The sequence below is a fragment of the Dama dama genome, chromosome 16 (genome assembly GCF_033118175.1).
Source record: "Dama dama isolate Ldn47 chromosome 16, ASM3311817v1, whole genome shotgun sequence".
In the NCBI taxonomy this organism is placed as follows: Eukaryota; Metazoa; Chordata; class Mammalia; order Artiodactyla; family Cervidae; genus Dama; species Dama dama.
In genome coordinates, this window is record NC_083696.1 from 27,850,973 (window position 1) to 27,923,061 (window position 72,089).

Consider the following 72,089-nt stretch of genomic DNA (forward strand, 5'->3'; position numbering starts at 1 on the left):
GAAGTGTCAACAGATTAAAGTTGTATATCTTGATTCACAAAATTGCACTTACTGATGATGTCAATCCTTCTTTCTCACTAATCAACTACTTTTCATCATTGTCATATAAAATGATCAGTGTTATAAAATATTAACCAAGAAAGATGTGTGTGTTTATATACAAGATAAGCAGAAGTCTCTAGTTCTAATTTCAGAAGTGTGCACACAAATTTTAAGCTAGTTCACCCATAGGAGATGCATAATTTGCATGATAATCATTTCCTTATTTGAGTTATGTGTACTTTCAGGTATTGCTTTCCTTTTCTTCTTTTTTCTTCAGAAATAAACTCTAACGATTATAGATACTATTCTTTTATGTTAATCATTGGCTCCATTTTCTAGTATTTGTTACATTTTATAGTTTTATTTACAAAAGCTCTTTTTATGTGATAAATTGTTTATCAGGACCCACAAAATGGGGGCTCACATTGCAAGTCAAAGCCTAAGCTGGCTTGCACTTATGGGGCAGGTACAACTGTCATGAAATTTAACACACACCAATCACAATCCTCCAACTTACCTTTAGCCAGATTAATTTAGAAAATAAGACCTGCCTTATACCAAAATCTCTCACCTCATATCCAATCATGTCCTGTTTGTATGCTGCCTTTTGCCCCAAACCCCTCAGAATAGTGTGTTCCACTGCTTTTTTCTAGAGGTAGAAATTCTCAACATTTTACTGTATTTGCCTTTTCTAGTTATTTTTGATTCAGTCAGTCAGTTCAGTCGCTCAGTCGTGTCCGACTCTTTGCGACCCCATGAATCGCAGCACGCCAGGCCTCCCTGTCCATCACAAACTCCCGGAGTTTACTCAAACTCATGCCCATCGAGTCGGTGATGCCATCCAGCCATCTCATCCTCTGTCGTCCCCTTCTCCTCCTGCCCCCAATCCCTCCCAGCCTCAGTGTCTTTTCCAATAAGTCAACTCTTCACATGAGGTGGCCAAAGTACTGGAGTTTCAGCTTCAGCATCAGTCCTTCCAATGAACACCCAGGACCGATCTCCTTTAGGATGGACTGGTTGGATCTCCTTGCAGTCCAAGGGACTCTCAAGAGTCTTCTCCAACACCACAGTTCAAAAGCATCAATTTTTTGGTGCTCAGCTTTCTTCACAGTCTGACTCTCACATCCATACATGACCACTGGAAAAACCATAGCCTTGACCAGACGGACCTTTGTTGGCAAAGTAATGTCTGCTTTTTAATATGCTGTCTAGGTTGGTCATACTTTCCTTCCAAGGAGTAAGTGTCTTATAATTTCATGGCTGCAGTCACCATCTGCAGTGATTTTGGAGCCCAGAAAAATGAAGTCTGACACTGTTTCCACTGTCTCGCCATCTATTTCCCGTGAGGTGATGGGACCAGATGCCATGATCTTAGTATTCTGAATGTTAAGCTTTAAGCCAATTTTTTCACTCTCCTCTTCACTTTCATCAAGGGGCTTTTTAGTTCCTCTTCACTCTCTGCCATAAGGGTGGTGTCATCTGCATATCTGATTATTGATATTCCTCCTGGCAATCTTGATTCCAGGTTGTGCTTCCTCCAGCCCAGCATTTCTCATGATGTACTCTGCATATAAGGTAGATAAGCAGGGTGACAATATACAGCCTTGACGTACTCCTTTTCCTATTTGGAACCAGTCTGTTGTTCCATGTTCAGTTTTATCTGTTGCTTCCTGACCAGTACACAGATTTCTCAGGAAGCAGATCAGGTGGTCTGGTATTCGCATCTCTTTCAGAATTTTCCAGTTTATTGTGATCCACACAGTCGAAGGCTTTGGCATCGTCAATAAAGCAGAAATAGACGTTTTTCTGGAACTCTCTTGCTTTTTCAATGATCCAGCGGACATTGGCCATTTGATCTCTGGTTCCTCTGCCTTTTCTAAAACCAAGTTGAACATCTGGAAGTTCATGGTTCTCGTATTGCTGAAGCCTGGCTTGGAGAATTTTGAGCATTACTTTACTAGCGTGTGAGACGAGTGCAATTGTGCGGTAGTTTGAGCATTCTTTCGGATTGCCTTTCTTAGGGATTGGAATGAAAACTGACCTTTTCCAGTTCTGTGGCCACTGCTGAGTTTTCCAAATTTGCTGGCATATTGAGTGCAGCACTTTCACAGCATCATCTTTTAGGATTCGAAATAGCTCAACTGGAATTCCATCACCTCCACTAGCTTTGTTCGTAGTGAGTTTCTAAGGCCCACTTGACTTCACATTCTAGGATGTCTGGCTCTAGGTGAGTGATCACACCATTGTGATTATCTGGGTCATGAAGATCTTTTTTGTACAGTTCTTCTGTGTATTCTTGCCACCTCTTCTTAATATCTTCTGCTTCTGTTAGGTCCATGCCATTTCTGTCCTTTATCGAACCCATCTTTGCCTGAGATTTTCCCCTGATATCTAATTTTCTTGAAGAGATGTCTAGTCTTTCCCATTCTGTTGTTTTCCTCTATTTCTTTGCACTGATCACTGAGGAAAGCTTTCTTATCTCTCCTTGCTATTCTTTGGAACTCTCCATTCAAATGGGAATATCTTTCCTTTTCTCCATTGCTTTTGGCTTCTCTTCTTTTCACAGCTATTTGTAAGGCCTCGTCAGACAACCATTTTGGCTTACAAATACATAATACTTTGATAAGTACTTTAATATACATTTCTTTTAAAAAAGTAACTTTACCTATATAATCTCAATATTATATAACAATTAACAAAAGTAATGGTAACTTCCCTTAATGTTTCTAATATCCTGTCCATATACAAATTTCCACAATTGTTTTTCAGATAGCTTGATTTCTCCAAAGAGAAATCATTGATCGAGGACCACACACTGGATTTGCTACAGTGTCAGAGTTTAATCCATAACCTCCGGGGTTTGGGTAGAATCTGAGCGCCATTTATCAGTACAGACTTACTAACATCTCATTGCTCCCTAACACCCACCCCCTCCATACACACACCCACAGCCACCCCCCAAAATTTGCGAGCGGTTGCGGTGTTTATGGGAAACGTAGTCGTGAACTTCACGGGTTATCGCACAGCATCCTAGGAAGGGATGTCGGGGCTTTTCTCTGCGCGGGTGCAGTCTGTCCTTCTTTCCTACTTCCGCTCTTTGCAGAGACGCTGGCGCGGAGGGTTCACCCCTGAGGTGAGGGCGTTTTAGGTCTGTGCCTCCGGCCTGGAAGGGTGGGCGCGTGCCCATGGTCAAGGAGCAGCACGTCTCTGGAACCTCTCCTGCCCCAAGGAGGGAGTCCCACCGCGTGTTTCCACGTCCGTCCAGGGGGTAAACCTGGGAAAGGCAGATAGGGGCGGGCCCCGGGCTAGCGGTGGAAGGCTGAGTGCTGGTCAGAAATGCTCGGTGAGGCAGGGGTGTGGGAGCTGATGCAGCCGGACCTGGGGAAGCCCCTTGCCAGCAGCTGGAAGGGAGTGCGCCTTTACAATACTGACTGTGAACCACCCACGAAGCGCGCGACCGTTGGGTCTGCATTGAGATCCCAAGCTTTGGAGCCAAAAAGATTAAGTAAATTACTTCACTGTTACTTGGGCGTGAGTCAGGTTTCTCATCTAATAATAAGGTTATTATTAACTGTTTCGTGGCGTTGTGAGAGAGATAAGTTTTCACCAGTAAAGCATTTGGTCAAGTGCTAGGTAATAAGCACTAATAAGCAATAGTTAATAAGCTGACATAGAAAGTTGGTTCACATCATACTTAGGAGACACTTTATTCTTTTCATTTAGTATTTAATCCTCACAACCACCCTATATATGGGTATAACTCATCATTTAAAAAAAAGAGAAAATGGGCTCACAGCAGTGGAATAACAGACCCAAGGTCACAAAACTGAGGAAGCTAGGATGTAAGAAAGGTATGCTTTACTCCTACATTCAGGCTATTGCTAATACCTTGCCCACCCAGCGTTGCAGCTATCACTTCACTAACAGGGTGACTTGCCCTCAAATCCCCAGGATTGTGATTGTAAAGTCAGTGTGAATTTAATCTCCGTCTGTGACAGGAGGGTTTATTCTGTGATTTCTGACTGTCTCCAGAGCCTCTGGGTCAAGACTAAGGTTCCTAGCAACTTCTGCACTGTCCAGGCTGTCTCTGTCTTCAGAAAGCAATCTGATATTCCAATGCAGTCTCCTCCAATAGAGGTGTGCCACATGTCTAGTAGCCACATTAAAAACTAAAAAGAAACATGAAATTAATTCTAAGAACCTATTGTGTCTATCTCAGTAATCAAAAATGTTACCTCAGCATGTGGCAGTAGCCACACTTAGAGTGCAGGATAGTGGGATGTGCTAGTGGCTACATAACGGGTAGAACAGTTCTAATGAATTCCAAGAGAATCAAGTTTAAGGCCCTGCACTAGTGGTCCCAACCAGGGTTTGCTCCCCAGAGCACCTTTGAAATGTCAAGAGACACTTCAGATTGTCACAACTGGGAGGAAAAGTGCTATTGGCACCGGGTGGGCAGAAATGCTGCTTGGCATCCTACAATGCACAGGACAGTGCCCTCCCTGCCCCCGCCCCATGACAAACAGTTATCCAACCTACAACATCATTAGTGCTGAAGCTCAAAAACACTGCTCTCTGTGAAAGTTTCAACTAAAATGAATTTGTTTCCTAGGCCTAAGTCTCGGCACCTCTGGAAAGCAGCTCTTTTGTGGCACAAAGTCCCACCTGGAAGAACAGCCTGCCTCAGAGAGACCACCCTCCTTAGAGCTTAAGAACAGATGCAGGAAAACCCAGAAAGGAACAGGGTGTGAATTGCTCCACAAGTAGTAGGTCTTAATCACCTTGCCTAGAGAGAGCCAGACTTGGTGATGCCACCACATCCAGAAGCCATCACAGACTGTGATCCATGTCAGCTCGCAGAAGGTGATGAATGGGGGTGGAGAGGGATCGGTGACTGATAGACCACATAGGTAAAGCCACAGCCAAAGTCAAAGAAATTGCCTTTAGTCCTTAAATAACCCCCTACTTTCTTCATTCTTCCCTCACCCTTTCCAGATTCTGAACCACTCTCACACCATGTTCGTGACATGTGGCATCTAGAGATAGACTGAGGCTTCCTTTATCCTGAACATACAAAATCACAAAATGATAATACAGGAAATGATTTATACTTCTGATTCTTAACACTTTAAAATAAAATATTGAGCTTGAGATATATGTCCCATGGTCACCTGGGACAGAGCTAGGAGCAAAAGCACAGTGCTGTTCAAGGCACAGTACTACACATTCTGTCACAGGTAAGTCACTAAAAGTCTTATCAAAAGTCTTTTTGAGAAATTACAACTAATTAAAACAAAAAGATTTTATTATATTTTCAGAGTTTTCTGTTGATTTTCTAATTCAAGGTGTAAGTGATAATACTAAAGTATTACTACTAATCTGCTCAATTTTTTTGTTAATTAGTTGAGGGGACATACATTTTTTTAAATCAATAGGAAAATAATTTACAGTCACCCAGTGAAAAACAGCAGGGTTAAATCCATGTGATCATATCAGAGATGTACATATTCAGGGTGCACTATCTCCAGCGTGTTTCCTGCCCCTTCTCAAAGATCAACAGAACATTTTCCATAGAGAGACTTTTTCCCCAACTAGTGTGATGAAATTTGGCAAGTGAATACAGAAGCTCACCAGACCTTTTCTGACTCTGTTCCTTTTTTCTTTACCCTAAGTGTATCTTCCACAGTTCTCTGCATTCTCCCAGTAGCAGCAGAGAATGAACATGTCTCAGGTGAGTTGCTCATTAACACCTTTTTAATAATGGATTTTAGGTGGTTCGTTAACATGGCATGGGTAGATATAGAAATGGATCAGAATTATTCAAGGAAGATAATAGAAAAGCAGATGAGTAGCTCAGTAGAGTTGTCATGTGGATAGGTAAAGGTCCTCTGACTTTACAGATTTGCTAAAGTGTGGCTGCAGATTTCTTCTGAACTTTCTGATATCTGTGGCAGTCAGACACATATTACTTGTGTAAAGATTTGTGTTGATAAGAAGCTTAAACTAGGCATTCCTCATGGAATCAAAAGTCATCAAAGTCAGGAGAAATTTGTTTATTTTAGTTTTTATTTCCATTACTCTAGGAGGTGGATCCAAGAAGATTTTGTCGCAATTTATGTCTAAGAGTGTTCTGCCTATGTTTGCCTAATAGAGTTTTATACTTTCTGGACATACATTTAGGTCTTTATTCCATTTTGAGTTTATATTTGTGTGTGCTGTTAGGAAGTGTTCTAATTTCAGTCTTTTACACATAGCTGTCCAATTTTCCCAGCATCACTTATTCAAGAGGCTGTTTTCTCCTCATTGTATATCCTCTCCTCCATTTTCAAAGATAGGTGCCGATAGATGCATGGGTTTATCTCTGAGCTTTCTATATAGTTCTGCTAATTTATATTTCTGTTTTTGTGCCAGTACCGTACTGTCTTGATTACTGTAGTAGTCTGAAGTCAGAAAGCTTGATTCCTCCACCTCCATTTTTCTTTCTCATGATTGCTTTGGCTATTCAGGGTCTTTTGTCTTTCCATACAAATTGTAAAATATTTTGTTCTAGTTCTGTGAAAAATGCCATTGGTAATTTGATAGGGATTGCATTGAATCTATAGATTGCTTTGGATAGGATAGTCATTTTGACACTATTGAGTCTTCCAAGAACATGATATATCTCTCCATCTGTTTGTGTCATCTTTGATTTCTTTCATCAGTGTCTTAGAGTTTTCTGCATACAGGTCTTTTGCCACCTTAGGTAGGTTTATTCCTAGGTATTACTATGAACAAAGCTAATGGAGGTGATAAATTCCAGCTGCACTATTTAAAAATCCTAAAATATGATGCTTTTAAAGTGCTGCACTTAATAAGACAGCAGATTTGGAAAACACAGCAGTGGCCACAGGACTGGAAAAGGTCAGTTTTCATTCCAATCCCAAAGAAGGGCAATGCCAAAGAATGTCCAAACTGTCATACAGTTGTGCTCATTCCACATGCTAGCAAGGTAATGCTCAAAATCCTTCAAGCCAGGCTTCAACAGTACATGAACCAAGAACTTCAGATGTACAAGCTGGATTTAGAAAATGCAGAGGAACCAGATATCAAATTGTCAACATCCATTGGATCACAGAAAAGTCAAGAGAATTTCAGAAAAACATCTGCTTCATTGACTATGCTAAAGATCCAACAATTTTATTGGATCACAACAAACTGTGGAAAAATTCTTTAAGAGATAGGAATACCAGAACACCTTACCTGCCTCCTGAGAAACCTGTATGCAGGTGAATAAGCAACAGTTAGAACTGGACATAGAACAACAGACTGGTTCAAAATTGGGAAAGGAGTATGTCAAGGCTATATATGGTTATCCTGCTGTTTAACTTCTCTGCAGAGTACATCATGCAAAATGCCAGGCCAAATGAATCACAAGCTGGAATCAAGATTGCTGGGAGAAATATCAACAACCTCAGATATGCAGATGATAGTACCCTAATTGCAGAAAGCAAAGAGGAATTAAAGAGACTCTTGATGAAGGTGAAAGAGGAGAGTGAAAAAGCTGGCTTAAAACTCAACATGTAGAAAACTAAGATCATGGCATCTGATCCCATCACTTCATGGCAAATAGATGGGGAAACAATGGAAACAGTGAGAGACTTTTACTTTCTTGTGCTCTTAAAGTCACTGTGGATGGTGACTACAGCCATGAAACTAAAAGACACTTGCTCCTTGGAAGGAAAGCTATGCCAAACTAGACAGCATTTTAAAAACCAGAGACATCAATTTGCTGATGAAAGTCTGTATAATCAAAGCTATGGTTTTTCCAGCAGTCATGTACGAATATGAGAGTTGAACCACGAAGAAGGCAGAGTGCGGAAGAATTGACGTTTTTGAATTGCGGTACTGGAGAAGACTCTTGAGAGTCCCTTGGACAGCAAGGAGATCAAACCAGTCAATGGTAAATCAACCCTGAATATTCATTGGAATGACTGATGCTGAAGCTGAAGCTCCAATACTTTGGCACCTGATGCAAAGAGCCAACTCACTGGAAAAGACCTGATGCTAGGAAAGATTGAAGGCAGGAGGAGAAGGGGGTGACAGGGAATGAGATGGTTGGATGGCATCATTGACTCAGTGGACATGAGTTTGAGCAGAGAAGGACAGAGGAGCCTGGCACGCTGCAGTCCATGGGGTTGCAAAGAGTCGGACGTGACTTAGCAACTGAACAACAATTTTATTCTTTTTGTTGCAATGGTAAATGGGATTGTTTCCTTAATTTCTCTCTCTCTGATTGTTCATTGGTGGTGTATAAAAATGCAAGGGATTTTTGTGTCTTAATTTTGTATACTGTGACATTACTAACTTCATTAATTAGCTTTGGTAATTTTCTGGTGATATCTTTAGAGTTTTCTATGTATCTCATGTCAGCTGCAAACAGTGTGAGTTTTGCTTCTTCTTTTCCAATCTGGATTCCTTTTATTTATTTTTGTTCTCTGACTGCCATGGCTTGGACTTCCAAAAATATGTTAAGTGATAATAGCAAGAGTGGGCACCCTTGTCTTATTCCTGATCTTAGAGGAAATGTTTTCAGCTTTTCACCGTTGAGAATAGTGTTTACTATGGGTTTCTCATATATAGCCTTTATTATGTTGAGGTGTGTTTCTTCTATGCCCATTATCTGGAGAGTTTTTAATCATAAATGGGTGTTGTATTTTGTCAAAAGCTTTCTCTGTATCTATAGAGATTATCATATGGTTTTTATTTTTCAGTTTGTTAATATGAGGTATTATATTGATTGATATGCATATATTGAAGAATCCTTGCATCCCTGTGATACACCCCACTTGATCATGGTGTATAATCCTTTTAATGTGATACTGGATTCTGTTTGCTAGTACTTTGTTGACAATTTCTGCATTTGTGTTAATCAGTGATATTGGCCTGTAATTTTCTTTTTTGTGATATCTTTGTCTGATTTTGGTATGAGGGTGATGAGTTTGGGAGTTTTCATAGAATGAGTTATGGAGTTTTCCTCCCCCTGCAATTTTTTGAAACAGTTTGAACAGGATAGGTGTTAGCTCATCTCTAAATATTTGATAGAATTCACCTGTGAAGCCACCTGGCCCAGGCTTTTGTTTGTTAAACAGTTTTTGATCAGTTTCAATTTCAATGCTTGTGATTCATTTGCTCATAATTTCTATTTCTTCCTGGTTCTGTCTTGGAAGATTATACTTTTGTTAAGAATGTGTCAATTTTTTCCAGATTGTCCATTTTATTGGCTTGTAGTAGTCAATGATCCTTTGTATTTCTGTGTTGTCTGTTGTAACTTCTCCTTTTTCATTTCAAATTTTATTGATTTAAGTCTTCTCCTTTAATTTTCTTGACTTGAGTCTTTTTTGTTTCCCTTTTCAAAGAACCAGCTCTTAGTTGTATTGATATTTGTTGTTGTTTCCTTCATTTCTTTTTTTTTTTTTTTTTTAGTTGGAGGCTAATACTTCACAACATTTCAGTGGGTTACGTCATACACTGACATGAATCAGCCATGGAGTTACATGTATTCCCGATCCCGATCCCGCCTCCCACCTCCCTCTCCACCCGATTCCTCTGGGTTTTCCCAGTGCACCAGGCCCGAGCACTTGGTCTCATGCATCCCACCTGGGCTGGTGATCTGTTTCACTATAGATAATATACATGCTGTTCTTTCGAAACATCCCACCCTCACCTTCTCCCACAGAGTTCAAAAGTCTCTTATGTACTTCTGTGTCTCTTTTTCTGTTTTGCATATAGGGTTATCATTACCATCTTTCTAAATTCCATATATATGTGTTAGTATGCTGTAATGTTCTTTATCTTTCTGGCTTACTTCACTCTGTATAATGGGCTCCAGTTTCATCCATCTCATTAGAACTGATTCAAATGAATTCTTTTTAATGGCTGAGTAATATTCCATAGTGTATATGTACCACAGCTTCCTTATCCATTCGTCTGCTGATGGGCATCTAGGTTGCTTCCATGTCCTGGCTATTATAAACAGTGCTGCGATGAACATTGGGGTGCACATGTCTCTTTCAGATCTGGTTTCCTCAGTGTGTATGCCCAGAAGTGGGATTGCTGGGTCATATGGCAGTTCTATTTCCAGTTTTTTAAGAAATCTCCACACTGTTTTCCATAGCGGCTGTACTAGTTTGCATTCCCACCAACAGTGTAAGAGGGTTCCCTTTTCTCCACACCCTCTCCAGCATTTATTGCTTGTAGACTTTTGGATAGCAGCCATCCTGACTGGCGTGTAATGGTACCTCATTGTGGTTTTGATTTGCATTTCTCTGATAATGAGTGATGTTGAGCATCTTTTCATGTGTTTGTTAGCCATCTATATGTCTTCTTTGGAGAAATGTCTGTTTAGTTCTTTGGCCCATTTTTTGATTGGGTCATTTATTTTTCTGGAATTGAGCTTCAGGAGTTGCTTGTATATTTTTGAGATTAATCCTTTGTCTGTTGCTTCATTTGCTATTATTTTCTCCCAATCTGAGGGCTGTCTTTTCACCTTACTTATAGTTTCCTTTGTTGTGCAAAAGCTTTTAAGTTTCATTAGGTCCCATTTGTTTAGTTTTGCTTTTATTTCCAATATTCTGGGAGGTGGGTCATAGAGGATCTTGCTGTGATTTATGTCAGAGAGTGTTTTGCCTATGTTCTCCTCTAGGAGTTTTATAGTTTCTGGTCTTACATTTAGATCTTTAATCCATTTTGAGTTTATTTTTGTGTATGGTGTTAGAAAGTGTTCTAGTTTCATTCTTTTCTTTTTCACTTATTTCTGCTCTGATCTTTATGATTTCTTTTCTTCTACTAACTTTGGGGTTTTTATTCTCCTTTTCTAGTTACTTTAGGTATAAGGTAAGGTGTTTGTGTGATATTTTTCTCACTTCTTGAGGTAGGATTGTATTGCTATAAATTTCCCTCTTAGAACTGCTTTTGTACCATCCCACCATCCCACATGCTTTGGGTCACTGTGTTTTGTTATCATTTTTCCAAGGCATGTTTTTATTTCCTCTTTGATTCTTCCAGTGCCCTTTGGTTATTAAGAAGCGTATTGTTTAGTCTCCATGTGTGTGTGTTTTTTACAGTTTTTTTTTTTTTCTGTGCTGTGCTTAATCACTCAGTCATGTCCAACTTCTTCAACCCTATGGACTGTGGCCCAGCAGGTTCCTTTGTCCATGGGATTCTCTAGGCAAGAATACTGGAGTGTGTTGCCATTTCCTCCTCCAAGGGATCTTCCCAACCCAGGGATCAAACCCAGGTTTCCCACATTGCAGGTAGATTCTTTACTGTCTGAGCCACTAAGGAAGCATAATCTCATAGTGTAGTGTTCAGAAATGATGCTTGATATGATTTCAATCTTCATAAGTTATTAATAACCAAGGCTTGATTTGTGACCCAGTATGTGATCTATCCTGAAGACTGTTCCATGTACACTTGAGGAAAAAAATGTATTCTGCTTCTTTGGCTGGAATTTCCTATGGGTATCAATTAGATCCATCTGATATAATGTGTCATTTAAGCTTGTGTTTCCTTATTTTATGTCTGGATGATCTGTCCATTGGTGTGAGTAGGGTGTTAAAGTCCCCATTAATTTGATACTGTCAGTTTCCCCTTTTATGTCCATTAGTGTTTGCCTTATGTATTGAGGTGCTCCTATGTAGAGTGCATAAATGTTTACAATTGTTATGTCTTCTTGGATTGGTCCCTTCATCATTATATAGTGTCCTTCCTTTTCTTTTGTGATAGTCTTTATTTTATAGTCTATTTAATCTCATGTGAGATTGGCTAATCTGGCTTTCTTTTGACTTCTATTTGCATAGAATATATTTTTCCATCCCCTCACTTTCCCTCTGAATATGTATCTAGATCTGAAGAGGGATTTTTGTATACAGCAGGTATACAGGTCTTGTTTTTTTATCCATTCAGTTGGTCTGTAAATAAATAAATAAAGTAATTATTGATATATATGTTCCTATTGGCATTTTCTTAATTGTTTTGGGTTTGTTTTTGTAGACTTTTACTTCTCTTGTCCTTCATACCTGGAGAAGTCCCTTTAGCATTTGGTGTAAAGCTGGTTTGCGTGTGTGCGTGCTCAGTCATATCCAACTTTTTGAGACCCCATAGATTGTAGCCCACTAGGCTTCTTTGTCCATGGCATTTTCCAGGCAAGGTACTGGAGTGGGTTGCTATTTCCTCCTCCAGGGCATCTTCTCAACCCAGGGACTGAACCCTTGCCTCCTGCATCTTCTTCATTGGCAGGCAGATTCTTTACCACTGAGCCATATGTGGGAAGCCCAAAGGTTTGGTGGTGCTGAATATTCTTAACTTTTGCTTGACTGTAATGCTTTTGATTTCTCCATTGATTTTGAATGATATCCTTGCTGGGTAGAGTTGTAGGTTTTCCCCTTTCATTACTTTATATATATCCTACAGGTCCCTTGTTGCCTGCAGAGTTTCCACTGAAAGATCTGCTGTTATCCTTATACAAGGGATTCCCTTGTATGTTACTTCTTGCTTCTCTCTTGCTGCTTTTAATATTTTTCTTTGTGTTTAGTGTTTGTTAGTTTGAGTAATATGTGTGTCAGTGTGTTTATCCTTGGGTTTATCCTGTGTGGGACTCTCTGTAGTTTTGGGTTTAATTGACTGTTTCCTTTCTTTCCCATGTTAGTTAAGTTTTCAACTATAGTTAAGTTTTCAACTATTATCTCTTCAGAACTTTTCTCAGACCCTTTCTCTTTCTCTTCTTCTAGGACTCCTATAGTTCAAATGTCGATGCATTTAATATTGCCTCAGAGGTTTCTGAGACTATCTTCTATATTTTTCATTCCTTTTCTTCAGTCTGCTCTTCAGTTATTTCCACTATTTATCTTCCAGCTTACTTATCCATTCTTCTGCCTGTTATTTTCTATTTATTCCTTCTCTAGTATCTTTAATTTCAGTAATTGTGTTTTTAGTCACTGTTGTTTATTCTTTATTTTTTCTAGGTCCTTGTGAAATGTGTTAAATGATTCTTGCATTTTCTTCATTCTGTTTTTGAGATTTCAGTGATCTGTGCTGTCATTACTCAGAATTCTTTTCCAGGCAGTTTGCCTATTTCCTCTGTATTTGGTCTTACGTATTTTTTGCCTTCTTTCTTGGTCTGCACAATAGTTCTTTGTCTTTATTTTGTCTAACTTACTGTGTTTGAGGTCTCCTTTTGCCAGGCTATAGGATCATAGTTCTTCTTGCTTCTCGTTTCTTCCCCAGTGGGTGAGGTTGGTCCTATGTGTTTTCATAGAAATTTCATCAGTTCCACTGAAAATCCTGCTGGGGTTTTTTAGAGTAGAAATGAAGCCTGACATTTCATTAGATTTTCCTCCTGTGTATTTGATCTATTTTGATATTGTAAATATTTTTAAATTTCACTTTTAGTTGTTGGTTTATCAAAATGCAATGGATTTTTAATATTGACCTTATATCCAGCTGTTTTGTTAAATTTGCGTTTCTAACAGCTTATTTTGGTAGATTCTTTTGGATTTCAAACATGCACATCATGTCTTTTGCAAATAAAGAAAATTTTGCTTCTTTGTTTTCAATTTTTATATCTTTAATTTATTTTTATTCTTCCAATACATTGTTGAATATAAATGATGATAATAGAAATCCTTTTCTTCTATCTCACCTGTGGGGGATAATACTTAAAATTTCGCCATTCAGTCTGGTTTTAACTTTAGAGTTTTTATACATACTCTTCATTAGAATGAGGACATTCTCTTTCTGTTTGTGGTTTGCTGAGAATTTTTGTCATACAGAATAATTAAATTTGGTCAGATTTTTTTCTGCATCTGGTGAGATAACAGTATAATTTTATTTGTGTATTCTGTTAAAGGGGTGGATTATACTGAATGATTTATTGTGTTTAACCTATCTTGCATTCCTAGGACCTCTCACACTTGGTCCTGAAGTACTATCCCTTTCATATGTCATGCACCTTCTTGATTAACTTTACAGAGTATTTGTTTTTACTTCTATTCTAAATGGAATTGTTTTCTCAATATTTTTATTATTCATTGCTAATATTTAGAAATACAAATGTTTGTGTGCGGATCTTAAATTCTGAGTATTTGCTGAGTTCATTTATTAATTATAATAGTTTTTTGTAGATTATTTAGTGTTTATATATTACATATATTTATATATTAGATTATGTAGTCTGACTAGAGGTAGTTTTACTTCTTTCCACAGTTTGGTGTGATCCACACAGTCGAAAGGCTTTGGCATCGTCAATTAAGCAGAAATAGATGTTTTTCTGGAACTCTTGCTTTTTTGATGATCCAGCAGATGTTGGCAATTTGATCTCTGGTTCCTCTGCCTTTTCTAAAACCAGCTTGAACATCTGGAAGTTCACAGTTCACGTATTGTTGAAGCCTGGCTTGGAGAATTTTGAGCGTTACTTGACTAGTGTGTGAGATGAGTGCAATTGTGTGGTACTTTGAGCATTCTTTGGGATTGCCTTTCTTAGGGATTGGAATGAAAATTGACCTTTTCCAGTCCTGTGGCCACTGCTGAGTTTTCCAAATTTGCTGGCATATTGAGTGCAGCACTTTCACAGCATCATCTTTTAGGATTCGAAATAGCTCAAGTGGAGTTCCATCACCTCCACTAGCTTTGTTCATAGTGATGCTTCCTAAGGTCCATTTGACTTCACATTCCAGGATGTCTGGCTCTAGGTGAGTGATCACACCATCAGGGTCATCTGGGTCATGAAGATCTTTTTTGTATAGTTCTTCTGTGTATTCTTGCCACCTCTTCTTAATATCTTCTGCTTCTGTTAGGTCCATACTATTTCTGTCCTTTATTGAGCCCATCTTTGCTTGAAAAATTCTAAAAGAGATGGGAATACAAGACCACCTGACCTGCCTCTTGAGAAATCTGTATGCAACTCAGGAAACAACAGTTAGAATGGACAGGGAACAACAGACTGGTTCCAAATAGGAAAAGGAATATGTCAAGGCTGTAAATTGTCACACTGCTTATTTAACTTACATGCAGAGTACATCATGAGAAATTCTGGACTGGATGAAGCACAAGCTGGAATCAAGATTGCCGGGAGAAATATTAATAACCTCAGATATGCAGATGACACCACCCTTATGGCAGAAAGTGAGGAAGAACTAAAGAGCCTCTTGATGAAAGTGAAAGAGGAGAGTGAAAACTTGGCTTAAAGCTCAACATTCAGAAAACTAAGATCATGGCATCTGGTCCCATCACTTCATGGAAAATAGATGGGGAAACAGTGGAAACAGTGTCAGAATTTATGTTTTTGGGCTCCAAAATCACTGCAGATGGTGACTGCAGTCATGAAATCAAAAGACACTTACTCCTTGGAAGGAAAGTTATGACCAACCTACATAGCATATTAAAAAGCAGAGACATTACTTTGCCAACAAAGGTCCATCTAGTCAAGGCTATGGTTTTTCCAGTGGTCATGTATGGATGTGAGAGTTGGACTATAAGGAAAGCTGAGCACCAGAGAATTGATGTTTTTGAACTGTGGTGTTGGCGAAGACTCTTGAGAGTCCCTTGGACTGCAAGGAGATTCAACCAGTCCATCCTAAAGGAGATCAGTCCTGGATGTTCATTGGAAGGACTAATGCTGAAGATGAAACTCCAATACTTTGGCCACCTGATGTGAAGAGCTGAGTCACTTGAAAAGATCCTGATTCTGGGAAAGACTGAGGGCAGGAGGAGAAGGGGACGACAGAGGATAAGATGGTTGGATGGCATCACCGACTTGATGGACATGGGTTTGGGTGGACTCCAGGAGTTGGTGATGGACAGGGAGGCCTGGCGTGCTGCGGTTCATGGGGTCGCAAAGAGTCGGACATGACTGAGCGACTGAACTGAACTGATATGATGGCGACCACTCCATATCTGTGGACAGAGATCTTCCTGCTTTATTTTTACAGCTGCATAGTACTCCACTTATAAATGCAACAGGTTTGGGTTTTTTTTAAGTTTCCTGTAATAGAGTTTTGGGTTGTCATAACCTCTCTGTTATTAAAACAATGCAGTGCTGCAATGAAAAACTTTGAAACATTTGACAATTTAAAAAAATCAAAGTTAGTTGTATTAAATGCAATAATAAGCTTATAGGAGAGTCCAGCACCATGGTAATCATTCCTTGTTAGTAATTAGTAATAACCTACCCCCACATATTGAATATTGCTGAAAGGTTGTTTTTGACCCACAAAAAGACGCTGGGATTCTTGGCCTCCAGAAGAGAAGAATTCAATCTGGGACCAGAGACGGGGCTTGATCGCTCAGAGCTTTTGTGTAATAAAGTTTTATTAAAGTATAAAGGAGATAGAGAAAGCTTCTGACATAGGCATCAGAAGGGGGCAGAAAGAGTACCCCCCTGCCAATCTTCAGCTGGATGTTATATAGTCGCTAGCAGTCTGTTAATGAGAGAAAGGAATGTCTTAAAACTCAGACTGGCACCAGGCCCCTCATCCATAAGATGTGTTTTGGGATAATCTTGGCACCAGACGATTCATCCTGGGCCATAAAACGATTGACTTGAATCTTGTAGAAGGGCAGATTATCATACAAATAGTTTCATTTACATAGATTAGGGGAACAATACCTGAGTATAACATAACGGTTTGTCAAGTAGGTTCTGAGCCATTAGGCGGAACTGACTTGAAGACAGAGTCTGGGATAAATGCATAGTATATTAACATAGCTTAAGACAAACATTTCCATAAGAAAAATGCATTGGTTAACTCAAGGTTTGAGAATAGTTAACTTCAGGTGAAACCAGGTATCAGTATGGAAACAGTATTTTAAGAGAAACCTCCTTTTAAATTTGTATAGAGAAGGGAAAAAAAAATCGATAGTTTGTTTCCTCCTGCCGCTTAAGAGAGATAAAGATGTCTGGCACTTGCAGCCTATTTCCTCCGTTTGGAGACCCCTGGCCTTCCTGCCTGTTACCCTCTCATTGCTTTATTTTCCCAGTTGTGAACTTCCCACTGTCACTCAGATACATGCTATCTACCCAAGTGTTTACTATGGAGTTGAAATTCTCTTATAAGCCCCACATTCCTTGCCACAATGATAGGCCTATGCTTAGACACCTAATCCAGATTGGGTCCATCAAAGAACCTCAACTGGATGGTTTGACTGAAACTGTGCCATTCAGAGCTCTACTCTGGCTTCTAAATTAGAGCTCTATGAGGGGTATTTTCTGATCACCAATTCCAATGTGTGTGTTGTGATGGAGGGGGGTGAGTGTTCTCTCCACACCTCCAAGCAATGCTCCAGGTATCAGCCGAGTGTCCTAACAATTCAACTCAATTCTGACATTATCTACTGAGAGATGGTATCAGATTCCATAGGCTATGGGTTCAATTCTACAAGACTATACCCACCTTACTTCAGATGTCAATCACAACTAGTAGGTTCCCAAGTTTTCCCCAATTTCTGTCCAACTTAGCTAAAAATCAAAGGTTCCCATGAGGACCCTTAGGTTTTTATTAAACTTGCTAGTGTGTACACAGTCACTCAATCATGTCTGACTCTTTGTGACCCTTTGGACTGTAGCCCACCAGGCTCCTCTGTCCATGGGATTTTTCAGGCAAGAATACCAGAGGGGGTTGCCATTTCCTCCTCCCAGGGATCTTCTCAACCCAGGGATCAAAGCTGTGATTAACCTGATAGAGCAGTTCACATAACTCAGAGAAACATTTTACGTAGTAGATGGCTGGTTTATTACAAAAGAATATAACTCAGGAACAACCAAATGGGTGATAGGGCAACATATGGGGAAAAGGCATGTACCTCTATGCTTTCTCTCTGAGTGTACCACCTGCCCCCCAAGCCTCTGCACATTCACCAGCCTGGAAGCTCTTGGAACCTCCTATTATTGGGATTTTATGGAGGGTTCATCATGAAGGCATAATCAATCATTAACTGTTTTTAGGCCTTCTCTCTTCTCAAGAACATGGTGAGTGGGGCTGAAAATTCCAAGCTTCTAATCAGCTTTTCTGGTGACCACCCACCATCCGGAGCTATCCAGAGCTATTCAGTTCAGTTCAGTTCAGTCGCTCAGTTGTGTCCGACTCTTTGCAACCCCATGAATTGCAGCATGCCAGGCCCCCCTGTCCATCACCAACTCCTGGAGTTTACTCAAACTCATGCCAGAGCTATTACATTAGACTAAAAGATGCTCCTATCACCCAGGAAATGACAAAGGCTTAGAAGCACTGTCAGGAACCAGGGTCAAAGACCAAATATTAGAACAAAAATGCCTCAAGAGCTCTTATCACTTAGGAAATTACAAGGGTTTCAGGAGCTGGGGGCAGAACCAATATATATTTTCCGTTACCTCACAAGGTGGAATATCCAGTAGTGTGTGAGAAATGGTTCCAGGAGTAGCCATGTTCTCAGGCATTGTATAACGGGAGAAGCTGAGAAAAGGAACCCAACTATATAGAGATGCAGAACTAGAGAAGAAGGAAGAAATTCCTGGTGGTGGTCTTCTGAGACAAGCCATATCTCTGCCTTTCCTGCTATTTTGTTACATGGAACAGTAAGTTTCTCTTTTATTCTAAAAATAAAATGGAAATTAGGCAGTGAATTAAGATGATACATTGACAAAAAGAATTGCCAACAAAAAAGCTCATACTAGAATCAGAACCTACTTTGATTCTTAACTCTATTGTTTTCTCTTAGTTCATCTGGTTTTTCAAACAGAAGAGTTCACTGCACCTGGGACACAGTTGGTGCTTGATAAGGGAGTGTTGATTGAACAGATGAATGAGTAAACAAAGAATGCACTATCATTTCTTTTCAGTGATTATTTTCTCAACAATCTAAACATGTATTAATAGGTTATAATTCAATCTGAAATTAGAATATGTTTCTTAAATCTAAGAGTTCCTGAATTTCAAGTTGGTTCTCACACAGCTGATAAAAGCACTGTTTTATCATCTGTTTACTAAAGAAAGATTCAATGTCCTGGATTGGCAAGTTTGAAAGAAAGATGGGAAATATTCTCTCTGACTGGTGTTCTTGTGTGGCTATGGACCATTTAAAATCTACCCCTTGCAAATCAACAAGAATTTTATCTTTATGTTATGAAACAATGGTAGACACCACAAATTTATTTTATGAAATTACATTGCATGGAGAGCAAACTTGTTCCATTCATCAAGGGATGCTTGCTCTTACTCTTATTTACTAAAACTCAAAAAGAGGCATTCTGTTTGCATAGCCTAGATAAGTGACATATCTTGAGATCTTTCATTTCAAATACAAACTTACTGAATTAGTCAGAGTCCAATGAAGAGCAATAAATTAATTAAATGGAAAAAATAATATAAAGAACTATTAAGTATATACAGGCAGTAACTAAAGATGAAAAGATAACTCTAAAGAGTATCCTAGGTCTGAGAAAGAGTGTTCAAGGAAGGAGTAGCTTGTGAGGGGCTCCCTCCCCATGGCTGAGATTCACTTTCTTTCGAGATGTGGATTTAGCCTATTGGATGATGGAGAAATTTTCTCAGCTGCCTAAGCCAAAGCTGGTATACCATCCAGGCAAGCAGGAGATACTCCTTGAGGCTGCAGGTGGGCAGAGACTACCAAATAGGCATGCTGAGGGAGCTAGGCACCAGCTGTGTGATACTAAGCCTGGCGTGTGTGGTGTCCACATTGGGAAAACAGTAGGAGCCAACCCTCCAGGGTGCAAGTGGACTGAGGCTGGCAGGTAGTGAGCAGAGGGAGAGCACCAGGGCATCAGGAACCCATCTCAGAGAAGTGTAGTGTGAGGCTGGGGGTACATAATGTTCATATTGTGAGGACTGTGAAAAAGTGGGGGTGGGCTGGGGCTGCAAGCTCACCATGGGATCTCACACTCCTGGGGGCCCAGTGGAACAGAGTGTCACTAAAGTTCCACACATGCACTCCTAGTAATCGTGAATTTGGAGCAAAATAAGGCAAAATCAAAGCACATTAAAAAAAAAAAAAAAGAAGACTTTGCTCCTGCAATGTCCCTCCAGCACCCCATTTTAAATCATAGGTTTATTATTCGGGTATGGTAAGGCCAAGTCAGGAGACAATTGCCCTTGAAAAGTTAGCTTGTTGACAGACTAGTTGACTCCGGGGAGGCGGCGGCGGCGAGACAGCGCGGGTGCGGCCGGGCCGGAGCCCTGCCCCGGGCCCGGCGGCGGGGCGGACAGGAGAGAGGCAGGCGAGGCCGCGTCTACATGTGCGGCGCAGCCCAGGCATAGCCCGGGTCTGCCGGTGCCCGCCGCGCCATTGTTGGGGGAGGGGGCGGTCTCTGAGCTTGGCGGAGTCCGGGGCCGAGCGGAGGCGAAGGCGGCGAGGAGCGGAGGCGCCCCATGGGGAACACGCTGACTTGTTGCGTGTCCCCCAATGCCAGCCCCAAGTTGGGCCGGCGCGCGGGGCCGGAGGAGCCAGACTACGAGTCTGAGGTCTACGAGGCGGCGGCCGGAGACGCGGTGGCCGTAGCACCGGCGCCGGCTGCCGTGGAACCCACCGAGTTGGATTTCCGAGCGGGTGAAGGCCACCACCTGCAGCACATCAGCGACCGGGAGATGCCCGAAGACTTAGCTTTGGAATCAAGCCCTTCTGACCACCCAAGGGCAAGCACAATTTTCCTGAGCAAATCTCAAACGGACGTGCGAGAAAAGAGGAAGAGCAACCATTTAAACCATGTACCTTCAGGGCAGCTTACTAAAAAGTATAGCTCATGCCCAACCGTATTTCTAGATGACAGCACAGTCAGCCAGCCTGATCTTAGAACCACAGTAAAATGAGATGCCAACAGGTCCTTGGACATTTTTGATGAGAGATCACATCCACTCACACGAGAAAGGGTTCCGGAGGAGTACTTTCAGCATGATCCTGAACACAAATTCATTTACAGATTTGTTCATACTCTTTTCAGTGCCGCCCAGCTGACTGCTGAATGTGCAGTAGTGACTTTGGTTTACTTAGAAAGGCTTTTAACTTATGCTGAGATCGACGTTTGCCCCACTAACTGGAAAAGAATTGTTTTGGGAGCCATCCTTCTTGCCTCCAAGGTCTGGGACGATCAGGCTGTGTGGCATGTGGACTGCTGCCAGATCCTCAAGGACATGACAGTTGAGGACATGAATGAGATGGAAAGGCACTTTCTGGAGCTCCTTCAGTTTAATATTAATGTTTCCGCCAGTGTTTATGCCAAATACTACTTTGACCTTTGCTCCTTAGCAGATGACAACAACCTGAGTTTTCTAATTGCTCCTCTTAGCAAAGAAAGAGCACAGAGCCTAGTGGCCATCTCCAGACTGTGTGAAGACAAATACAAAGACTTGGGCAGAGTTGCTGTGAGAAGGTCTTTCAGCGCTGATAATTTCATTGGTATTCAGCGCTCCAATGCCATCCTCTCATGAACAGAGAGAGGTGAGGGGTTGCAGCATCATGAACCCCTCGCAACAAGGACTGGAGAAATACCACCTCTCCTGCTCAGAAACCAGCAAAGTTAGCATTTTCACCTAGAAGAAAGACACTGAATTTAAGAGACTTGCAGACAGCAAAGGTTATGGTCATAGGAAAAACTGGACCTTGTCAAGGCAACACACTCTTCTGTCCTTTTTAATGGAAACAGAGTTACAAAAACCACTCCAAAGCTAAAAGCTCCCAACCCACCCACAGATAGTTGCTTACTGTGTAGGCCGATAACTGTGAACTATGTGAGGTTTTTCTAATAGTTTAAATTTTTAGACTTTAAAGACACTAACTGTATAACTTTTACTTTTTCCTATTTTTCTTGCCCATATTGCTGCATATTCCTTTAGAATCAATGCAGTATTGCCGTTCAAACACGGGACTCCTGACAACTCATAAAGCCACTTAGGAACAGACTGCTGTAGCATTGTTAGGTTTCAAAGGATTCTTCCTCCCTATTTCATTGAAGCTGCTAGTCATTTTTGGCAATCAGTTTAAACCAAAAAGCTGCTGAATAACACTTGTCATTCAGTTTTTTTGCAAGCACTACTTATTAGCATATTAGCATGTTTGGGATCATAAGCAGAGAAAGTATGTTGTTACCTACTTCTATTGGGTCCGTCCTGCGTTTCTTGTTAACTCTAATGGTGCTTCTCATTTTCTGATGATTTTCCTCTTTGTTAAATACTTGTATTAAAGGATATTTTCATAATTCCAGCCAACCTGTTAGTCCAGGAATAAGCAGATAGTGAAATAGAAGGTGTCCCAAAAGTCTTGGTGCAATTTTAAGCTTTGATACAGTGTGCTTGGACACTCCAGGACACTGCCGCAGAAGTATAAATGCTACAGACGCAGGATGTGACTTGGGAGTTTGCTTGGGTTTCTTCTGAGCTCATTTGGTTTTGTGAATCTTGGATGTTAAGCTTTTAATTTGAATTTTTTGTTTCAGTCCCTCTTGAAGATGGCAAACAATAGGCTGAGGCAAAAGATTAAAATTGGGAGCTTAATGTTTAAAATTTGCAGAACTAGGTGGGTTTGGAGGAAATTCAAGTAGACTCTCGGGTGATGTTTTGTAAGTTTGTGGCATTTATATTTCTACAAGTATCGAAGCTTCAAATTGCACAAAGACTTCAGGAGGATAACTTGTATCTTTATAGACCTGGCCTCCTCTTTTTAAAATAGTCCTTTGCCTGGCTGGGCTGTTGATCTGCTTGAGCACGGAAGTTTCTTTTTTCTAGGTTTGGTAAAGGAATAATGAACAATAGCATTAGTTCTCGGTAATAAACTGAAAGGAACTGGACCCTAGTAGTAGTGACAGGAAAGTAAGCGACATGAAACAGCTTTTCTGTTCTGCGTGTTAACCTGGCTGTAGGTGTGTCACTTCAAGTTGTTACTTGAGGAAAGATAAATCTTAGGAACCCTTACCTCAGGCTTTTTAAAACACAGGGTACCGCTTAGCCACCAGGAAGCCCATTAAAAGACAGGGAGGTCCAGTAATCAGTCTTTTAGGAAATTGGTAATGATGTCACCTAAACTTGAAACATTAAAAAAAAAAAAGTGTTCTCAACTATGTAAAATCTTTCTCCTACCTTCTCAAACATAATCCTAGGAATTTTGCCTGTAAACAGAGCATTTCTGGGCTAGAAATACTTTCTCTCTTTATAGCAAGGCTTCACATTATATTGAGTGCCACAGGTTCCATCATTTTTAAAGGACAGAGACATAAATGATAAATAATGGATATAAAATATTACAGTCTACCACCTCAAAAAATGTTGTTTATGGAGCTTGGAGATTCAAGTATCGATTGCAGTTTTATTTTGAAAAGGATGCTACAACTTGTGTGGTTTTTCTTCCTCATGTTTATATTAAAAGAAAAGCTAATAAACTCTATTTTAATTAAAAAAAAAAGAAAAGAAAAGAAAAGTTAGCTTGTTACTCACAGTTCCCAAGAGGAGAGAGAAGGCCATGCCACATAGGGCCACATAAGGATGCATCAGCCAGTCAGGAGGCAGAGGGAGTGAGAGGAAAACATGGGCAAGAGTCTTTATTGTGGTCTTCATGGGAAAGAATAGGAGAGGCAGGGTAAATAGGCCTAGGATTAAGTAGCTTAGATAATTTTAGTGAGCTCCAGGGGGTAGGGGCTGCCCCTGGTTGTCTGATAACTGGCCCTGAAATGATTAAAGGAGCAGTGGCCCATAGTACAAGAGCCCAATAAAAGACTGGTTGAAGGTCATGGGCTGTGAATTGTTTAGCGTGCATCTTAAAGCTGTGCCTGCAAGCAAGCCCTTTGCTGTCGCTAGGAACTGGCTACCTGGCAGTCTCTCCAGGGTCAAGGCCCCAGATAGCAAACCATCAGACATACATGGTTAATACAACCCCCTACTGACAAGATGTGATTACTGCAGAGGAGAAATGCTTTATTACCGTAGATCAGGCAATGAAGGGGGGATTTGTAGCTGAGATGCATTCATTACTAACCAGCACAACTACTCAGATTATTGATTATCCTGTTTAAAGATTGTCAACCAGTTGAGTTCAGCTCTGAGTGTTTATTTATTTCATTTTTTTTTTTTTTTGTCAGTGATAGCATCACCTTTGGAAAATTGATCACTCTGTGTTTTGTATTCTGTAATGGTCATTTTGACTTATTTTCCACTGTCCATTTTATTCAAATCATCAGTTTAAACCAATCATAGCCTTTTGACAGAGATTGATCCAGAGCAGCATATGTCTAAGCTGTGTTGACCTGAAACAAATAAGTTGCCAGGCTTTTCTCAGAAAAGATGGATTTACTCTAAAGCAGCAGGGAATTGCAGTTGTAGGTCTGCAACCATGCTGGGCCACGTGCAAGTTCACCCACTGCAAGGGAAGAAGCACATTTTCATAGAGGGAAAAGGAAGTTGGGAGGCTATAGTAAGCAGAGTCCATAGCTTTTCATTGGCCAAGTCCTTGCCAGGAAAGGAATCTTTCTTACAACCATTGAGCTCGGCTATCACTGCAGGGTGTGAGAGCTCCCCTTTCTGGTTTCCCAACTCTATTTAACTCAGGTTTCTGTTTATTAATTTTTTATAGCAAATTTAGGTACACTAAACTAAAAGGAAATGTTTGCTAGAGTTTCTGGGGATGAAAATGTTCTAGGTCTCATCATCGCATCTGAACTAGAAAATGCAGCTCTACTGCTACTGGGATCCAGCTTGTACCCAGGAGGCCAGCTTAAGGGCAATGCCAGAACAAAGGAGGATAGAGCTAAAAGAAGAGGTGAGGAAGGAATACCACCCCTAGAACCTAACTGGGGCTTCCCTGATAGCTCAGCTGGTAAAGAATCCACCTGCAATGCAGGAGACCCCATTCGATTCTTAGGTCAGGAAGGTCCTCTGGAGGAGGGCACAGCAACCCACTCCAGTATTCTTACCTGGAGAATTCCATGGACAGAGGAGGCTGGCGGGCTGCAGTCCATCAGGTCACAAAGAGTCGGACATGACTGAGTGACTAAGCACAGCACACAGCACACAATCTGACTTGTCTCTGAATTTCCTGTTATGGTAGATAATAAATATCCTTATGATGCAAAACCATTTGAGCCAGGGTTTTCTGTCACTTGAAACCAAAAGTACCATAACTGATTCAAGTTCTCACTATATTTGATTCATACTTCTGCTATGTTATTTATTGCTCTTCATCACAACTATTTATTCTGAATTTATCTTCCTAACGAGACTATTGTCTCCTTGCCTTGAGCTTGTCTTAGTTAACTTAATCTTTCTAGATAGCAGACAAAAGCTATTATATATAAAATAGATAAATGATAAAATCCTACTGTATAGCACAGGAAACTTTATTCAATATCCTGTAATAAAACATAATGAAAAATAATGTGAAAAAGAATATATATACATGGGTATATATATACATATATATATATATAAAACTGTATAACTGAATCACTTTGCTGTACATCAGGAACTAGCACCACACTATAAATCAACTATACTTCAATAAAAAAAGAAATGGACAAAAAAACAAATAATCATAACTGTAACGCATGCTTTAAAAAAAGAAAAAAGTATGCAGTGTACCAAATAACCAGAAATTAGGAGGTCAGCAAAACCTAATAAGTTGGAATATTTGATGAGCTAGAATATATGATGAACCAAGTGACATAGCCCCAAGTTCAACCAGGAAGTTTGGGGGAGTTTTGACCATCTATTGGGACACCACTGTGAAGACTGGTTGGACTTAGTTGTTAGAGCATCTAAATCCAGGAAATCTGGGCATTCACTACCAGATAAGGCTCATCTCTGGAATAATCTGAATGAAATAGAGCTGGTTTGGAGTTAGGTTGGTGAGTTTCTGTGGACTGGCACACCTGCAGTTGGATATGGCCTCTGAGCTCTCCCTTGCTTGTTTCAAACAGTGGGAAATATCAGTTCTGCAAAGCTCTCTGCCTACTTTGTTCCCATTCATACTGGATCCATGCTAGCTGCTGAAAACTCGAGCGCCACCATTTCTTGCACAGTCACCAATCAGACAATATTCATCGAGGCCTACAATGTGCCAGACTTTGTGCCAGTCTGTGAAGATATTACAGTGGTGCAAGAGGCAAGGGGCTTACTGTCTGATTCAAGGATTTCCAGCTTTCTTGGTTCACAGTAGTTTATTTGTTGGTGTCAGTAGTTTATTCACAGCACCCTTAGGCTGAAAGAAATTCCTATCAGTTCCTTTTTCTTAGAAGTTAGATCCAAACAACTTCTGTCTGAACAACTTAGTAGCTATTTTAAGATACAACTCTAAACTAAGGGGGCTTCCCAGGTGGCTGTGGTAAAGAATCGGCCTGCAATGCAAGAGATGCAGAAGACATGGATTCGATCCCTGGTCTGGAAGATCCCCTGGAGGAGGAAAGGGCAACCTGTCAGGAAGCATTTAACAAGAGGCTTCCCGTGTGCTGTTAAGTAAGGATCTGTCAGGAAACCTTTGGCCCTTATTAATTCCTGAATATTCAGGAATTAAGAGGAGAGGCAGGCCTTTCCGGGGCTGAGGAATCCAGACATTTCCTCTGTTAGTTTCTTATTATGGTGATAAGAACCCTCTTCTCTCTTTAATAGGGATCACCTTGTGTTTTGTAAGTCTGGAATTTTAATCTTTATCTTTGCTGAGAATAACTACAGTATATATGCCCACGCCATGTTGATTAAAACACCTTTGCTCCATCAGAGTTTTGGTCCCCGTGTCTTTCTTTCTTTCTTTTCTTTTCTCTCTCTCTCTCTCTATTTCGGGCTGTTTCCCTGGAGCGCGGAAGCCGGCTGCGTAACCCAAGGAATATTAGCCTCTTTCCTTCTTTCACTTTCTCATCCTCGACTCCAGACCACCAGGCTCCAGTCCATTAAAGGACCAACAGCAGCCCACTCCAGTATCCTTGCCTGGAAAAACCCATGGACAGAAGAGCGTAGCGGGCTACAGTCCACAGGGTCACAAAGAGTCAGATATAACTAACACACACGCACTATAAAAGAAAAAGTAACATCTTTATTTCACCCAGGGCATGCCTACCTGTTGGACATTGCACAACTTCTCCAATCTTGGAATCAGATTGGACATCTCCAGCCTCATTCCCTAAACACAGTGATTTTTGTGAGGTTCTAGCTTTTTATCACAATTGTTAGAAACCCAGCTTGGCAAAGATATGACATTATTCAAAATATAGTGAAAAGAAATGCAGTCTAATGGAAATCATGACCTACCTCCACTCATAAGAAGGATGTCAAACAGATAACCTCTATTTCCCTCAAGTATTTAAAATATGCTGCAGTGCCCCTGAGAGTGCATCTGTGGTACCCCAGCACTGGCAGATCATGACTTAGAAATAGGTCTATGATTAGAACTGTCCAAACCCACAGCAGAGTTTCTCAAACTAGGAGCACTTAAATGTGTGTTCATTAATGTATGTCTTTACACAACCGAAAGCCAGAGGATTTGGGATCAGTCTCTCCGTACTTTGTGGCAGAGTGAATACTCTGTGCTAGATAAGGGTGATCCTGAAGGTCTTCCACTAAACAAATACCATACATTTTGTTGTTGCTTAGTCGCCAAGTTGTGTCCGACTCTTTGTGACCCCATAGACTGCAGCACACCCGGCTTCCCTGTCCCTCAGTACCTCCCAGAGTTTGCCCAAATTCATGTCCGTTGAATCAGTGATGCCGTCCAACCATCTCATCCTCTGTCACCCTCTATTTCTTCTACCTTCAATTTTTCCCAACATCAGGGTCTTTTCCAATGAGTTGGATCTTTGCATCAGGTGGCCAAAGTATTGGAGCTTCAGCATCAGTCCTGCCAATGATTATTCAGGGCTGATTTCCTTCAAGATTGACTGGTTTGATCTCCTTGCAGTCCAAAGGACTTTACAGGATCATATTTTCTAAACCACAAATCCAGAAACAAAGGTGGGTGAACTTTTAAAGACAAAGAACCTGAATGTTGTCTTGTTCTGCCCTGGAAGGCTTGGACACGTTGTCACCATCTATGAGAAACCGCAGTACAAGACCAACCTCCAAGTCCAGGACCAGCTGAGTCTCAAAGAGGCTGCAGAAATTCCTAAATTCCCATATGCATGCTTGTCTACAGCCTGCCCCAGGAGAAAGTAAGGTGGGATAGAAACATGCTCAAAAGACTACCTGGTAGGTACTATAGGACTTCTATAAAACTTATGCAAAGCCATTTAAATCCACTTTTCTCATCCTTCTCAATCCATCATTTACATACATACATACTCACACAGAGTCATCTCACTTAAGGACCTAGTAAATAGCTTTAGCACAACAAAAGTTTGAAGAAAGAAAACGGACTCCTGAAACAACCTAGCACATTTATAAATAGGATTATTATACAGGCTCTTAAAAAATATAATTGAGGGAATTTTCTCAAGTGATAGCAATGGTCCATACTTTTACGGAGTTGTGGCTCAGGGGTAAAGAATCTGCCCGCAATGCAGCAGGAGACACAGGAGACTTGGGTTGGCTCCTGGGTCAGGAAGATCCCGTGGAGGAGGGAACAGCTACCCATGCCAATATTCTTGCCTGAAAAATTCCATGGACAGAAGAGCCTGGGGAGTTACCATCCAGGGGGCTGCAAAAGAGGGACTGAACATGCAACAATAAGTGGATAACAGGGGTGAATAATTAGGCAAAACTCACCTAACTGTGGACAGATGCACTGATTCTGATAGAGTAAAATGTTAATTAACAGTAGAATCTAGGTGGTGGATATAGAAGTGTTCACTGTAAAATTCAACTTTCTGGGCATGTTTTTAAATTTCCATGATACAGTTTTGACAAATGTTTAAATTTTAACCAAAAATAAAATTTAAATCCACACTTAAGATTTGTACATTACAGTGTATGTTAATGATAGCTCAAAAAAAAAAAAAAGGACGAGAACTGAGGAGGGAGTGGATGTAAACCTGACCAAATCTAGCAGATCATAAATATGGATGTGCTTGGTAGACAACTGATTCTCTTGAAAAGGTAAGAGCTAACTTCAGCCCAGATGGCTACGGAGGGCGGGGGCTTTCTTCATATTTAACTCCTTTCTCGCCTTTGGTATCTCGCTCTCCTCTTTTCTCTTGTCTCTCTTGCCTCCCGATCCCCTCTCCCCGCCGTCTCTCTTGTCTCTGTCTTTCTCTCTCCCCCCGACCCTGTCTCTCTTATCTTTGTCTCTCTCCGCCCCCGCCCTCCGCCCTCCCCCCACCCCGCCTCCCTGTCTCTCTGCGTCTCTGCCTCTCTTCGTACCATGAGCGGCTGAGTCAGAAAACTCCAGAGTGGTTCTGTACCCTTCTGCAGCTTCGGAACCACCGGAGCCGCGTACAAAAGGAGACTCTCGAGGTCTTGCCTGAGACCCGCCGGGTGCACCTTAGGCCCCGGAGCTCCGCCCCGAGCCTGGGCCCCGGGCAGCTCCGCCCCGCGGTGAGCCCCGCCCCTCGCGCTCCGCTGGGCGGCGATCCAACCCACCCAGCCTCCATCCCGCTTGGTCGCTCTCCCAGGGTCCTCGGACGTAGGGCGCGATGGCAGCCCCCTCCGAGGCGCCGGTCACGCGGCAGGTCAGCGGGCACGCCGCCCCAGCCCCAGTCCCAAGCGGCCCCGAGAGCTGGCAGCCCCTGGCCGCCGCCGTGGCCGAGCTGCCCGTGCTGGACGCCTCCGGGAGGCCTGTGCCGTTTGGTGAGCTGTTCCGAGAGCGCCGGGCTATCGTGGTCTTCGTGCGGGTGAGCACGGGCGCAGGGACCTCACCTGCAGGCAGGGACGGAGGTTGTTTTTCCACGGCCTCCCCTGGGGGGAGTTACATCGGGCCTCAGGAATGGTCCAGGACCGGAGAACGGAGCCCGCCGGGCCTGACTCTTCCTCTAGTGGTCGTCCGCTAAAGGTGGTGGAAGGCTGACTCCGCTCTCGCTTCCTTGAACGGGAAAGGAAAAGCAGCCCGTCAAGCCAAGGCCATTTTCTCAGCGAGCCAAGAGGCCTAACAGAGACTGGGTGGGGCCCAATTTCAGGGCACATTTGGGCACCCTTGACATCTCTAACCGTCTTGGGTGTTGCATTTGGTTAACGTCACGCATAATTAAGTACTTGGTTATTTCTGACTCCGAGAGTGTTAGTTGCTAACTTGTCCTTTTTGCCTGTGTTGGGATTTCAGCATTTCCTGTGTTACATCTGCAAGGAATACGTAGAAGATCTGGCCAAAATCCCCAAGAGTTTCTTACAAGTAAGTTTCCCGAGAGTGAGCAACAGCGTGCCGCGCTTCCGGGAGGCCTGGTGAAACTCACCTGCCATTTATGAGGAGTGTGATGGCATGAGGTGCGGAATGCGCCGCCTCTCCAGCGCAGACGCTCACAAACCCAGCTTATCACCATCCCACACATCACCCCAACACATCCAAAAAGGGAAGAGACTCATTGGAAGTGTATTTCTGTCCTATTCATTACTGCCTGATTATAAAAGTACTAACCATAATAATAATTTTGATGTTATCTAATAACCTGCCTATTCTCAAATGTTGATTGGTAATTACCAAAAACAGAAATGGTAGAAATATTTTCTTTTCTTTAGTTTTGTAATACAGACACTCCAAATAGTTGTTCATTACAGAAAGTTACTAGTATAACTTAAAGGTGAAAAATTTGTATCCTTAATGGAATTACAATTCCACATTCTTGTGACAACCACGTACAGGTGTATTTCTTCAAGCATATAGAGGTTTGTCCCCAGGTTAGCTTTTTAGTGAAAGCATTGGTAGCTTCTGTAAAATTAAGATCTGTTTTCAGCAGACCTTGTCAATTGAGATGTGAAAGAATAAAGTTGTCTGATTAAATAACCCTACTTTAATAGTTTTTATTCTAGTTTAATGTATGCCTTTGGGGAAAGTGTAAAGAATTACTGACTATTATTTTTAAATTCTTACTTAGCAAAAGAATCATCTGAATTAATTGAATATTTTAGCATAATTGCTTTGACTCACACAATTTGGCTGTTTATACCATTCTTCTGGAAGCCTATAGGTGGCATTAAAATGGAAGAAAAGAGTTGGATTAGGGGAAGTTATAATTAGGGGAAACATAATTTCTAATAATATGTACATGTCCTTTTTCTCTCCTAAAGGAAGCAAATGTCACTCTCATAGTGATTGGACAGTCATCCTACCATCATATTGAGGTAAATATATAGCCAGTTGGGACCCTAAAGGTTAAATCTGTTTTAGACATAAAAATTATATAATTACTTGAATCACTGATGTGTTAGTCACTCAGTCATGTCCAACTCTTTGCAACCCCATGGACTGTAGCCTGCCACGCTCCCCTGTCCATGGAATTCTCCAGGCAAGAATACTGGAATGGGTAGCCATTCCCTTCTTCAGAGGATCTTCCTGACCCAGGGATCGAAACTGGGTCTAAATTTGCTAAAATTTAGTCAGATTATCACTATTTTTCTCTCATTTGTCTTGATAAAAATTCCAACAATACTTTTTTTTTCAGCCTTTCTGTAAACTAACTGGGTATTCTCATGAAATCTATGTTGATCCGGAGAGAGAAATTTATAAAAGATTGGGAATGAAAAGAGGTGAAGAAATTGCCTCCTCAGGTAAGACATGTCTCAAGTAGGAAATGCTAATAGTGTATTTCACATTTCACATAAGCATATATATGCATAGGGGAACAAATGGTAAATTCATAAATCAGCCTGCTCTTTATGATTCTAGTAAGTGGTCCAGATTCACAATACTCTAAAAGATTCACTTCCTGGATGTAATGATGTGGAAGGCTGTTGATGTAGTTCTAAATGAATGAAAAAATGCAAGTTGCAAAGCAGTGTTTCAGTATGATTTCATTTTTGTGAAAATAAAAACCATTTTCATAAACATAAGTATCTATACTATTATATATGTGTGTGTGATGAAAATTGTTTTAAAAGACACTGCAATGTTTACCCCAAGACATAGGAGTGAGAAAAGTGGCTTTTGTAATTTTTTTTTTAACAATGAGTATATTTTACTTTTGTAGTTAAAAGAAAAATAATATTGCTTAAGTTAATATATTTTCATACCTCAACACCATGGCTTTGAACACTCTTATGTTCTTTAACTGATTAAATCTTAGTTTTCATCTAAAGCCCAACTCAAAGGGGCTCTAAATAGCTCTACCAGCAGAAGTAATTTCTTCCCTCATTGTTTTTTAATAGCACCTTATACTTTATTATATACTCTATGATTGAACTTAAGGTGATTAGTAGTATAGTTAGTTGAAAGGTTTGATGTTTTATTCATCTCTATATGGTCCACATTCCCTGCCCTTGCACAATTCTTTATAATTAAAAGTATAATAAGCTTTAGGTGAACTATTTATATGTGTTTTAGATAAAAGGAACTTGGCTTCTGAAATACCAAACAAGAGAACTCAACTAGAACCCAGATCACTTATTCTCAACAAATGTTGAGAATGACACCCACTGTGTTGGCTATTCCTGGGACAACTGTGACAAAAGACACAGCCACCAAAAAAAAAAAAAAAAAAAGACACAGCCACTGCCCTCCCAATGCTCATAATCTTCCCTGGGAGAAAGAAGCAAAGAGTTAATTACATTACCGCTTAGAGCTTGTAAAAGACGAGAGCATGTACTGGTAATATCTATAATGCAGAAATGCCTGTAACACCAGAAATGCACAGGGAGAGAAGAATCTGGGAGGGCTTCTTAGAGATGGTGTTGTCTAAGCTCACTCTTTAAGGAGTTAGCTGGGTGAAGTGAGGCTGGGAATGCTGCAGCTGACAGAAAGTAGCACATCGGTATGAAAAATTGTGACTCTTGGAGAACTGCAGTTCTCTGTGTCTGGCCGGAGTCTAGGAGCCAGTTGGGAATTGTGTGAGCCAAGGGACTGAGTCTGGGAACAAGCCAAGGAGTTTGGATTTGTTCTCAAGGCAGTGGGGGAGTCAAAAGTGTTTGAGTGGAGAAGTCTTGTTGCCAGGTATAGGAGCAATTGGAACGTGCCAAATAGGAGGTATCAGTTGTAATTGGTATTCTTGACAAGTTTTTAGTAATAGGCTAGAAAGAAATGATAGGGCCTGAAGTAGAGACATAGAGGGACAAATCACAGAGCTGCTACTTATAAAGCAGAGTTGACATGATCAATTCCTTTCAGTTCAGTTCAGTCACTCAGTCGTGTCCAACTCTTTGCAACCCCATGAACCGCAGCACACCAGACCTCCCTGTCCATCACCAACTCCTGGAGTCCACCCAAATCCATGTCCATTGAGTCAGTGATGCCATCCAACCATCTCATCCTCTGTCGTCCCCTTTTCCTCCTGCCCTCAATCCCTCCCAGCATCAGGGTCTTTTCAAATGAGTCAGCTCTTCCCATCAGGTGGCCTAAGTATTGGAGTTTCAGCTTTAGCATCAGTCCTTCCAATGAACACCCAGGACTGATCTCCTTTAGGATGGACTGGTTGGATCTCCTTGCAGTCCAATGGACTCTCAAGAGTCTTCTCCAACACCACAGTTCAAAAGCATCAATTCTTTGGCGCTCAGCTTTCTTTATAGTCGAACTCTCACATCCATACATGACCACTGGAAAAACCATAGCCTTGACTAGACGGACCTTTGTTGACAAAGTAATGTCTCTGCTTTTTAATATGCTATCTAGGTTGGCCATAACTTTCCTTCCAAGGAGTGTCTTTTAATTTCATGGCTGCAGCCACCATCTGCAGTGATTTTGGAGCCCCAAAAAATAAAGTCTGACACTGTTTCCACTGTCTCCCCATCTATTTCCCATGAGGTAATGGGACCAGATGCCATGATCTTAGTTTTCTGAATGTTGAGCTTTAAGCCAACTATTTCGCTCTCCTCTTTCACTTTCATCAAGAGGCTCTTTAGTTCTTCTTCACTCTCTGCCATAAGGGTGGTGTCATCTGCATATCTGAGGTTATTGATATTTCTCCCAGCAATCTTGATTGCAACTTGTGCCTCCTCCAGCCCAGCATTTCTCATGATGTACTCTGCATATAAGTTAGGTAAGCAGGGTGACAATATACTGCCTTTACATACTCCTTTTCCTATTTGGAACCAGACTGTTGTTCCATGTCCAGTTCTAACTGTTGCTTCCTGACCTGCATACAGGTTTCTCAAGAGGCAGGTCAGGTGGTCTGGTATTCCCATCTCTTTCAGAATTTTCCACAGTTTATTGTGATCCACACAGGCTTTGGCATAGTCAATAAAGCAGAAATAGATGTTTTTCTGGAACTCTCTTGCTTTTTCGATGATCCAGCGGATGTTGGCAATTTGATCTCTGGTTCCTCTGCTTTTTCCAAATCCAGCTTGAACATCTGGAAGTTCACGGTTCATGTATTGCTGAAGCCTGGCTTGGAGAATTTTAAACATCACTTTGCTAGCATGTGAGATGAGTGCAGTTGTGCGGTAGTTTGAGCATTCTTTGGCATTGCATTTCTTTGGGATTGAAATGAAAACTGACCTTTTCCAGTCCTGTGGCCACTGCTGAGTTTTCCAAATTTGCTGGCATATTGAGTGCAGCACTTTCACAGCATCATCTTTCAGGATTGAGATAGCTCAACTGGAATTCTGTCACCTCTACTAGCTTTGTTCATAGTGGTGCTTCCTAAGGCCCACGTGACTTCACATTCCAGGATGTCTGGCTCTAGGTGAGTGATCAAACCATCGTGATTATCTGGGTCGTGAAGATCTTTTTTGTACAGTTCTTCTGTTCCTTTACTAATGTTTTTAAAGAAAGTGACCTAAACTTTCTTAAGACTACTGATGAGGTAGCATAGATAGAGAATTTGTTCTTTTTTACCTCCTCCCTTTTTAGTATAGGTAATTGCCACAGTACAGATTGTGAACCTTAATCTTTGGTAGACTATTTTCCAGTGCTGTATCAGAGCCTCAGCATGTGTAAGGTCTGTTTATCATTTAGCTGCTTTTGATATAAACTGTGAGTTTTACTTTAGTAACACCTCCCCATTCATTGCCTCAATAAAGATAGAGAATTGTAAAGAAAACAGATGAATTTAAAGCAAAATACATGCTAATAATTATAAAGAAAGTATATTCAGATCATTTAAACTCCTTTGATCTATGTCAAACAACTCTTTTTCCAAACAGAAAACATTAGGTTCTCATGAAATGATTTTTTAAAGTTCCCACCTGAAAAAGCACAAGTCTTAGAATCAGTCTCAGAATAATTCTACTTGAAAACAACACTGAAAATAAAATATAATAATTTAAAATTAATGGGACAGGTTATAAAGACAAACAATAAGAAAATAAAGCCACTAAATTCAAGGAAGTAATGGGTTTACCATTCATTTTGCCTTACTTGATAATAAGCCAGTTTATGGTATTAAATTTATAGTGATTGCTATAAACAGCAGATAAGTGCATGCAGGAAACATGCTTCATATAATACTTAATCTAATATTTCAAATTCAAATTGTGGTCTCGAGTCCAAGAATCAAAGTAAAGGAGAAAACATTTTTTTAAAAAGCAGGAGTTTTACACATAAGTAAATTCATACTGGCAAAATTAGATTGTGCTTTATAGTCAAGATTGTAAAATTCTAGGTTGTGGAATCTTCTTCTATTGAATTTTTAAAATTTCAGAAATATTAAATGACCCTTCTTTGGACATAAGGGGATAGTTTGGATTTATGAACATTTAGGTATATAATCCTAAAAAAACATAAACTTTAGTCCTTTACCCATGTCTCTAAGCTAATGAGAATGTATTTGTTTCTTGGTAAAATGAATGTCCATCCTCTTATAAGCACAAAAGAAATAGAAAAGTTGGAGAGATGAAGAAAACAATAGGTATCTGGAAATAATAAGAAATCAGGCAGGTCAAAGGCAGCATAATCATTAAAATAAAAAGCCAAAAGCACTAGTTGAAGCTGGACCACAGGGCTGAGGGGTTACTCTGTGCTGTGACTCCCACAGGAGAAGATAAATGGGACTGGTAACTGGTGTACACTGGTTGACATGCACCTGGAGAGGCAGACCGCGGCAGGCAGGAAGACCTGGGCTGCAATGTCTCACTGCTCCGTCATTCTCTGGCCTTAGAATTGGTGGAGTCAAAAAAAAAATTTTTTTTTCAAAACTTTTTTTAAATAAAAGGCAGGGGTAGGAAAAAGATAAGTTATAAGACAGGTAGTTTCTTTACTCAAAGGTAGTGAAAGTATCCGTAACTGTGAAAAAGGAAATAGAAAAACTGACAAGCAAAGATGGAGAGGTAGCTATAGTTACTGTTACAGCTAAACCTCAAAGTCTCAGTAGCATAAAGTATGAGGTTAGTTCCTTTTCATTCACATTTCAAGAAGGAAGGATATTTCTATTGGGTGCTTCTCCAAGCAGCTATTGAGGGACACAGGAGGAAAGACTCAGGCCACTTCCATCATGTGGCTCTGCCATTGTCAATCCAAACTTCAAAGGATGTATTTAGGTTGGTGCAAAAGTAATTGATGTCTTAGACCATGAATTTTAAATCATAACTAGACTCAAACACATCTTTATTAGTCAAAGTAGGAATCATTACAATCAACACATTTTTGCCAACAAGAAATAAGTTGGTTTATTCCTGTAGTGTAAAAATCCATTCTTCGGGATTCAACGAACTCTTAGAAAGCATTTTCTGCCTCCTGCTGGTTGTGGAAGCATTTTCCCCAGCAAAAAGTTGTTGAGATGCTTGAAGAAGTGGTAGTCAGTTGGCGAGAGGTCAGGTGAATATGGCAAATGAGGCAAAACTACATAGCCCAATTTGTTCAACTTCTGAAGTTATTGGTTGTGCTACATGCGGGCAATATCATGGAGAAGAGCTGGGCCCTTTCTATTGACCAATGCCAGGTGCAGGCGTTTCAGTTTTTGGTGCATCTCATCAATTTGCTGAGCATACTTCTCAGATGTAATGGTTTTGCCAGGATTCAGAAAGCTTTAGTGAATCAGACACCATCAAACAGCGACCATGACCTTTTTGTGGTGCAAATTTGGCTTTGGGAAATGCTTTGGAGCCTCTTCTCGGTCCAGCTACTGAGCTGGTCATCACCAGTTGTCATATAAAATCCACTTTTCATTGCACATCACAATCCAATTGAGAAATGCTTCATTGTTGTTGCGTAGAATAAGAGAAGACAACACTTCAAAATAACATTTTTAAAAATTTCCGGTCAGCTCATGAGGCACCCACTCATTAAACTTTTTCACCTTTCCAATTTGCTTCAAATGCCCAATGACTGTAGAATGGCCTATATTGAGTTTTTTGGCAACTTCTCATGTAGTTTAAGAGGATCAGCTTTGATGATCTCAGTTGGTTGTTGTCAGCTTCCGATGGCTGGTCACTACGTTCTTCATCTTCAAGGCTCTTGTCTCCTTTGCAAAACTTCTTAAACCACCACTGCACTGTACATTCATCAACAGTTCCTGGGCCAAGTGCATTCTTGAGTTGTTTCTACTGCTTTACAATTCATTTTAAACTCAAATGAGAAAATTGCTCGGATTTGGTTGTCTAACATCATTTCCATAGTCCAAAATAAATATGAAATAAATAGCAAGTAATAAGTCATTAGCAAAAAAATATAAAATGAGCAATGTGCATTAAAATGGTGTATAACATATCATTTATTAAGAATGTATTCCAATATCAAATGGCAAATTTCCAGCAATGCAAAAACTGCAGCTATATTTGCACCAACCTAATAGAAGAAACATGGATAATCACCTCTGGAAAAGTTTTTGGGAGATGTCATGGAAGTGGCACACATTATTTTACTCATTGGTTTGATTGTAGTCATATAGCCATACCAAACCCCAGGAAGACTGGGAAATGTTTAGTTGTGGTCCCAGAAAGAGTAAACAAGTTTCGACCAGCATATAGCAGTAGTCTGTGCCACAATGTCTTCTGAAGAGGAATGTAGGTATCTATTACTAGGTAAGAGACTAAACCAAATATAAATGGGGGATTAAAAAGGAAAGCGCTGCCAGTTTGAGAATTCTATAGCTGACATTTTTCAGTGGCAGAAAATGATCTGGGTCTGTCATCACTTCTTTTAAAGCAGTAGTTCTCAACTGGAGACAATTTTGACCCCTTCCCCCAGGGGATATTTAATATGGCACTTTCTGGAGACATTTTCAGTTGTCACAGTTTGGTAAATGGTGGTTGCCAGGGCATGTAGTAAGTTAAGAGAGCACGGATGATGGTAATCACTCTACGTTACTCAGGACAAAGACTTATCTGGTCTAAAACATCGGTAGTGAAAGACTGAGAAACTTCTTCGAAGGAAGAAAAAAAGGCAAGTCAAAAGTAAGATGACATATAAGAGAGAGACTGTTTTCTAAAAATACTAACATTACCTTAATATCAAGTCAAATATAAAGTGATAACATCTAAAGACTATTCCTAATATTTCAGGACAGAGCCCCCATGTAAAATCAAATATACTCTCGGGAAGCATTCGGAGCCTGTGGAGAGCAGTGACTGGCCCTCTTTTTGATTTTCAAGGAGATCCAGCTCAGCAAGGTGGAACACTCATTTTAGGTCCAGGTAAGCATCAAAGCTCAGCTTCAGCAGTGTGCTTTTTATGCTTTCTGGAAGTCAAGAGGCCATCCACTTTCTTTATAAAATAGCCACCATGTAAAAGTGGGCAGTTGGACATGGTAGCAGTCAGGATACTGTGCTTTCATAGGGGACATTGTTTGTTTTCAAACACTCCTGTATATTTTTGATATCTGTTTACTGGATGTACTGTGGCCATCATTCTGTGCCTGAGTGATTCCAGGTATTTGGGATAGGGAAAATCAGTGGTGGTTTGGTGATTTGTATGTGGCTATAATACTCTTTAAAAATTTAAGTGGAGGTGAGCAGATGACCCACAAAATGCAGAACAATTATACCAAAGAAATTCTTGCACTGTTAAGAAAGTTCTGGGACCCACAACAGATTTCCTAACCTGGGGATCTGGCAAAAGGACTGAGAACCCCCAGAGAATTTGACTTTGGACGCCAGTGGGATTTGATTACAGAAGTTACACAGGACTGGAGAAACAGACTCTTGGAGGGCACAAACAAGACCTTGTGCACACCAGGACCCAGGAGAAAAGAGCAGTGACCCCACAAGAGACTGACCCAGACTTGCCTGTCAGTGTCCAGAAGTCTCCGACAGAGAAATGAGTCGGTGGTGGCCTGCTGCCGGGTCGGGGGCACTAGTGCATCCACAGGACCTTTTGAAGGAGATCGCCTTTATCTTCATTACCTCCACCATAGTTTGGTCTCAGGTCAAACAACACAAGGGAACACAGCCCTGACCCTCAACAGAAAATTGGATTAAAGATTTACTGAGCATGCCCCCCCCCCCCCTCACAACAAGGCCCAGTTTCCCTCACAGTCAGTCCCTCCCATCAAGAAGATTACATAAGCATCTTATCCTTGTCCTTCATAGGGCAGACAGAATGAAAACCACAATCACAGAAAACTCATCAAACTGATCACACGGATCACGGCCTTGTCTAACTCAATGAAACTATAAGCCATGCTACGTAAAGCCACCCAAGGTGGACGGGTCATGGCGGAGAGTTCTGACAAAACGTGGTCCACTGGAGAACGAAATGGCAAACCACTTCAGTATTCTTGCCTTGAGAACCCCATGACAGTATGAAAAGGCAAAAAGATATGACACTGAAAGATAAATTCCCTAGGTCGGTAGGTGCCCAATACGGTGCTGGAGAAGAGTGGAGAAATAACTCCAGAAAGAATGAAGAGACAGAGTCAAAGTGAAAATGCCCAGTTGTGGATGTGACTGGTGATGAAAATAAAGTCCGATGCTGTAAAGAGCAATATTGCTTAGGAACCTGGAATGTTAGGTCCATGAATCAAGGTAAATTAGAAGTGGTCAAGCAGGAGATGGCAAGAGTGAACATCTATATTTTCGGTGAACTAAAATGGACTGGAATGGGCAAATTTAATTCAGATGACCATTATATCTACTACTGTGGGCAAGAATCCCTTAGAAGAAATGGAGTAGCCATCATTGTCAACAAGAGTCTGAAATGCAGTACTTGGGTGCAATCTCAAAAATGACAGAATAATCTCTGTTCATTTCCAAAGCAAACCATTCAATATCACAGTAATCCAAGTCTATGCTGGACATATGCACTTCCACTGCAAGGGGAATGGGTTCAATCCCTGTCAGGGAACTAAGGTCCTGCATGTCCAGCAGCATGTCCAAATCCAACCAGTAATGCTGAAGAAGCTGAAGTTGAACAGTTCTATGAAGATCTACAAGATCTTCTAGAACTAACACCAAAAAAAATATGTCCTTTTCATCATACAGGACTGGAATGCAAAAGTAGGGAGTCAAGAGATACCTGGAGTAACAGGTAAATTTGGCCTTGGAGTACAAAATGAAGCAGGGCAAAGACTAACAGAGTTTTGCCAAGAGGATGCACTGGTCATAGCAAACACCCTCTTCCAACAACACAAGAGAAGACTCTACACATGGACATCACCAGATGGTCAGTACCAAAACCAGATTGATTATATTCTTTGCAGCCAAAGATGGAGAAGCTCTATACAGTCAGCGAAAACAAGACTGGGAGCTGACCGTGGCTCAGATCATAAACTCTTTATTGCCAAATTCAGACTTAAATTGAAGTAAGTAGGGAAAACCACTAGACCATTCAGGTATGACCGAAATAAAATCCCTTACAGTTATACAGTGGAAGTGAGAAATAGATTCAAGGGGTTAGATCTGATAGACAGAGAGCCTAAAGAACTATGGACGGAGGTTCGTGACATTGTATGAAAGTCAGTGATCAAGACCACACCCAAGAAAAAGAAATGCAAAAAGGCAAAATGGTTGTCTGAGGAGGCCCTACAAATAACTGAGAAAAGAGAAGCAAAAGGCAAAGGAGAAAAGGAAAGATATAACCATTTGAATGCAGAGTTCCAAAGAATAGCAAGGAAAGAGAAGAAAGCCTTCCTCAGTGATCAGTGCAAAAAAATAGAGGAAAACAATAGAATGAATGGGAAAGACTAGAGATCTCTTCAAGAAAATTAGAGATACCAAAAGAATATATCATGCAAAGATGGGCTCAATAAAGGACAGAAATGGTATGGACCTAACAGAAGCAGAAGATATTAAGAAGAGGTGGCAAGAATACACAGAAGAACTATACAAAAAAGATCTTCATGACCCAGCTAACCACAATGGTGTGATCACTCACCTAGAGCTAGATATCCTGGAATGCAAAGTCAAGTGGACCTTAGGAAGCAGCACTATGAACAAAGCTAGTGGAGGTGATGGAATTCCACTTGAGCTATTTCAAATAAAAAGACGATGCTGTGAAAGTGCTGCACTCAATATGCCAGCAAATTTGGAAAACTCAGCAGTGGCCACAGGACTGGAAAAAGTCAGTTTTAATTCCAATCCCAAAGAAGGGCAATGCCAAAGAATGTTCAAGCTACTGCACCATTGCACTCATCTCACATGCTAGTAAAGTAATGCTCACAATTATCCAAGCCAGGCTTCAACAGTAAGTGAACCATGAACTTCCAGATATTCAAGCTGGATTTAGAAAAGGGAGAGGAACCAGAGATTAAAGTGCCAACACCCATTGGATCATAGAAAAAGCAAGAGAATTCCAGAAAAACATCTATTTCTGCTTTATTGACTATGCCAAAGCCTTTGACTGTGTGGATCACAACAAACTGTCGAAAATTCTGAAAGAGATGGGAATACCAGACCACCTTACCTGCCTCCTGAGACATCTGTATGCAGGTCAAGAAGCAACAGTTACAACCAGACATGGAAAAACAGACTGTTTGCAAATCAGGAAAGGAATCCGTAAAGGCTGTATATTGTCACCCTGCTTATTTAACTTATATGCAGAGTACATCTTGCGAAATGCCAGGCTGGATGAAGCACAAGCTGGAATCAAGATAGCCAGGAGAAATATCAATGACCTCAGATACACGGATGATACCACTGTTGTGGTAGTGAAGAGGAACAAAGAGCCTTTGATGAAAGTGAAAGAGGAGAGTGAAAAAGCCGGCTTAAAACTCAACATTCAAAAAACTTAAGATCATGGCATCTGGTCCCTTCACTTCATGGGGAAACAGACTTTATTTTCTTGGACTCCAAAATTACTGCAGATGGTGACTGCAGCCATGAAATTAAAATATGCTTCCTCCTTAGAAGAAAACCTATGACCAACCTAGGCAACGTATTAAAGAGCAGAGACATTACTTTGCCAACAAAGGTCCGTCTAGTAAGAGCTATGGTTTTTCCAGTACTCATGTGAGATGTGATAGTTAGACTATAAGGAAAGCTGAGCGCCGAAGAATTGATGCTTTTGAACTGTGATGTTGGAGAATACTCTTGAGAGTCCCTTGGACAGCAAGGAGTTCAAACCTGTCAATCCTAAAGGAAATCAGTCCTGAATATTCATTGGAAGGACTGATGCTGAAGCTCCAATACTTTAGCCACCTGATGCAAAGAGCTGACTCATTTGAAAAGACCCTGATGCTGGGAAAGATTGAGGGCAGGAGGAGAAGGGGACGACAGAAGATGAGATCAGTGGACGGCATCACTGACTTGATGAACATGAGTTTGAGCGAGCTCTGGGAGTTGATGATGCACAGGGAAGCCTCGCGTGCTGCAGTTCATGGGGACACAAAGAGTCGGAAACAACTGAGCAACTAAACTGAACATTTTCAAATGGGAGAAAACCATCAAGTACTTTTTTTGTGTGTCAGTAGAGGAATCAACCTAGTTATTTATATCTAGCAAAACTAGCAGACTTTGCTCTGTGTCAGAAAGCAAGTCAGGGGCAATTCCCTGGGAGTCCAGTAGTTTGGACTCTGCACTTCCACTGTAAGGGGAATGGGTTCAATCCCTGTCAGGGAACTAAGGTCCTGCATGTCCAGCAGCATGTCCAAAAAAAGAGAAAGCAACAATAGGAACCACTTATTCAATAATGATTACTCTAAGCCACATCTTTTAAATGGCTTTATTTTTTTATTTAATTTAATTTTATATTGGAATATAATTTATACTCGATCTTAGCCAAAAGGCCGAGAAGTGATGGAATATAATTTATAATGTGTTAGTTTCAGAGTTACAGCAAAGTGATCAGATATACAGATATAGATATACATATATCTATTGTTTTTCAGCTTCTTTTCCCATGTAGATTATTACAAAATATTGAGTAGAGTTCCCTGTTCAATACAGTAGGTCCTTGTTGATTATCTATTATATATACAGTAGTATATATATGTTAATTTCAGACTCTTAATTTATTCCTCCCCCCATCTCTCCCCTTTGGCAACCATAAGTTGAAATCTGTTTCTGTTTTGTAAATAAGTTCATCTGTATCATTTTTTTTAGATTCCACATGTGATGTCATATGATATTTATTTTTCTTTGACTTAGTTCACTTAGTATAATAATCCCTAGGTTCATCCATGTGGCTGCAGATGTCATTATTTCATTCTTTTTTATGGCTAATATTCCATTGTATATATGTGCCACATCTTCTGTATCCATTTCTCTGTTGATGGACATTGGGTTGCTTCCATGTCCTGGCTATTGTAAATAGTGCTACAGTGAATGTTGGAGTGCATGTGTCTTTTTAAATTATGGTTTTCTCCAGATTCATACCCAGGAGTGGGATTGCTGGATCATATGGTAGTTCTTAGTTTTGTTTTGTTTTTTTTAATTTTTATTTATTTTTGGCTGTGCTAGGTCTTTGTTGCTATGCAGGCTTTTTTCTAGTTGTGGCAGCTACTTTCTAGTTGTGGTGCATGAGCCTCTCATCCCAGGGGCTTCTCTTGTTGCCTGCGGAGCACTGGCTCTAGGGCTTCAGTACTTACGGCATGTGGGCTCAGTAGTTATGGCTTTGGGGCTCTAGAGCAGAGGCTCAATAGTTGTGGCATGTGAGCTTAGTTGCTGCTCAGCATGTGGAAGCTTCCTGGATCAGGGATTGAACCCATGTCTCCTGCATTGGCTGGCAGATTCTTTACCACTGAGCCACCAGGGAAGCCCTATGTTTAGTTTTTTAAGGAACCTCCATACTGTTCTCCATAGTGGCTGCACCAGTTTACATTCCCACTGACCCTGTAGGAAGGTTCCCTTTTCTCTACACCCTCTCCAACATTTATTGTTGGTAGACTTTTTGATAATGGCCATTCTAACCAGTGAGAGGAGATACCTTATTATAGTTTTGAATTGCATTTCTCTAATAATTAACAGTGTTAAACATCTTTTTATGTACTTTTTGGCCATCCGTTTGACATCTTTGGAGAAATGGCTGTTTAAATTTTTTGCCCATTTTTGATTGGTTGTTTGTTTTTTGATTTGAGCTGCATGGGCTGTTTGTATATTTTGGAGATTAATCCCTTTTGGTTGCTTCATTTGTACATATTTTCTCCCATTCTGTGGGTTTTCTTTTCATTTTGTTTGTGGTTTCCTTTGCTGTGCAAAAGCATTTAAGTTTAACTAGACCCCATTTGCTTGTTATTGTTTTGTTTTCATTACTTTAGGAGGTAGATCCAAAAGATATTGCAGTCATTTATGTCAAAGTGTTCTGCCTATATTTTCCTTTAGGAGTTTTATAGTATGCAGTCTTAGGTCTTTCTTTAATCCATTTTGAGTTTACTTTTATAAATTGTATCAGAGAATGTTCTAATTTCTTTTACATGTAGTTGTCCAGTTTTCCCAGCACCACTTATTGAAGAGACTGGCTTTTCTTCTTTGTGTATTCTTGCCTCCTTTGTCATAGATTAATTGACCATGGGTGCTTAGGTTTCTTTCTGGGCTTTCTGTCCTGTTCCATTGATCTATAAGTAGCTTCACTGATCAATCTGGATCACCTAAAATTCCTTTGGCTTCCCTCTGCTAAATGGTTGGGCATTGGAGCTCAACCATGTTCAAGTATTGAACACCCCAAAAGCCTAACTCGCTGTGTCAAAAACTAATTTTTCTTGGTTCTTCTTTGTCTTTAGAACTGTCCATATTAGTGAGCATAGCTGCTCCAAGTTATAAAATTAACATTTACTTTAATAAATTCCAGATGTCTAAAAGGAAGTCTTTAGAAGGAAGATCTTGACCAAGTATTATAACTTTTTGCTGCCAAAGCATTATAGCTAGCTAAAATCTTTCATTTTACTTAATCTCCCTTTTCCTCTCACAAATTTACACTAGTTAGACTAGCCAGAAAACAAGCCTTATTTTATGAGAATGAGTCCTATAAATTTGCCTAGAATGACATTGAATCATACTTCTGAATGAATTATTTCCATCCTCAGACTTGTAAGGCATTATTTTTTGAGTCCCTCATCTTTAAGTTTCGACATCATTTGAGCATGCATTCTGTTGTCGAAGAATGAAGAGCGCATAGAAAGCATCATTTGTGTGCCAAGATGGGAACAGACTTAATAAAGAGAAAATTTTGATACTACCCTTTGGAAAAATTATAGCTCCATTAAAGAAATAGCTGGGTTTACTTATTTATACAAATATCTTATCATGGTTAACCAAGTATTTTATTTTGGAATCCTTTAGAAGAAATGGAGTAGCATTCATAGTCAACAAAAGAGTCCAAAATGCAGTACTAGGATGCAATCTCAAAAATGAGAGAATGATCTCTGTTCATTTCCAAGGCAAACCATTCACTATAACAGAAATCCAAGTCTATGCCCTGACCAGTAACGCCTGAAGAAGCTGAAGTTAAATGGTTCTATGAAGACCTACAAGACCGTTTAGAACTAACACCCAAAAAAGATGTCCTTTTCATCATAGAGGACTGGAATGCAAAAGTAGGAAGTCAAGAGATACCTGGAGTAACGGGTAAATTTGGCCTTGGAGTATGAAATGAAGCAGGGCAAAGGCTAATAGAGTTTTGCCAAGAGAACACACTGGTCATAGCAAACACCCTCTTCCAACAACACAAGAGAAGACTCTACACATGGACATCAACAGATGGTCAACACCAAAATCAGATTGATTATGTTCTTTGCAGCCAAACATGGAGAAGCTCTATACAGTCAGCAAAAACAAGACTGGGAGCTGACTGTGGCTCAGATCATGAGGTCCTTATTGCCAAATTCAGGCTTAAACTGAAGAAAGTGGGGACATCCACTAGACCATTCAGATATGACCTAAATCAAATCCCTTATGATTATGCAGTGGAAGTGAGAAACAGATTTAAGGGACTAGATCTGATAGACATAGGGCCTGATGAACTATGGACGGAGGTTCATGACATTGTACAGGAGACAGGGATCAAGGCCATCCCCAAGAAAAAGAAATGCAAAAAAGCAAAATGGCTGCCTGAGGAGGCCTTTCAAATAGCCGTGAAAAGAAGAGAAGCGAAAAGCAAAGGAGAAAAGGAAAGACATACCCATTTGAATGCAGAGTGCCAAAGAATAGCAAGGAGAGAGAAGAAAGCCTTCCTCAGTGATCAATGCAAAGAAATAGAGGAAAACAATAGAATGAGAAAGACTAGCAATCTCTTCAAGAAAATTAGAGATATCAAGGGAATATTTCATGCAAAGAGGGGCTCAATAAAGGACAGAAATGGTATGAACCTAACAGAAGCAGAAGATATTAAGAAGAGGTGGCAGGAATACACAAAAGAACTGTATGAAAAAGATCTTCATGACCCAGATAATCACGATGGTGTGATCACTCACCTAGAGCCACACATCCTGGAATGTGAAGTCAAGTGGGCCTTAGGAAGCATCACTATGAACAAAGCTAGTGGATGTGATGGAATTCCAGTTGAGCTATTTCAAATCCTAAAAGATGATGCTGTGAAAGTGCTGCACTCAATATGCCAGCAAATTTGGAAAACTCAGCAGTGGACACAGGACTGGAAAAAGTCAGTTTTCATTCCAATCCCAAAGAAAGGCAATGCCAAAGAATACTCAAACTACTGCACAGTTGCATTCATCTCACACACTGGTAAAGTAATGCTCAAAATTCTCCAAACCAGGCTTCAGCAATACATGAACTGTGAACTTCCAGATGTTCAAGCTGGTTTTAGAAAGGCAGAGGAACCAGAGATCAAATTGCCAACATCCGCTGGATCATTGAAAAAGCAAGAGAGTTCCAGAAAAACATCTATTTCTGCTTTATTGACTGTGCCAAAGTCTTTGACTGTGTGGATCACAATAAACTGTGGAAAATTCTAAAAGAGATGGGAATAGCAGACCACCTGACCTGCCTCTTGAGAAACCTGTATACAGGTCAGGAAGCAACAGTTAGAACTGGACATGGAACAACAGACTGGTTCCAAATAGGAAAAGGAGTCTGTCAAGGCTGTATATTGTCACCCTGCTTATTTAACTTATATGCAGAGTACATCATAAGAAATGCTGGACTGGATGAAGGACAAGCTGGAATCAAGATTGCCAGGAGAAATATCAATGACCTCAGATATGCAGATGACACCGCCCTTATGGCAGAAAGTGAAGAAGAACTAAAGAGCCTCTTGATGAAAGTGAAAGAGGAGAGTGAAAAAGTTGGTTTAAAGCTCAACATTCAGAAAACTAAGATCATGGCATCTGGTCCCATCACTTCATGGCAAATAGATGGGGAAACAGTGGAAACAGTGAGGGACTTTATATTTTTGGGCTCCAAAATCACTGCAGATCGTGACTGCAGACATGAAATTAAAAGACACTTACTCCTTGGAAGGAAAGTTATGACCAACCTAGAGAGCATATTAAAGAACAGAGACATTACTTTGCCAACAAAGGTCCATCTAGTCAAGGCTATGGTTTTTCCAGTAGTCATGTATGGATGTGAGAGTTGGACTATAAAGAAAGCTGAGTGCTGAAGAATTGATGCTTCTGAACTGTGGTTTGGAGAAGACTCTTGAGTCCCTTGGACTGCAAGGAGATCCAACCAGTCCATCCTAAAGGAGATCAGTCCTGGGTGTTCATTGGAAGGACTGATGTTGAAGCTGAAACTCCAACACTTTGGCCACCTGATGGGAAGAGCTGACTCATTTGAAAAGACCCTGATGCTAGGAAGGATTGAGGGCAGGAGGAGAAGGGGACGACAGAGGATGAGATGGTTGGATGGCATCATGGACTCAATGGACATGAGTTTAAGTTAACTCCTGGAGTTGGAGATGGACAGGGAGGCCTGGCATGATGCAGTTCATGGGGTCGCAAAGAGTGACATGACTGAGCAACTGAACTGAACTGAACTGATTTGATAAAAAGCCAGTTTATGATATTAAATCTACAATGGTTAGTGTAGACAGTGTATAGGTACAATGCAGAGAACATACCTCTTATAATATTTAGTAATCTAATGTCGTTTTATGTTAAAATTCTGGTCTTGATTCCACAAATCAAAGTAAACAGGACCTAGACTATAAATCACTACTATTTCATTTGAGCAGATAGAAGAATTGTATTATATGATTGTCTTAATGCTCTTTTTTTTCAGCCTCTTTTAGTCTATGGTTATAATATATGTAGGCTATTAAATTTGGAAATTAGGGGTAAATTTTTTAAGGAAGTGATTTATTCTGTTATCACATTTAAGAAACAGATGGTTTTCTGGTTTGATATCTACACTAGTTCCATATTCTTCCTGTCTGTTTGACAAGCTGTTTTATTTAATTACATTTAATGAAACCTAACAGAAGGTTATAATTTATGAGTCTTTCCCTTTGGAGCTCATAAAGCATTAAGTACCAACCTTATTTAACCATAATTTTTGTCATGCTTTACTACCTTAATTAAAATTTATTGTGTCATCATATGGAGAATGTTATGTACTCCAGGTAAATAACTTTTTCATTTGGACTAATTAGAAGTTAAAATACTGCTCTGATTCTAGAAAGCAGTACATCTAATGAATAACCCTATATGTTAACCTTTACCTTTTATTCTTATTCTCTTCTAGGTAACAACATCCATTTTATACACCATGATAGGAATAGGTTGGATCATAAACCCATCAACTCTGTTTTACAGCTTGTAGGAGTTCAGCATGTGGACTTTACAAGCAGACCTTCGGTTATCCATGTGTGACATTACAGAGTCTCTCAATTTCAAATGGACCTTGGGACATGACCTGAAATATGGGAATGTCATATCCTCGTGCAATGCCTATCTTGTTGACCCTCCCTAGCCTCTGAGGAGTTGAAGTGAAGTGAAGTTACTCAGTCGTGTCTGACTCTTTGAGACCCCTTGGACTATAGCCCACCAGGCTCCTCCATTTGTGGGATTTTCCTGGCAAGAATACTGGAGTGGGTTGCCATTTCCTTCTCCAGGAGATCTTCCCGACCCAGGGATTGAACCCGGGTCTCCTGCATTGTAGGCAGATGCTTTACCATCTGAGCCACCAGGGAAGTCTCATGGAACCATAAAGAGGCTTTGTACCACAGGTTGAATAGCATGCTAAAAGACGTTGGTTGTCAAAAATGTGATATCTGTAATTGTATAGCTTTTAAGGTTTTATTTTATATAACAATTTTTGTAAAAACAAACAAAAATAAAACTAAATTTTACTTACACAAAGTAAAACTTTAAAAGCTATAAAATTATAAATACCATTCTTTATTTTACCTTATGCTATATCCATTCAATGAAGATATTTTTGGCCATTAAAATCATACATTTTTATAAAGAACATATAAGGAGAAAGAGAAGCAACCAAGAACATTTGATCCATTGAGAAAATCAGGAACTCAAACTCTGTAGACAGCATAATCATATTTTTATAGGCATACGTTTATATTTTTGTTTGTTTAAAAAGAAAGACAGGAAATAAACACACCGGAGTATCACCAGTAGGTATCACTAGGTGGTAGGATTACAGGGTTTTTTCCCTGTCCTTTTTTATATTTCCCAACTTTTCTGTTATGAACATGATTCATTTTTTGGCAAAGAAAATGTCTTTAAAAATTATATGAAGAATATGTTCCCACATAGCAAGCTCCACAAAGGTGCAGTTATACGGGCTGCAGGCCATAAGTTTCTAATTCTTTGCTCAGAGGAAACACAACAGACCAAACCTACGTATAGCCTATATTCACAGGCTTTGACCACACACCCAGTATCTATTTCACTAGGATTTTGTTTAGGGGGACAGGGGCTACTAGTAAAAGGAGAAAAAATATGTTTGCAATATTTGATACGTGTTTAAGATATAATCAGTATGCTTTTTGAAAGGAAATTTTAAGAATTGTTTAAACTGAAAAATTAAGAAATTGTGTAATTTAAATGTACACTATGATATGGTTGTATATTCTCAAACAGCTTCTATTTCCCACCCCCAAGTTGCTTTTATTTAATGAAAAATTGTCATCTTTTATTTTTCTAGAGTCTTTATTTCTTTAGTGGGAAGTGTCCTAGGAATTCTGATGAAAAGTACAGCAAGATTAAAATATTGGTAATTATTAGCAAGTATAATACTGCTTTGAACTTAAAATACTTTTGTAACAAGCATATAAAGGTCATACACAAAATATACTTTAAATTGTCCAAAAATCTGATTATATTTTCATGTGTATATAGACAGAAATCATGTTCTTAATCAATGGAAATGGGATAGCTCATAAAAATTAAAATTAATGTGTTTTGTGCTATTTTATTAAGTAAGGAAACATTGGTGGCCCACATCCCTTTACTGACTTTAGACTTAAAACTGCTGAATCATAGCTGACACAAAATTTATATATTTACATTTATATTGTATTATAAAAATGTATATATAAAAATGCCATATTTCTTAAAGATACGTAAATGCTTCAGGGAGGAACAGTTACATAAATACAGTGCAAGAGTAAATTGCCTACCCAAACAAACACAGTGTGAGAGAAGCTGATGTTGAATAACAGTTTTTTTAAAAAGCAAGCATGGCAGTTTATACTTTATTGTTATTGCCCATCATTAAGCAAACATTAGAAATGTTTGAAGTCTTGAAGAACTGGTCTGTAAGTCAACCTCTGCTGTCCTTACAACAGTGATTTTTTTTTTTTTTTTTAGTTTTGCGGGTAATATGTATTTAATATTGATGAACAATTTCACAATTCCTTCCTCCCTGCCTCTCTCCCTTTTTATCTTTCTTTTTTCTTCTTTCCTTTCCTCTTTCATTACCTGCCTTTCCTTCCTTCCATCCCTCCTTCCTTCCTTTCTCCCTTCTAGCCATCTTTTATTCAGTCTATTTTTTTTTTTTTTTTTGGGTTTTGTCATACATTGATATGAATCAGCCATAGATTTACACGTATTCCCCATCCCGATCCCCCCTCCCTCTCCACCCGATTCCTCTGGGTCTTCCCAGTGCACCAGGCCCGAGCACTTGTCTCATGCATCCCACCTGGGCTGGTGATCTGTTTCCCCATAGATAGTATACATGCTGTTCTTTTGAAACATCCCACCCTCACCTTCTCCCACAGAGTTCAAAAGTCTGTTCTGTATTTCTGTGTCTCTTTTTCTGTTTTGTATATAGGGTTATCGTTACCATCTTTCTAAATTCCATATATATGTGTTAGTATGCTGTAATGTTCTTTATCTTTCTGGCTTACTTCACTCTGTATAATGGGCTCCAGTTTCATCCATCTCATTAGGACTGATTCAAATGAATTCTTTTTAACGGCTGAGTAATATTCCATGGTGTATATATACCACAGCTTCCTTATCCATTCATCTGCTGATGGGCATCTAGGTTGCTTCCATGTCCTGGCTATTATAAACCAGATCTGAAAGAGACACGTGCACCCCAATGTTCATCACAGCACAACAGTGATTTTTTTTGTTTAAATGGGTCCAGTATGTTTTGATTTCTTCTATTTAGAAAGTTGGAAATCTTTAATGAATTTATTCAACGAATGATGTGGCAAAAAAAAAAAAAAGATTATCATGTTTGAAGCTTTTAGCAAGTCTGTGATTGAAAACTAACCTTACATTGAAATTGTAAGACATTGAAGACATTGAAATTGGCCCCTAAGAAGAAAACAAAATAAATAATGAAAGCTCAAATGGGCTAGAGATTTAATTTTAAATTCTATAACTTTGCTTTATAGTTGCCAAACTTATGATATAGCTCCTACTTTTAATTGGGTAAAAGTGAATTCTGCATCAGAAAGAAATGAATTTTTGTTGTTGTTGTTGTTTAGTCACTAAGTTGTGTCCAACTCTTTTGCAACTCCATGGACTGTAGCCCACCAGGCTCCACTATCTACAGGATTTCCCAGGCAAGAATACTGATTGTTGTTGTTCAGTGGCTAAGTTGTGTCTAATTCTCTGTGGACTGCAACATGCCAGGCTTCCCTGTCCTTCACTATCTCTCAGAGTTTGCTCAAATTCATGTCCAGTAAGTCAATAATGCCATCCAACCCTCTTATTCTTTGTTGCCCTCTTCTCCTCCTGCCCTCAATCTTTCCCAGCATCAAGGTCTTTTCCAGTGAGTCAGCTCTTCCCATCAATGTATTGGAGCTTCAGCATCAATCCTTCCAATGAGTATTCAGGGTTGATTTCCTTTAGAGGGCTTCCCTGGTGGCTCAGATGGTAAAACATCTGCCTGTAATGTGAGAGACCTGGGTTCGATCCCTGGGTCGGAAAGATCCCCTGGAGAAGGAAATGGCAACCCACTCCAGTACTCTTACCTGGAAAATTCCATGGACGGAGGACCCTGGTAGTCTACAGTCCATGGGGTCGCAAAGAGTCAGACATGACTGAGCAACTTCACTTTCTTCTTTTCTTTCCTTTAAGATTGACTGGTTTGCCCTCCTTGCTATCCAAGGGACTCTCAAGAGTCTTCTCCAGCACCACAGTTCAAAAGCATCAATTCTTCAGCACTCAGCCTTCTTTATGGTCCAACTCTCACATCTGTACCTGACTACTGAAAAAACTGACAGACTTTTGCTGGCAAAGTGATGTCTCTGCTTTTTAATATGCTCTCTAGGTTTGTCATAGCTTTTCTTCCAAGAAGCAAGCATCTTTTAATGTATGGCAGCTGTCACTGTCTGCAATGATTTAGAGCCCAAGAAAAAATCTATCACTGTTTCCATTATTTCCTCTTCTATTTGCCATGAAGTAATGGGACCAGATGCCATGATCTTAGTTTTTTGAATGTTGAGATTTAAGCCAGCTTTTTCATTCTCCTCTTTCACCTTCATCAAGAGGCTCTTTAGTGCCTCTTATCTTTTCTACCTTAAGAGTGGTATCATCTGCATATTTAAGGTTGTTGATATTTCTCCAAGCAATTTTTTTTTCTTTTGTGTAGCAGAATTTTATTAAAGTATGAAAAGGGACAGAGAAAACTTCTGACACGGACATCAGAAGGGGTACGGAGAGTGCCCCCCTCACTAGTGTTAGCAAGGGAGTTATATACTTTTTAATTAGGTTATTACAATGAATCAAAAGAATGTCTTGAGGTTGTAAAGATCTTACTAGACCCAGTCCCATAATTTACATTTTAAGATAACAGGATTAGCCAGAAGGTTTTCAGGAAGGAGAAACTGTCCTCAGTTGGGATACATTGTTGTTATATAATCCTTAGGACAGAGTTTAAACTGAGTTGTTTGTTGTGTAATCATCAGTCTGGGCTTAAAGAAAAAAGTTCTATGTGAGTAAGACTAAGGAATGTAGAGGGGGGAAAAGATGTTTGTCCTTTTCTCCTCCTTGAGAATTCCAGACTCCTATCTCCACTTCGAGAGCCCCAGACCCCTTCTCCTCAGGAACCCTGGACTCCTTCTCAACCTGCCTAGAAATTGACTCTCTCCCTCTTTTCTTTTAGGAGAATTATGTTGCCAAGGGAAAGGCGTGTCATTTTCATTCCATAACTGCTTCCTGCTGTTGAGGGGCGTGGTCTCTAAATTGTTGAGGCAACATATTCTCCTAACCCTCATATTGAGGCATTCTGATCCAGGGGCCCCAAGTAATAGTTGGAGGAGGTTATGGCACTGGTAGGAGCCTGGACAACCATCTGGAACTTAACAGCTTTCAAATGGTTAGATACAAACCCAGTTACACAGTTACAGAAGCAGGGAGCAAACAGTAAAAACAGAACAATTAGAATTATTATAAGACAGTTTTTCACCACGGGGAGCTAGTTACTGTTTCCCAAGTAAGGTGACTGAGTCTTTAGAAGAATCCATAACCTGAATCATCTCGTTCATGTCTTTAATAAAGTGAGTAACATTAGTACTCATATCTGGTATATAGGTACAACATTGGGTGTGTATAATGGCACAAGTTCCTCCTGGTGCAAGCCACTAGAATATCTTAAGGCCAATCTGATTTATAAAACCACCTTTCTAATTTAGTATTTGTTCAGTATTAAGGGCTGAAAGTTAGAGCATCAACTGGTAGCATAACATATCATCTGTAGTTTCCAGAGAGGGAACAAATATTGTAGCCAGATAATCATACCAGTGAAATGATTATTACCCAACAAGTTTTAAGGTGTGGTAGATTAGGAGGCTTCTCTGGAAGTTCTGAAAATATGAAGCCATGAGGGAAAGTTAGAACCTCGGGTGCACCTTCCTATCCAGCTGGGGGAAGCCACACCCATGGATAAGAACCACATATCCAGTAGGTCCCATTTGCAGCGAACCAGCATGACTGAGGGATTCAGTCCAATCAGTTCCTGGCCAGGCAAAAGGAGGACCTAAACTGGGATTGGAAAACACAGGAATGTGTTGTATATTTCATGAGGCAGAAATCCCAGTTGTTTCTAATCATTATAATTAAGTTGTCAGCTAACTTCTGGGGATGGCTCTATTTTTTCCCAGCATATAGGAGCATTAAATAGTAGGCATCCCTTTTTAGGAGTTAGCCATATGACCTCATCCCATATTTGATAAACATCAGGTAGAAAACCACCAGATCTAGATCCATTTACCTCCTTATGTGCAGCAAAATAGTCATTAAACCAAGTTAAAACAATCAAAATTAAAAGTTACCTTATGTCCATAGTTACATCAGTCCATCTTAGGATTGTCAGATGTCATAAGATCAAGAAGAGGCATCATATATGATTGTTGTTCGTGAAAGTGTTCTCAGAGTTGAAGAAAGTCCTTTCCTTGAAGTGGAGAAATGCACCATGAGAAGTCTTCAGTTGAGGAGGAGGGGAGTGCTCCGCAGACTCAGCAATTAGACTGATTGTGGAATGGGCAGGAAGGTGCTGTCTTGAGGGTCAAACGGCAGGCTCAGGACTTTTGGAGTCAGCAGAAGCAAGCCCACCCAGATTCTTGGGCCCGTCTCAGTTCCTGACTCAAACAGCGGCTTGTTTGACTCAAAGGCTGGGTCAGGAGTTAACCTCCCAATAATGTCTGTTGAAAAGCTAAAAGCTGAGTCACATAGTTAAGTTTAAGGCTTCAGGATCTATGACAATATCTATGCACAAAAAAAGTCTGTCATAGAGAAAGTCCCTTCTTCTTAGGAGCAGTTTGAGCCCTCACTAAAGCTATGGATAAAACTTTAAACCAACTATCTTGTGTTTCCTGAGTTAGCTTATGCAGATGTCTCTTAATAATGTCATTAGCTTTTTCTACCTTTCCCAAAGATTGGGGTCTCCAGGAACACTGTAAGTGATATTCTATTCCTAGAGCTTTCGACACCCTTTGAGGTACAGCAGCTTTAAAGGTGCAGCGTTGTTTCTCTGTCCCAAAGAAAGGCAATGGCAAAGAATGCTCAAACTACCGCGCAATTGCACTCATCTCACACGCTAGTAAACTAATGCTCAAAATTCTTCAAGCCAGGCTTCAGCAATGCTGAACCATGAACTTCCAGATGTTCAAGCTGGATTTAGAAAAGACAGAGGAACCAGAGATCAAATTGCCAACATCCACTGGATCATCAAAAAAGCAAGAGAGTTCCAGAAAAACATCTATTTCTGCTTTACTGACTATGCCAAAGCCTTTGACTGTGTGGATCACCACAAACTGTGGAAAATTCTGAAAGAGATGAGAATACCTGACCACCTGATCTGCCTCTTGAGAAATCTGTATGCAGGTCAGGAAGCAACAGAACTGGACATGGAACAACAGACTGGTTCCAAATAGGAAAAGGAGTACATCAAGCCTGTATGTTGTCACCCTGCTTATTTAACTTATATGCAGAGTACAGCATGAGAAATGATGGAGTGGATGAAGCACAAGCTGGAATCAAGATTGCCAGGAGAAATATCAATAATCTCAGATATGCAAATGAAACCAGCCTTATGGCAGAAAGTGAAGAACTAAAGAGCCTCTTGATGAAAGTTCAGTTCAGTTCAGTTCAGTCACTCAGTCGTGTCCAACTCTTTGCAACCCCATGAACCACAGCACACCAGGCCTCCCTGTCCATCACCAGCTCCCAGAGTCCACCCAAATCCATGTCCATTGAGTTGGTGATAACCATCCAGCCATCTCATCCTCTGTCATCCCCTTCTCCTCCTGCCCTCAATCTTTCCCAGCATCAGGGTCTTTTCAAATGAGTTAGTTCTTCACATCAGGTGGCCAAAGTATTGGAGTTTCAGCTTCAACATCAGTCCTTCCAATGAACACCCAGGACTGATCTCCTTTAGGATGGACTGGTTGGATCTCCTTGCAGTCCAAGGGACTCTCAAGAGTCTTCTCCAACACCATAGTTCAAAAGCATCAATTCTTCCGCACTCAACTTTCTTTATAGTCCAACTCTCACATCCATACATGACTACTGGAAAAACCATAGCCTTGACTAGACGGACCTTTGTTGACAAAGTAATGTCTCTACTTTTTAATATGCTGTCTAGGTTGGTCATAACTTTTCCTTCCAAGGAGTAAACATCTTTTAATTTCACGGCTGCAAAGTGAAAGAGGAGAGTGAAAAAGTTGGCTTAAAGCTCAACATTCAGAAAACTAAGATCATGGCATCCAGTCCCATCACTTCATGACAAATAGATGGGGAAACAATGGAAACAGTGACACTTATTTTGGGGGGGCTCCAAAATCACTGCAGATGGTGACTGCAGACGTGAAATTAAAAGATGCTTATTCCTTGGAGTTATGACCAAAAGTTATGATCAACCTAGACAGCATTTTGAAAAGCAGAGACATTATTTTGCCAATGAAGTTCTGTCTAGTCAAGGCTATGGTTTTTCCGGTAATCATGTATGGATATGAGAGTTGGACTATAAAGAAAGCTGAGTGCCAAAGAATTGATGCTTTTGAACTGTGGTGTTGGAGAAGACTCTTTAGAGTCCCTTGGACAGCAAGGAGATCCAACCAGTCCATCCTGAAGAAGATCAGTCCTGAATATTCATTGGAAGGACTGATGTTGAAGCTGAAACTCCAATACTTTGGCCACCTGATGTGAAGAACTGACTCATTTTAACAGACCCTGATGCTGGGAAAGTTTGCGGGCAGGAGGAGAAGGGGCTGACAGAGGATGAGACAGTTGGATGGCATCACCAACTCAATGGACATGAGTTTGAGTAAACTCCAGGAGTTGGTGATGGACAGGGAGGCCTGGCATGCTGTAGTCCATGTGGTCGCAGAGTCAGACACAACAGAGCGACTGAACTGACTGATTCTTGCTCTGAACTTTAGAGTTTAAGATCCCACTTACATCATGAGAAGTCAGTACAGTAAGATTTTGCCCGTTCATTAACCAGCTTTAGTGGATACTGTTTTTAATGTGAAAATAGGTGAGGGTCATTGAGCTTGATAAAGATAGGAACAGCATTTTGTGCCCAACCCACAGTTTTTCCATCAGTCCACACTCTAGGATTTACAGTTTATTCCATTAAAAAGAGCTGGTTCCACATTCATGAAAACAGAGGCCTGGACCTTGTTCAGTATATCCATCCCCAGAAGGGGTGAGGGAGACTCTGCCATGATTAGAAACTTGTGAGAAAACAGCACAAGAGTCCCAGTTGCCACTTAAAGGATGACTGACATAATAATGTTTGGCTCATCAGACAGTCCCATTACAGTAGTAGATCAGGAGGAAAGCAGGCCAGGGGCTTCAGTGAGCACAGAGAAAGTTGCCCCAGTGTCCAAAAGAAATTGATTGATTGACCCCCCCACAGTTATTAATAACCGGGGTTCCTTGGGTGTAATTAGGACAGGAGCTTGTGTGGGGAACCCCCGGTAGCTTCAGTCCAGATTTTCTTGAGAGTCCGATCCCTGGGCCTACACCTAGGAGGGCAGTCTCTTCTCCAGTATGGTCCTTTGCAGACCGGACCTGGAGCTGGGAATAGCTTAGATGCCTGAGGGCAATCCCGCTTGAGATGTCCCTCCTTTCCACAGTAATAACAAGTCCATCCCTTTTCACCTGGGTCCCTCTGGGCATTTTTTCCGCAGGCTGTTTTAGCACAGATCTAACAGCCATGGTTGGGGCTTCAGTCTTTTGCCTGGTTCTTTTTTGCCTCTTATTTTCTTCCTTATATTCTTTACCATAATATATCATCTGAGCCAGCTATAACAGCTTTTCTAAAGACTGATTTGGTCCAAATGCCTGTTTTGTTTTTTTTGTTTTGTTTTGTTTTGTTTTTTAACTTAACAGCAGATATCTGGAGCTGACTGAGTGAGAAATCTGTCTTTTAAGATCATTCCTCCTTCTGCACTTTCAAGATTGACGTCGGTAAACTGGTGGAGAGCCTCCCATAGTCTATACTAGGAGTTTATCAGGAGTTTCCTTCTCTCCCTGTTCTATGTCACCAAACTTAGCATACTTGAAGTCTTAGCATGTGCTTGCTCGAATCCCTCAAGAATACATCTGACAAAGTGGCTCTGTTATAGGAACTGCTTAACTCTTAGTAGCAAGGAGGACTGTTTCATGTTCCCTCTTCCCCTTGTCTCACGTTCAAGCCACTCATCTCCAAAAGTAGTAGCTTCCCCCAAAACTAGAGTCAGGAGTCAGTGTCTGTCCCAAGACATACATTACATCTCTCCAAGTAAGCTCATAAAATAAAGTTAGTCCCATAAAGGCTTCTATGTACCTTTTGGATCCTCTCGATAGTCTCGACTGCAATTGGTACTGTTCGAATTTCTATTGAGACAGACCTCCTGTAAGGGTGCCCTGACTCTCAACCTGTTCAGTTGGGAGCCCTGGATATAGGGGCAAGATAAGAGAACAGGAGGCAGCTGAAGATTTCACATCCAAATCTGCAACCATAGGACACAAGTCTGGCATGTCTCACAGAGAGATAAAGAGCAACACATATGGGACTTCTACCCATTTCTCTTGTTTCCTGCAGAACCGGTCTAGTTGTAAAACAGTAATAATTGAGATCCTTCAACAGGTCAGCATTCCCTGTCTTCCAAAGGATACTGTGGCCATTCAGTATCACAGAAGAAGATCAGGCATGTTTTTAAATTCTGGGGATCAAACTTATCCCAGCTTTTTAAAAAAATACATTTTAAAGGAGTGGTTCTGGAACTGCTAGCTCCCATCCGTAAGATAGAAAAAAGCGGCATCCACAGCCGTGGCTTTTTTCCACCAGAAGCGTCCTTCCCTGCTCTAGATGGGGGTGTAGACAAGAGTCTCCACTGAAGCTTTCCTTCCCTGGTCGCACTTAGTCAGTCCCGACACAGTGTCTTTCTTGTCCCCCCTGGTTCTACCACTGAGGTGGGGTGAAGATGCACCAGGGGTAGACCTGATGGCATCCCAGACTGATTTAGTTCCATACCACCAAGACCTTTGTTTGATTTGCCCTTTTCTCTGATGCCACCTAGAGTGTAACAGAATAGCTTTCCGGGATGTTTCCCAAGCTACTACTACTAGGGAAGCATCCATCTTACCTGTGCCCATGCCCATTCCTGAGTACAGCCCTGACCTCAATAGAAGCAGTGAGTCATTGCCACATCAGTATAGCAAAGAGGTGGTGGAGGATTGACTAGTGAGGAGAAAGTAATTTTTTGTCCTCGAGCTCCTAGCATCAATCTTTCCAGTTCATTTCCACAAAAGAATACCTAAGGAGTTGAGACAAAAGCCACCAGAGAGCCTCCAATGGTCCACTAAGAGCTAGCGCTACCAAAGCAAGAAAAGCCCACTGTACTTCCAATCTGAACAGATCCTGCAGTTCCCAATCTGTGTCCTCAAAAACCTCATGGTCACCATCAGTGCTTCTATCCATATAGATGGGAGGCACAGCCATGACGAAAGACTCACTTTCAGATCACTGGCCCCTGAGGCAGGCAACCAAGCTAGTAACCTCTAGCCTGAGAGATGTTCCTGGAGCTAGAGTTCCACCAGTTCCATACATGCTCCTAGTACCTTTCTAGCAAGCCTTGCCTAGTCTAGCAAGTCTAAGTGCTTCCATCAGTTCAGTTCAGTTCAGTCGCTCAGTCGTGTCCAACTCTTTGCAACCCCATGGACCACAGCACACCAGGCCTCCCTGTCTATTGCCAACTCCCGGAGTTTACACACTCATGTCCATTGAGTTCGTGATGCCATCCAACCATCTTATCCTCTGTCATCCCATTCTCCTCCTGCCTTCAATCTTTCCCAGCATCAGGATCTTTTCAAATGAGTCACCTCTTCACATCAGGTGGCCAAAGTACTGGAGTTTCAGCTTCAATATCAGTCCTTCCAATGAACACTCAGGACTGATCTCCTTTAGGATGGATTGGTTGGATCTCCCTGCAGTCCAAGGGACTGTCAAGAGTCTTCAACACCACAGTTCAGAAGCATCAATTCTTTGGCATTGAGCCTTCTTTATAGTCCAACTCTCACATCCATACATGACTACTGGAAAAACCATAGCCTTGACTAGATGGACCTTTGTTGGCAAAGTAATGTCTCTGCTTTTTAATATGCTATCTAGGTTGGTCATAACTTTGCTTCCAAGGAGTAAGCATCTTTTAATTTCATGTCTGCAGTCACCATCTGCAGTGATTTTGGAGCCCCCAAAAATAAAGTCAGTCACTGTTTCCACTGTTTCCCCATCTATTTGCCATGAAGTGATGGGACTGGATGCCGTGATCTTAGTTTTCTGAATGTTGAGCTTTAAGCCAATTTTTCACTCTCCTCTTTCACTTTCATCAAGAGGCTCTTTAGTTCTTCCTCACTTTCTGCCATAAGAGTGATGTCATCTGCATATCTGAGGTTATTGATATTTCTCCCGGCAATCTTGATTCCAGCTTGTGCTTCATCCACTCCATCATTTCTCATGATGTACTCTACATATAAGTTAAATAAGCAGGGTGACAATATACAGGCTTGATGTACTCCTTTTCCTATTTGGAACCAGTCTGTTGTTCCATGTCCTGTTCTAACTGTTGCTTCCTGACCTGCATACAGATTTCTCAGGAAGCAGGTCAGGTGATCTGGTATTCCCATCTCTTTCAGAATTTTCCACAGTTTATTGTGATCCACACAGTCAAAGGCTTTGGCATAGTCAATAAAGCAAAAATAGATGTTTTTCTGGAACTCTCTTGCTTTTTTGATGATCCAGCGGATGTTGGCAATTTGATCTCTGGTTCCTCTGCCTTTTCTAAAACCAGCTTAAACATCTGGAAGTTCACAGTTCACGTCTACTGAAGCCTGGCTTGGAGAATTTTGAGCAATACTTTGCTAGCATGTGAAATGAGTGCAATTGTGTGGTAGTCTGAGCATTCTTTGGCATTGCATTTCTTTGGGATTGGAATGAAAACTGACTTTTTCCAGTCTTGTGGCCACTGCTGAGTTTTCCAAATTTGCAGGCATATTGAGTGCAGCACTTTCACAGCATCATCTTTTAGGATTTGAAATAGCTCAACTGGAATTCCATCACATCCACTAGCTTTGTTCATAGTGATGCTTCCTAAGGCCCACTTGACTTCACATTCCAGGATGTCTGGCTCTAGGTGAGTGAGCACACCATCATGATTATCTGGGTCGTGAAGATCTTTTTTGTACCGTTCTTCTATGTATTCTTGCCATCTCTTCTTAATATCATCTGCTTCTGTTAGGTCCATACAATTCCTATCCTTTATTGAGCCCATCTTTGCATGAAATGTTCCCTTGGTATCTCTAATTTTTTCGAAGAGATCTCTAGTCTTTCCCATTCTATTGTTTTCTTCTATTTCTTTGCATTGGTCACTGAGGAAGGCTTTCTTATCTCTCCTTGCTATTCTTTGGCACTTTGCATTCAAATGGGAATCTTTTCTTTTCTCCTTTGCTTTTTGTTTCTCTTCTTTTCATAGCCATTTGAAAACCCTCCTCAGACAGTCATTTTGCTTTTTTACATTTCTTTTTCTTGGTGATGGTCTTGATCCCTGTCTCTTGTACAATGTCACAAACTTCCATACATAGGTCTAAGTAAAAGTACACAATAACAGCCTGGATCACAAGTCCTTTGAAAGTCTATGATCCAACAGATTAGGTTAGTAGTTTTGATTCCCCACGCAATTATGAAGTGGCCAAAGAAACCAGGAAAACTTGACCGAGAAAGGAAAGTTTGGTCCACATGCTTCGCCCATTTCTGGCTGCTCCCCTTGCAGGGATGTTGGGTGTCTCTTCTCATTGGTAGGTTGGTTAAAACCCCAATAAGGCTCCCCTTTTGGAGGCTGCCTTCAGTCATTACAAGGCAACGTGAAACCGCAGAGCAGGGTTCAGTGCTCGCTTCACCAGAGTGTGTCATTCATTCACACAAGCACACCATAGAGTTAGTAAAGTAAAGCAGAAAACGTGAGTACTGAGAAAGCAGAGAGGCTAGATCTCTGAGTGTTCTTACCTTGTCTTGAAGATCCCGGATGAGCCCTCAAGATGATAGCTTACCATGAGACAAATGGATAAGAAAGCTGTGGTACATATACACAATGGAATATTACTCAGCCATTAACAAGAATACATTTGAATCAGTTCTAATGAGATGGATAAAACTGGAGCCCATTATACAGAGTGAAGTAAGCCAGAAAGATAAACACCAATACAGTATACTAACGCATATATATGGAATTTGGAAAGATGGTAACGATAACCCTATATGCAAGACAGAAAAAGAGACCAGATGTATAGAACAGACTTTTGGACTCTATGGGAGAAGGCGAGGGTGTGATGATCTGAGAGAACATCATCGAAACATGTATATTATCAAGTGTGAAACAGATCGCCAGTCCAGGTTGGATGCATGAGACAAGTGCTCAGGGCTGGTACACTGGGATGACCCAGAGGGATGGGATAGGGAGGGAGGTGGGAGGGGGGATCAGGATGGGGAACAAATGTAAATCCATGGCTGATTCATGTCAATGTATGGCAAAAACCACTACAATATTGTAAAGTAATTAGCCTCCAACTAATAAAAATAAATGAAAAAAAAATGATAGCTTACCATGAACGATGTCTGATTCATCTCTGAAGAAGATTTAGCTTCTGGACCAGGGATCAGGGACCAGGCTTGATCACTCAAGAGCTTTTGTGTAGCAGAGTTTTATTAAAGTAAGAAAAGGGACAGAGAAAGCTTCTGACATTTACATCAGAAGGGGGATGGAGTGTGCCCCTCCAAGAAATCTTGATTCTAGCTTGTGACTCATCCAGCCAGGCATTTCTCATGATTGTATATAATTTCTCTACACATAATTAAATAAGCGTTGAAGTACTCCTTTCCCAATTTTGAACTAGTCTGTTGTTCCGCATCTGGTTCTAACTGTTGCTTCTTGACCTGCATGTAAGTTGATCTGGTATCCCCTTCTCTTTTAAGAATTTTCCACAGTTTGTTGTGATCCACACAGCCAAGGCTTTAGTAAAATCAATTAAGCAGAAATAGATGTTTTTCTGAAATTCCCTTTTTTTATGATCCAACTGCCTTTTCTAAATCCAGCTTGTACATCTATAAGTTCTTAGTTTATGTACTGCTGAAGCCTAGCTTGAAGGATTTTTAGCATTACCTTGCTAGTATGTGAAATGAGCAAGATTGTATGGTAGTTTGAACATTCTTTGGCATTGCTCTTCTTTGGGATTGGAATTAAAACCAACAGTTTCTAGTCCTGTGTCCACTGCTGAATTTTCCAAATTTGCTGACATACTGACTGCAACACTTTAACAGCATCATCTTTTAGGATTTGAAATATCTCAGCTAGAATTCCATCACTTCCACTAGCTTTGTTTGTAGTAATGCTTCCTAAGGCCCATTTGACTTCACACTCCAGGATGTCTGGCTCTAAGTGAATTATCACACCATCTGTCTGGGTCATTAAGGCCTTTTTTGTACAGTTCTTATATGTATCCTTGCTACCACTTCTTAACATCTTCTGCTTATGTTAGGTCTATACCATTTTTGTCCTTTATTGTACGCATCTTTGCATGAAATATTCCCTTGGTATCTCCAGTTTTCTTGAAGAGATCTCTAGTTTTATTTCTTTGCATTGTTCATTTAAGAAAGCTTTCTTATCTCTCCTTGCTATTCTCTAGAATTCTGCATTCAGTTGGGTATATATTTCTTTTTCTCCTTTGCCTTTCACTTATCTGCTTTACTCAGCTATATATAATGCCTACTCAGACAACTACTTTAAAACTGTAATCCTGCAACAAAAATCACAATCACAGAAAGTTAACCAAAATGATCATATTGATCACAGCCTTGTCTAACTCAGTGAAGCTACAAGCCATGCCATGTAGGGCCACCCAAGACGGATGGGTCATGATGAAGAGTTCTGACAAAATGTGGCCCACTGGAGAAGGGAATGGCAAATCACTCCAATATTCTTGCCTTGAGAACTCCATAAACAGTAGGAAAAGGTAAAACGAACACCAGAAAATGAGTGCTCCAGGTTGGTAGGTGTCCAATTTGCTACTGGGGAAGAGCAGAGAAATAGTTCCAGGAAGAATGGACCAAAGCAGAAATGATGTTCAGTTGTGAATGAAGCTGGTGGTGAAAGTAAAGTCTGATGTTATAAAGAACAATATTGCATAGGAACCTGGAATGTCAGGTCCATGAATCAAGGTAAATTGGACATGGTCAAGCAGGAGATGGCAAGAGTGAGCAGTGACATTTAACGAATCAGTGAAGTATAATGGATGGGAATGGGTGAATTTAACTCAGATGATCATTGCCTGCTACTGTAGGCAAGAATCCCTTAGAAGAAATGGAGTAGCCCTCATAGTCAACAAGAGTCCAAAATGCAGTACCTGAGTGCAATCTCAAAAATGACAGAATGACCTTGTTTCATTTCCAAAGCAAACCATTCAACATCATAGTAATCTTGTCTAGGCCCCAACCACTAATGCTGAAGAAGCTGGAGTTGAATGGTCTATGAAGACCCACAAGACCTTCTAGAACTAACACCAAAAAAAGATGTCCTCTTCATTATAGGAGATTGGCATACAAAAGTAGGAAGTCAAGAGATACCCGGAATAACAGGCAAGTTTGGCCTTAGAGTACAAAATGAAACAGGGCAAAGGCTAATAGAGTTTTGCCAAGATAATACACTGGTCATAGCATATACCCTCTTCCAATAACATAAAAGACAACTCTGTACATGGACATCGCCAGATGGTCAATACTGAAATCAGATTGATTATATTCTTTGTGGCCAAAGATGGAGAAGCTCTGTACAGTCAGCAAAAACAAGATCTAGAGCAGACTGTGGCTCACATCATGAACTTGTTATTCCAAAATTCAAACTTAAATGGAAGAAAGTAGGGAAAACCACTAGGCCCTTCAAGTGTGACCCAAATCAAACCCCTTCTGATTATACAGTAGAGGTGATGAGTAGATTCAAGGGATTTGATCTGGTAGACAGAGTGCCTAAAGAACTATGAACAGAGGTTCATAACATTGTATGGAAGCAGTAACCAAAACCATCCCAAAGTGCTATATAGTAGGTCCTTATTAGTTATGTATTTTACATATACATGCATGCCAAGTCGTTTCAGTGTCACTTCAGTCATGTCCAACTCTTTGCAACCCTATGGACTGTATCCCACCAGGCTTCTCTGTCCATGGGATTCTCCAGGTAAGAATACTAGAGTGTGTTACCTCTTCTTCCTCCAGGGGATCTTCCTCAGTGATCAAACCTGTGTCTTACATCTCCTGCATTGGCAGGTGGGTTCTTCAACCCAGTGCCACTTGGCAAGCCCCATTTTACATATAGTAGTGTGTATATGTCAATATCAATCTCCCAATTTATCCCTGCCCCCAAAATGTTTGTTTTTAATATGAAACAATTAACTTGAATATACCTTCATTTAGAAAAATTTGTCCTGGGCTTACCAGGTACCTCAGTACCTATAAGATAGAATATTCTCAGATTGAAATGTGGACTACAGAGAAGAATCAGATGAAGAGGTCTACAATTCTAAGTCATTTCACTATAAAATGCAACTTTAGATAAGGTTGCAAGGAATTTTATGTGAGAATTAAAAATAATAAAACCATATTAAAAATAGTTTTCAGCAATATATCAATGATATGGTATTAGAGACAGATTCAGCCTACAAACAGACTAAAGTATGTAAATATGGGCTAAGCATAATTATTATGCTTATTCCTTTTTTTTTTTTTTTGGCCATATGGCTAGTGAGATCTTAGCCTCCTGAACAGGGATTGAACCCAGGCCCTTGGCAGCAAAAGCACAACATACTAATCACTGGACAACCAGGGAATTCCCTTTTTAAAGTTCAGATAGTCAATATAAAAAGTTTTTAAATGTTTAGAAAAAAATTTAATAGTTTTTGAGTAGACTATTATAGGTCCCTTCACATTGAAACAATTGTCAATATTTCAAGAAATTATATAATCTTAATTATTTTTGTGGATTTTTTCACTCTCAAATGTTTGAGTTTGCACTATACGTTAGTTACATGGTCACTGTATTGATCATCATTGGCGGATGAAGCAATAAAATTAATAAAGCAAAAAGAATAAAGTATCATTTATTATTACAGCAGAATGAAGAGTAAGAATAGTTGGGACTTCCCTGGCAATCCAAGGGATAAGACTCCACAATGCCAATGCAGGGGGTGAGGATTCAGTCCCTGGTCTGGGAACTAGGGTGCCACATGCAACACAGTGCAGCCAAAAATTTTTTTGGGGTCCATTTAGAGTGGACCAACCTATTTATAGACAAGAAGCCCAGAATTACTGTCATGCTTTGGGAAAATTATGGTTCTACTTATAATGACTTCTTGCTTTCCATTACATCCAGCTAAAGGGAAATAACAACTGTTGGTTTTTAACTTGGGTTTTTGATTCACTGTGCAAGAGTGCAATGATTAGCATAAAATGTTCAATAGCATATGATAGATGTTCCATGACATATGATAGGCATATTTTCAATCAATATTTGATGAATGAATAAATGAGTGAATGAAACAAAAAAAAAAAAAAAAGAATAAAGAATAGTTGAGTGCTCGCTTTGGCAGCACATATACTAAAAAAAAAAAAAAGAATAGTTGAACAATAGACATAATAAGCTTGATTTAATTAACAAATAAGAATTAAAAACACCCATCTAGATGTCCATTGACAGAAGAACGGATAAAGAAGTTGTGGTGTATATATATATGTATACACACACACACACACACAATGGAATATTACTCAACCACAGATAGGAATGAATTTGAGTCAGTTCTAGTGAGATGGATGAGCCTAGAACCTGTTATGCAGAGTGACATAAGTCAGAAAGAGAAAACAAATATTGTAAAATAACTTGTATATAGGGAATCTAGAAAAATGGTACTGATGAACCTATTTACAGGGCATCAATGAATTTGTAGACATAGAGAACAGACTTATGGACATGGGGTAGGTAGGAAGGAGAGGGTTGGATGAAAGGAGAGAGTAGCATGGAAATATATACAGTAACATGTGTAAAATAAATATCCAGTTGGAATTTGCCGTATGACTCATGGAAATCTAACCGGGTCTCTGCGACAACCTAGAGGTAGGGATGGGGTGGGAGAAAGGCTCAGGAAGAAGGGGATATATGTACACTTATGGCTGATTCGTGTTATTGTATGGCAGAAACCAACACCATATTATAAAGCAATTATCCTCCAATCAAAAAAACAAAACACCATCATTCTCAAGAACACATAACACATTGACTGTATATTATCCCTTAAAGTAAATCTCAATAAATTTCAAAGACTCAGTTTCATATAGACCATGTTCTGTTACCATACTGCAATTAAATTAGAAATCAATAACAACAACAACAAACCCTCCATAGACATTTTGAAATTTAAAAAACACTGATTCATGGGACAAAATAGAAATTGTGAAGGATGTTAAGAGTAATAACAATACTCTGAATAATAACAATATTCTAAAGAATAACAACACTCACGGAATTCTTCAAAAATAGTCTTTTATTGTAAATTTATACCCATATTATACTCATATTAGGAAAGAAAAAAGGGCTGAAAATGAATGGACGAAGGGTTCAACTTTAAGTTACAAAAGCAGCAAATTAGGGAATTCCCTGGCGGTCCACTGGCTGGGACTACATGTTTCACTGCCAGGGGTGCAGGTACAACCCTTGACTGGGGAACTAAGAGCCCATAAGCTGCAAGGCGAAGCCAGAAACAAAAAACAAAACAATCAAAAAAAGGCAGCAAACTAAACCCGAATAATAAAAGACAGGACGTAAGAAAAGTTGGATTGGCCTTTGATTATTTAAATAGAGACAAAGAAATAATAGGGAGATACAACAGGCTAAAATCTGGTATTAGGTAGACAAATCTGTGGCAAAACTGATGAAGAAAAAAGATAAGTGCAAATATTAGTAGCAAAAAAAGGGTCCTAACTACACACATAGCAGAGATTAAAATATAAAAACACTCTGAATAACTTTATGCCAATAAATTGGAAAATTTAAAGGAAATGAATATATTTTACCTAAAAAGTAACTTTTCAAAAGTCTTAGAAGAAATAGAATACCTGCGTAACCTTATAACCATTTAAAAATTGAACTGTTTCCTCTTACAAATAAAACACCAGATCAAGAAGTAAATTCTACCAAATTTTCAAGAAAAAGATACTTCATATCTTCTTTTTATTGAAGTATAGTTGAATCACAATCTTGTGATATTGTGTTAATTACTTCCGTACAATAAAGCGACTCAGTTACAGATATTTCCAATCTTATAGAAACTTTCTGAGAATAGAAAAATCAGACTAATTTCACCTTGGCTCCCAGGTGGCACAGTGGTAAAGAATCTGCCTGCCAATGCAGGGGATGCAGGTTCAATCCCTGAGTTGCGAAGAGCCCCTGGAGTAGGAAATGGCAACCCATTCCAGCATTCCTGCTTGGAGAACTCCATGAACAGAGGAGCCTGGTGCGCTACAGTCCATGGGGTCGCAAAGAGTCAGACAAGACTGAGCAACTGAGTGTGCATGCATTTTAATCAGACTAGGACAATAAAAGATAGGAAAATTATAGTTTGTACTCTCCCATGAACAATTGCAAAATTCCTAAAATGAATATTGGCAAGCAGAACCAAGCAATATATAAAATATTTAATTACCACAATAGAGTTTATTCCAGAAATGCAAATTTGGTTTCACAGTAGCAATTAATAACTCCACCACATTATCACATTTAAAGAAGAAAAAAATATATATAGCTATTTCAAAGAAAAAAAAAAGCACATGATAAAATTTAGCATCTGTTCATATTAAAAAAGAAAATCTTAAGAAATCTAGGAATAAAAGGGAATTTCCTTAATTTTATAAAATCTATTTGTCAAAAACATATGACAAATATAGCCATAACTCTTCCCTTGAACAAAGGAATATGATGACACTGCGTATTTTTTACTGCTAACATTTGACATTATACCAAATTTCCAGCTACTTCAAAACCACAACGAAACTAACAAAACGTATAAGAATTAAAAAAGAACAAAAACTCTCACTTGTCACATGTGCCTTAATTGTCTACATAGAAAACCAGAAAGAACCTAGAGACAAATTCTTAGAAATGGTAAGATACATTGCTAAATAGATGTCAATATTCAAAATTTAGCTGCATTTCTACATACCCTTAATAAGAAGAAACCTAATTTTATAATCATTTATGGGAATTCCCTTACAGTCCAATGGTTGGGACGCTGTGGTTTCGCTGCCAAGGACATGTGTTCAAACACTGGTCAGAGAACTAAGATCCTGCAAGCTGTGCAGTGCAGCCAAAAAAATAAATATATAAATAAACATATAAAATAATTTATAAGAGCAATAAAACTTATAAGGGACCCAGGAATAAGTCCAACATGTTAAACCTGAGAAAATATATTACTTTATTAAAGAAATATTTAAAGGAACTGATAAGTGTAAAGATATATTCATAAAGAAGAATTCTTATCCTAAAAATGTTGCTGCTGCTGCTGCTGCTAAGTCGCTTCAGTCGTGTCTGACTCTGTGCGACCCCATAGAAAGAAGCCCACCAGGCTCCCCCGTCCCTGGGATTCTCCAGGCAAGAACACTGGAGTGGGTTGCCATTTCCTTCTCCAATGCATGAAAGTGAAAAGTGAAAGGGAAGTCGCTCAGTCGTGTCCGACTCTTAGCGATCCCATGGACTGCAGCCTACCAGGCTCCTCCATCCATGGGATTTTCTAGGTAAGAGTACTGGAGTGGGGTGCCGTTGCCTTCTCCAATCCTAAAAATGTTAGGTGTTCCCAAATTGATCCACATATGCCTATAAATCCTTGCAGAGTTTTTCGTGGAACTTGATATGCTGGTTCAAAAATTTATGTAGAGAGCAAAAAGAAAAGCTAAGGCATTCCTGAAGAACAATAGGCAAGAACTGTGTTATTCTAGAAGATATAAAAATTCAGAATATAGCCATAACAGTTTAAGGTGGTGTGGAATTGGCAAGATGTATATACACATATGGAAAAGATTAGAAAGCTTGTATATGTTCACAGACACTTGATACATGACCAAGTCTTGCTGCTAAAAACTGGAGAAAGGGTAGAGAATTAATAAATAAATGGTGCTGGGATATTTGATTCCATAGGATAAGATTAATACATTAGTGCAATATTTGTATGTGTGCTTAGTCACCCAGTCATGTCCAACTCTTTGTGACCCTACGGACTTCAGGCTCTTTGTCGATGGGATTTTCCAGGAAAGAATATTGGAGTGGTTGCGCTTTCCTCCTCCAGGGGATAATCCCGACGCAGGGCTCAAACCCGTGTCTCCTGCATTGCTGGCAGATTCTTTATACACTGAATCACCGCCGCCGCCACCAAGTCGCTTCAGTTGTGTCCGACGCCGTGCAACCCCACAGACAGCAGCCCACCAGGCTCCTCTGACCCTGGGATTCTCCAGGCAAGAATACTGGAGTGGGTTGCCATTTCTTTCTCCACCAGGGATCAGTTTTTCAAATCACTATTATTTTCAACCAAATCTAGTTATCTTTAATGGATTTCTAACTCACACCAAACACACAAGCTTCACAGGAATTAAAGTTTTAAATGTGAAAACCAAAATGTTTCTACTTTTATTTCCTATAGAGGAATGTCTTTTTGAAATTACAGAAGGAAATTCTTAAATAAAATTTTAAAGAAAGCAAAAATCATAAATGAAAGATGGAGACATTCAATCAAATCAACATCTTGTAGTCAATGAGTAGCAGAAAAGGAGAAAATAAATTGGGAAAGGATATACACAATGCATATAGCAATAAAAAATGGTTAATATCAAGAATACATTAAGGGACTTCCCTTGTGGTCCAGTGGCTAAGACTCCACACTCCCAATGCAGGGGGCCCGGACTTAATCCCTGGTCAGGAAACTAGATCCCACATGCCTCAGCTGAGAGTACACAGGCTGCAACTGAAGAAGATCTCACATGCAACAACTATAAAAAGATCCCGTGTACCAAAACTAAGATCTGGTGCAGCCATATAAATTTAAAGAATATATATCAGAATTTCTACAAATTAAACAATATAACAGGATAAATAAGCAAAAGAAATCAATCACTTCAAAGTTAGAACACATAGTGCACAAGATTACTCTCCCTTCTGACACCAGCTGCCATTTCAAGGGGGGTCCCAAAACTATATATTCAGGGTGGATAATTTGTTAAAAGGACTCATGGTGGGGGTGGGGGGTGGGATAGAGGCTCAAGAAGGAGGGAATATATGTATAC

The 72,089-nt window shown here is 40.2% G+C and overlaps 1 protein-coding gene and 1 pseudogene across 1 annotated transcript; both read left to right on the forward strand.

Annotated features, from left to right (window-relative positions):
* Positions 1-20,369: 20,369 nt before the first annotated feature.
* Positions 20,370-22,844, forward strand: LOC133071195 (cyclin-Y-like protein 1; annotated as a pseudogene).
* A 6,719-nt stretch (positions 22,845-29,563) lies between these two features.
* PRXL2C (peroxiredoxin like 2C) lies at positions 29,564-52,078 on the forward strand. The gene is made up of 6 exons (XM_061163655.1): positions 29,564-29,803; positions 30,229-30,297; positions 31,191-31,244; positions 31,565-31,670; positions 38,490-38,621; positions 48,999-52,078. The coding sequence occupies exons 1-6, from the start codon at positions 29,606-29,608 to the stop codon at positions 49,124-49,126; spliced, it is 687 nt and encodes a 228-aa protein (XP_061019638.1). The 5' UTR covers positions 29,564-29,605; the 3' UTR covers positions 49,127-52,078.
* The last annotated feature ends 20,011 nt before the right edge of the window (positions 52,079-72,089 follow it).

Excerpts from the sequence above, each read along its gene's own strand:
- PRXL2C (XM_061163655.1), top strand. The coding sequence starts at position 29,606 with ATGGCAGCCCCCTCCGAGGCGCCGGTCACGCGGCAGGTCAGCGGGCAC. Across the intron at positions 29,804-30,228 it reads CTATCGTGGTCTTCGTGCGG|CATTTCCTGTGTTACATCTG; the intron begins GTGAGCACGGGC and ends TTGGGATTTCAG. Across the intron at positions 31,671-38,489 it reads TGAAGAAATTGCCTCCTCAG|GACAGAGCCCCCATGTAAAA; the intron begins GTAAGACATGTC and ends CTAATATTTCAG.